The 72,089-nt window shown below is 43.0% G+C and overlaps 1 protein-coding gene across 2 annotated transcripts; it reads right to left on the bottom strand.

Moving 5' to 3' along the window:
* Window positions 1-25,896: 25,896 nt before the first annotated feature.
* LOC147879583 (protein ENHANCED DISEASE RESISTANCE 2-like) lies at window positions 25,897-66,399 on the bottom strand. 2 transcript variants are annotated; one of them, XR_015540640.1, is made up of 23 exons: window positions 65,837-66,399; window positions 65,394-65,465; window positions 64,910-64,963; window positions 64,717-64,782; window positions 64,265-64,320; window positions 64,072-64,148; window positions 43,433-43,561; window positions 43,296-43,330; window positions 43,041-43,144; window positions 42,828-42,923; window positions 42,271-42,335; window positions 42,109-42,180; window positions 41,852-42,016; window positions 41,511-41,746; window positions 40,228-40,294; window positions 39,954-40,129; window positions 39,656-39,757; window positions 38,927-38,974; window positions 38,685-38,828; window positions 38,486-38,581; window positions 38,205-38,306; window positions 26,367-26,532; window positions 25,897-26,236 (listed from the first exon to the last, which is right to left on the bottom strand). XR_015540640.1 is itself a non-coding variant. In XM_087371578.1 (23 exons), exons 1-22 carry the CDS (start codon window positions 66,002-66,004, stop codon window positions 26,437-26,439), a joined length of 2,226 nt encoding a protein of 741 aa, XP_087227704.1. In that variant the 5' UTR covers window positions 66,005-66,399; the 3' UTR covers window positions 25,897-26,236; window positions 26,418-26,436. The 2 variants fall into 2 exon arrangements, 1 of the variants encoding a protein (XP_087227704.1); XM_087371578.1 differs by having other exon boundaries at window positions 26,418-26,532.
* Window positions 66,400-72,089: the final 5,690 nt, after the last annotated feature.

Below are 72,089 nucleotides of genomic sequence, written 5' to 3'. Positions count from 1 at the left end.
GCTGGTTTTGGCGTAATAATGAGACGCAATCTATCATTCTAAGCATCACAGTCTCTAGCCTGACCACCTATCACCGGCCAAAATTCAAGGTTGTCTTGGAGAGACCACCACGCTAATTCTTGGAGTTATAGCTCCGTTACCTATTTTTAAGTAGTACGAGAGGAGATCTATGAAAGCCACCGTGCTAGTTCTTGGAGTTATATATTTGTGTACCAAGGAAAATATATTCCGTTGTGTAACCAAGAAAAATGCAATTGATAATATGGCCCTTGAGGGGTCCCCTTTAGGGGCAAGGGTCATATCTACGTGCATTATACAATATCTAGGATGCCATTGGACAGAAATGGCATGTCAATATGGCCCTTGCCCCTAAAGGGGACCCCTCAAGGGCCATATCATCAATTGCATTTTTTGAAAGTTTAATTGTATTTTTCTAGATGTATCTCCATGCAACCACAACGATGGGGTCGTTGGAGTTATTTTAGCGCTATTTTGGTCATCATAAACCAAGGAAATTGTAGTCCTTCTTTCCTTGTATTCTAGTCCTTGTTGCAGTAAATATAAATGATGTCAAAAGTATAATTTATCGAGTGAAAATTGAGCAAAAGAGATTACAATGTACATTTACGTCCAATAACACGTTATATAAAAATTATCAACTTATACCAAGCAAAAATTGAACAGAGGATCTTACATTTATAAAAACTCAGCAATTGCTGAGAGCCTTAAACAAAAGATTACAAGTAGCGGCCATAACCATTCAAATACAAATATAAAAGTTAATAATAATGCATACGGAGAGCCTCAAATTGAACAAAAAGTGATTACATAAATGCCTTAGAGACCAAAACATTACATCCAGTGAGCCAAAAGATTGTTGAGCTCGCCCAAAAGATTGCATCCAACCATTGCTGAGAGCCTCATCTAAGCAAGAGGAAATTTGTACAACTCATTTTTTCGCCAGTCTAGCTTGTTACATTAAAAAATTTTAGGGAGCCAAAGGAGGATATGATGGAGAGGCAGAAGACCATGCACATTACTAGGACTCAGATTATGGCCCCCCCAGCAAGTTGAGAGTACTTTGCTCTGAAAATATTGAAGCCTTCATCGACATCTAGGGGAAACCCATATAGCACAACCATAAAGAGGCCCTCTATGAGCATGTTATCTAAGGTGATGACATTCAAATGTGTGGGGAGTCGCCTGTGGGAATAAAGGGTCTCCACTAGTGCTAGCATTTCTACTCCAGGTGAGGGCAACGGAATCACCTTATATGAGAAGGCAGATATTATTGGGATCACAGAGCATCGAGGGGGGGTGGTACTAGGCATGTTGAAGCTGAGTGGGTGAGCATAAGATGAGGAGCTGCAGTGATGAGAGTTGGAGGAGGGAGCGTGAAGCAAACTAGAGCAGGGACGAAAAAGAGCTAGAGGAGGGGTGTGGAGCAAAGTAGCAGAGCATGGGCGGATCAGAGCAACATAGTAAAATGCCAAATGCCACGGATCTTATATATATTATAAAGTTTGAGCCACCACAGTGGCTAGAGCCTAGGGTTCCATCCATATTAATTGCAGGCCACTGCGGTGGAATCCCTCAAACAGGCTGGTAATCATGAAGAAGATGCCATGTGGTACCACTCCGATGGCTAGCAATTAACTTAGCCATGACAGAGATAGGCATGGCTGAGGAGAGCCACCACCACCAAGCAGTAATTCTCATTACCATGTCTAATCACTCATTATCATGCACTCCAATTCTCTACTGAGCATGCGAGCCCAGTGATTAGTAGTTTTTACTACACTCGTAGTGATCATGCATGCTAAAGCACCCCTAGAACAAATCTCTTAGGTGTTCTAAACACCTTAGATGATCTTCTCAAGGGCATTTCAACTTGCTGTCGCGCCTACCTATCAGTCACATTTGGCTCATCATTTCCACCAATAAATGGTCCATCATCTGCCCTCGATTGTGTACCTATGGGAGTACCTGGGGACACCATTTCCTACACACTTGGTGCATGGATAGCTTTATGTCTATCAACATATGCGGGTGGATTCACATCCTGGAAAGTGATTCTCCTCATTTCCACATCCCTCATGGATGTCTTATGCATCTTCTTCTAATTGAAGACCACATCATGGCTTCGTATGATCTTCTTTGCTTCTGGATCTCAGAGATGATAGCCCATCTCTCCACTTTCACCATAACCTAGAAAGATACATTTCCTAGACTTAGGATCTAGCTTCTTCCGAAGCTCTTTGGCACATGTGCATATGTCTCACACCCAAATACATGCAAATCAGAGTAAGAGGGCTTCTTGCCACTCCATGCCTCTTCAAGAATACCACTATCCAAACTCTTACTAGGTGATCTATTGATCACATGCACTGCAGTCTTCATTGCCTCAACTCAAAAACCACCAGAAAGACTTGCATTGCAAAGCATACATTGCAACCTTTCCTGAATGGTGTGGGTTCATCTGTTTTGCAACTGGATTTTGCTCTAGAGTACGAGGGGATGTGAGCTCCCATGTGTATCACAGATATGTTGAAAGTCATGAGAGATATACTCTCCACCATTATCAGTCCGTAGGCATTTAAGCATTCTACCCGACTGTTTTTCAGCCAAAGCCAACTATTTTTGAAACACCTGGAAACATTGCTCTTCCGAGCTATAGCATAAGCCCATACTTTTCTAGTTACATCATCAATGAATATCACATAGTATTCAGCCCCACCTAATGACCATGTAGGCATGGGACCACATACATCTGAATGCACTAGATTTTCAAGCTCTTTCTTTCCCCTTCTTTTATGGCCTAATTTTGTCTGCTTCCCATAGACAATGCTCACAAAATTCAAAATAAAAAAAACTCAAATGCAGAACATAACCCAAATGGCATAAGAGTTTCATTCCATTCTAGCTCATGTGCCCCAACTTGTAATGCCATAAAAAGGTACTTGGCTACTCGGTTATTGCAACAACATGATTAGGCACCCTTGATACATGTAAGGGATACAAAGTCCCACATTTGGCACCCCTGGCCAAAACCATAGAGCCCTTCTAAATTTTCCAACTTTGAAAGCCAAAAGTGGTCTAAAAACTAGCATAATCTAGCTGACCCACTGAAATGAGACTCTTGGTCAGCTATGGCACATGTCTCACATTTTTCAAAACAAATGCAGACCCATTTGCAAATGAAACTTTATGTCACCTGCTCCCACTATGTCAAATGCATAGTTATTTCCAAGATGCACACAACCTATCTTTCCACTGTCATAAGTGGAGAACCATTCCCTATGGGGAGTAACATGGAATCAAAGCACTAGAATCCAAAATCCAATCCTGGGAAAATACCATCATCTGAAGTGGTAAGCAAGTCTGCAAGTAGACTAGACATGAAGAGAATGTCGTTGTCATTATCATCAGTGATTCCATTGATCTCCTCGATCTTCACTTTTGCTTTTTCCTCCCTAGGACTCTCTTCCTTCTTATTCGCACCCCAATTTGCATTCTTTTTCTTATCATTTTGCTCTCTTTTAAGCTTGTAGCAATCCTTTTTCATGTGGCCCTTCTTGCCACACATTAGGGGAGAAATGGGGTCTCAAAAGGGCCTTGTAAGGAATGGATTAGGGGAGGATTAAGAAACTAAATTTCATCTTACTGGAGGGTCAAGTGGTTTTGGGGGGCTAGAGGTGGTTTTGCCAAGCAATAAATAGGGAGGAGTAAAAAAAAAACGTCCATAAGTTGTAAATATATAGCAGCAGTCAACTTAAGGGTTACACTTGATTGGTGCATGGCTTGGTGGTAAGGGTTAAAGGGTGGGAGCCATGAGGTCTAGAATTTAGGTCCTACCAAAAGCAATAAATTTTTAAAGAGGGGGGGCAAGTTTTGTGGGTGCTCAAGGAGGTGCCCATCCATGTGGCATGCTCGCGTGAGGCGACGGCCTGCTTTGCCCAGTCCCCCTCTGTCGACTTGTACTCATGGCAAGCCTGCATGAGGCTTGGCTTGCCTTGCCAAGGACTTCCCACTGTATCACATGCCCCCACCCTTTTTGTCATTTTTTTGTACCCCCGCCTCCTTTTTATCATTTTTGAAGCCACCTCCCCCCCTTTTTGTCATATTTGGTTGCACATGTCCCCAATTTTTTTAATTTTGGATGCTATCAATGCAACCCCTCCCCAAAGTTTTGAATTTTTGGGACACATGGCAACACATGGTTCTCCCTCCCCACCCTTGGTGGTTTTCTTCCCCAAATATGTGGTATTCCTTCTCCCTTTTTCAAAGTGAAACCACCTATGACCAATGCATAATAAATGCCACATGCCACCTCAACATGGCATTGGCCCACAATTTCCACCACTCTCCTTGGGACACCTCAAATATTTTTCTAATCCCTTGAAATTAGGAAACACTAATTGGAGGCCCTTTTGAGACCCCAAATCTCCCTTATTGATGGTAACACTTAATGTTCCATGCCTGCATTTGCTATCTACTAGACTTCCCTCTTTCTTGGGACTTCCCCCTGAACTATGATTTGCCCCTTTGCACATTTAAGGATGCATCCTATTTGTTGCATTCCATAGACTTTCGTCTAATCTCCTCGGCCAACAAGCTACCCACAATATCATCAAACTTCAATTCTCCACCAGGTGCAGAGTTACTGACAGCTATACAAAAGGTATCCCATGAGGATGGCAATGAACACAAGAGAAATATTGCCTTAGTATCATCAAAATTCATCTTCTAAGCTTGAAGCTAGCTAAAAATAATATTGAATTCATTCAAGTGAGAAGCAATGGAGACCCCTTACTTCATCTGTAGCTCAAACAACCTCTTCATGAGGTAAACTTTATTAGAGGCAGTTTCCTTCTCATAAGTGGCACATAATTTCTTCCACAAATCTTCCATAGTCTTCTCATTTACTATTGTGAAATAAACTGACTCTACAAGTTGAAGTCTAATAGTAGACTTTGCTGATTTATCTAACTCATTCCAATCATCCTCAAACATATCTACAGGCTTAGCTCCAATCCCTACCAAGGGTTTAATTTACTTCTTTTGAATAAGCACATCCCTTATCTATTCTTTCCACAAAGAAAAGTTAATCCCATCAAACTTTTTAATGCCAAAAAACTCCTTTTTAGACATGGAAGAGGATGCCATGATGCAAATGAAACAAAGTCCCAAATGCTAGTACCTGCAAGAGAGAAATCACACCAAATACTAGGTGCACCCAAATGTGTGTGCCAAAATGGAAGGTAATATCACCAAGCCTCAAAGGCTTAAAGCATCAAAATGCATATGACTCATGTGCATATACTATGCATCCATATGAGCAAATTTGGCCCAAAAGAAAATGCCAAATACAATGGCAATCCCAATGCCAATAAGTGCCAAAATGCCTCAATCATAAATGCTATCTATGAGCATATGCATCAAAAAAATATCATCCAAGAGATCATAGCACAACTTGTGCATCCACTGTAATATGTCAAAGTTGTCCCTCAACATAAAATTGCATCTGTGTGCTAAACGCCCATCAATGAAGCATCGCACACAGAAATTTGTGCCTATCTGCGCATCTAACAAGGATTGCAATGCATCCAAATGGCTTGTAAAGCATCTAGTGCAACCTAATGCAAACCACAAATGAACACACGCGGCTCAAATTACAACCAGAGTGATTTGCATAAGGTAAATCTAAAAATCACGGCCCCACGACAATGATTGCTAGTGAAAATAGAACCCGAGATGCCTCAAAACATGGGTGTCACTGCATTATCGGACTCAACAAGACAATCTACAAATATCTCTCTTCTATTGGAACTCCAAAATCCCATCCGATGAATGGAAAACGGGGAGTCAACCCTTGTAATTGACCTAAAATCCAAAAATCAAAGGTTTGAATCTTTGAATGGATATTTGACTGAGAAATAGATGATTCGACACCTTAGAGGGACGGAACTTCTCCAAATATCCATGAAATTGCACAAGAGCTGGCAGGTAGGGGTGTTTTGGCCTCCGGAATGCAATGGAATAAACGGTTTTGAAAACCAATCACTGGGTCCAACACACAGACCAAAAAACTTTTTTGCAAATAGACCTATTTGTAAACACCACCGGAGTGTGAATGATGAGCAACACAAAAGTTTTAGGACCTCCTGAGTCCACAGAAACTGACAAATCTATGAATGGTTGCTTCAAACTCGAGTTCCAGCACACTGGCAAAAAAATGTTGAAGCAGAGATAATGAGTCAAAAATCCAACAAAATGATGCCAAATTCAAGAATGAAGGTGTTTTCAAACTCCCAAAGTGAAATGGACACCAAAAGCAGGCAATGGTTGCCTGTGCAGGTCATTCCAAACTCTCAATCGTCGAAAGGAATAGGGAAATCATCAAAAAGCTTTTTTTTTGGCTTCAAAACCACTCTAAGAACTTTCCAAAGGTTTCTACAAGGTCTCTGTACACCAGGATGTAGATAAAGTCACCCAACAAAGCTTCTCCTTTCTCCCACAAAGCTGCAGTAGTAGCAGACTATGGGCTACATAAGCTCAACTAAAACACCTGCGCTCTGATACCAGCTGAGAGATCTCAACAATGGATCTTCTATGTCATCCATATATATATGTGTTTGAGTATTGTACATAACTAGGGTTAAGGTAAGTGGCCTTTAACCCCCACATAGCTGACGACCTCAATGACCAGCAAGCAGCCTCCATAAATGAGCGAGCTCCTATGCAACGATCAGTGGCTCTACTATAGCCTCCTCTAGTAACAACATGGACCTCTCCATGAGCTCTCCATTCTCAACAAACAAGCTCTACAAGGCCCCCTACACAGTAGTGATGAATACCCATAGGTCCACAACACTTCAAAGCTCCAAAGGCATGCATGCACTGAAGTCATGTGCAAAGATAGCCCAAACAACCACCCAGTTCCACACTCAGCCATAGCAGCAAATGGTGCTTGCATGCCACCTCAAAGGATTCTATCTATAGCTCAGTGGCTCCTTGGCAACTCAATTGCAAACAAGCAACTCTTTCATCGAGTTCCTACACACCTCTACGTCCTCTACCATCATGCAATGTTCTAGCCATCTCCAACGCCAACAATGGCTCCTTCCAATGGAGAGCACCTGCACATCTCTCAACACCATCCACCCACAAACATGCTCACTGAGCGGCCCTCTACAGCATTCAACTCCTCTATGAGCCAGCCATGCACGGACGACTTCGATGGAATTCCATTGACGAAATCTTCTTAATGGAATCTTTAATGATTTTGGTGCACCTTATCTACCCAGGGTTGGTTGTCACAGATTCGACATGTGGCAATCTAGTTACCCACACAAAGATGGTTACCCATTGGCAGATAATAACTAACTAGGGTTATGTGGACATACACTTGGTTATCTGGCATATAATAACTAACTAGGGTCATGTGGACATACCCTTGGTTAAGTCTACGGTCACACTAAGGTTAGGTCGAGCTTACTTGGGTTTAGTCAGTGGTCATATTGGTGCCATGTGGCAACCTCATCCATCACTGCCACATCATCCAATCCAATCAGCATGCACAGTCACCATGTGCCACCTAGGCACACCTACCTCTACACAAACATAGTTGTAACAACCCATAGTGCCACCTCATCTGATGTACATCCATCACATTCATGCATGGATCCGACTCCATCTATTGCCACCGCAAATGCACGTACACAGCAAGAGTTTAGTTATGATCATGCAGTTGTTCATGCAGTTGTTCAGGAGTAGGTAAGTCCTCAATATGAGGCACTCGCATCTCTAACAACATGCAGATACATGCCACAATGCACTCAACTCTTCAAGTGATTCCATTCTAGCATCCATTACTAATGCTTTCACCTAGTAATACGGAGCCTATCACATCCTTGGACATAGTTTCCACCTTTAGTTCAGATCAGCACATCAATCTTCAGAACATTCCAACATTGGCTCAATCATGCTGCATTGCACCACCCTTGGATCCAATGATCACCACCTCTTTTGATCATCAAGCCATTCCTCGGCATGAGAATATTTATGCATTAGTGCAGTCCTACCCCAGTGTAGTGGACATCATTAGGTTTAGTCATAGCGCAACCTAGGGAGACTCAATGTTTCAGCATGCACTTATGACTGTATATAGTCCTTACATGATGCAAATTAGTGGCTGCATCAGGACTTCAGATCAATCTTGACATCAGCATTTGGCACCACATATGCCTCAGGGACATCTTATGATTTTTTACTTGTATTTCAGGCTTCTAGGCCTTTATACTGTCGGCTCCACCTTGAGCCTATGATAGATACTACATCCCACATTGATGGATGTTTAGCCGTGCACATAATAGATGACCTTCAGCTCATGACAGTTGAGCATATAGGTTGGATAGGTTCTTATACATTGTCTTTTGTATGGGCCTCTTCTTTAGCAGAGCAAAGTATCATACCTACACCTTCGGCCCCAAATTTTCATCCCTTGGATCACTCTATCCACATTGACTGTGTAGTCTTCTATGACCCTGCATCACATGACAGATATTACTCTACTACAGCATACCTCCGCAGTTGTTGTCAGTTCTTTTGGGTTGGTAACACTCTCGTTATGTCACAACCTATCAAAGTCTTTCTACATACCTATATCGACTAGCCTTAGATCTAGATGCCTCTTCTTCAAAGCAGCTACACAATCCATAGCGACTCATGACATGTTCAACATGTAGCCATACACACAGTTCTCCACACACTCATCTTTTGATCGACCAGTCTTTGATCCAAGTGGGCTTTACTTTATGCAATATTTCCTTCCTCTTTCCTTCAGCCTATTTTCTAGGTTTTATTCCCAAAGGCGAAGGATTACCCACAACTTAAGAGGGGGAAATGCACATCTTGTACAGGACCACATAAGTTGTATTAATTGTACATGCTTCCGCTACGTACTCACTATGCTCATACACGCACATACTACTCTGAGTTTTTTATGTTTTCTTTTTCATTCTTGGATGCTATCATATGCACCAAATGAAACATAAAAAGGTCTTGTACATGCACCCTCTACTTACCCAATGCAATTTAACAGGGTGTTAAGGATGGTGTAAATTGCACCATCTAGATAGGACATTAGGAGCAAACCCTAACCCTAAGGGTTTCACATGTATATATTCATGTTTATGTTCAATACAATGTAGTGTATAGGTAGCCATATCGTGTGCACTCCTCTCTCTCTCCCTCTCTCACTTCTACTATCAACTAGTTATTATGACATCCAAGCCACCGAACGGCAAATTATGAACATGGTTAATGGCACGTAGGCGTTTGTCGACAAAGCTGAGCATCCTCTCACCAATTAGTGATATTTCAATCAATAGTTACTGTTTGGACCTCCATGTATTCTTTTCTGAGTTTGTCTAATCCCTTAGCACATAACTGTGGCATTTCTTTGCCATTTATTGGTATCATGCCTAATGTTGAATGTAGAGTTGCACCGCTTATGTTTTATATGCAGCTCTTCTTGTGTATGCCATTTTCAATATTTTGGACTTTAGTGGATTTGATTTGGGTTTTAATTATACCAATGCGGCAACTCTTGATTGAGCAGCACACACATGATGGTTGTTTTAGCAGTTCCAGCTCCTCCTGGTAGGAATATATAGATGGGCTTGTTAGGGTTGTTCTTTTTCTTCCACATTATGTTGTCAAATCTATGCCGTGTCTTTGAGTTTAGCAACCATATTTGTGACCAATGTTCTTCTTCTGATATTAGCTTCTCCATAGGTGGCAGGAATTGAAAAAAAGTAGGAATTTCTCTTTTTAGCCTATTTTGAGTCGAGTAATGAGATGTCAGTTGATTGCTTCTCTGTGTGGTTGTGGTGTGTTATGTCAACCATCTCAAATGAATAGTGTTCTTAAATTTTCTCGCCCACATGTCATTGTCTGTTGTTGTAGCCATCTCATCTATTTGGTGCTCGAAGTTTTGCCAAGCCTCAGTGTCTTGGTTTCCCAAGCTTACATAGAAGTTGATTTTTTCTCTAATCTTAGAAATTTGGTTTGCAACTCTATAGTAAGCATCTTGCCAGGTTTCTTCGTCTTTCTTTATAGCTGCTTTTGAACTACAGTAAGAAGTATAGACCATGAGTTGTTCTCTGTTATAATTCTTGTTGTTGGTTATAATGTGTGAATCTAATTATTTGTAGCCTTCTTCTTTTTTAATAGGTTTTCTTATTGTATTCAAAAATGAATTCAGCAAGGCATATTGAGTCAAAGTGTTTTGGGTCTCGCCATGATCGATCACTAGTTAAAGTGCACATTATATCAGTTGAATCATCTGGGAGCATTTGCAATATCTTATCAAAGTTTCAAGATAGCAATGCATCACTATAACGGCGTTGTGTTTATGAATTGTGTTGACTAGGAAGTGTAATGAAATGGTAATGAGAGTACTATGTATACTGCTTGCTGCACCGACATTGTTGGAGGTTTAAGAATGCAGCTCCCATTTTTTTAATGCGGTCAACAGCATCGCTACTCTCATCTTTTTCTTTTTCTACTATGTCATGGAATGCCTTGGTTATTGTGTTGTCTACTTTTGTGAGGTATGATGTGCAACATGCAGTTGTTGCGTATGGATCTAGTATGAATTGAGCATCAATATTTGTAGCCCATAACGGTGCCAATAATTTGAGAAATGGGTTTGTCCAAGCATTCGATGGCTTTCTTTTCAAGAATAATGTTGGTCACTTCAAGTTGGCTCATAAAGATAAGATGTATTCTTCTTTAGAAAGTTACAATTTCTCTAACAATTGCTCCAAGCTTTGCAATGAGCTAGGGATTGTATTGTTTATCACTTTATATACTTTAGTGAGAGTGGTATAACCGTTGTAAGATAGTTGTTTTGTCCATCGGTGGCAATGGGAAATGGAATCTGCATATTGCTCTCCCCTTTTTCCTACATTTACATGTATGCTTGTGACATTGTGTTGCATGTAACAATTCAAGGAGCAATGTGAGGTCGCAACATATGTACTGGTCAATTAAATTTGTAACAACTTCATCCGGTTCCTTGTTATAAGTAGGGGAACTTCTAATCCATAGCAAACCTTAGTCATGTTCACTCCCACAATTTTGAAGCTCGGTTGTTGCAAAGTAGAATCTTGCACTTGCCTAAAAAACTATCTATGAGATTTTAGGAGCTTTCTCAAAGCTCTCATGTAGTGGTCGTAATATCGTGCACATGTCATAGGATCATCGCGCACAAGTTGATGGATCGAGCTGTTGTCATCGATAGCAACGTGCTCGACTGGGTGCAGCTTTTTCAATGCATTTGTCAATGCCATCTAGTTACTTTCTCGGCTTGCGAATGTCACAAAGAATGTTGGGGGGACCAGCTAGCATATCATCATAAATAATTGTTTGTGTTGATGCTACAAGTAGTGCGGAGATGTTCTAATGCTTTCAAGTTTATCTGCATGGATGCTTCTTTCATGAAGCTCATCAAGTTTGTTTCTACACTTCCCTTGATGAATTTAGCAACAAAAGACCTAGCTGAATCTAAACCTACAACTTCTTGTATCCTTGCCAAGAAAAATTGCCCTTCCAAAACAACCCCAATTGTTTGATCAGTGAAGACCTCATATTGTGTCTCGTGCAACCAAACAATGTAGTTGCTCCCCAGATCCTTCATACGAAATGATTCTCACTCACCACAAGGCAAGAATTGCTCGGCAGGCTTGGCCCAGTGGCTGGATCGTAACCAGTTTCCTCCACATCCATCTTTGCCTTGGCCAATGTAGTTACTCTAGCCTAGGCTACACGTGTTTTTTGTTTTGCCCACATGGCATTCCAAAGAGCCTGCCTTTCATTGGACAATGACACGCCATCAATGCAGGTTGCATGTTGCTTAATGCTTCCTATAATTAGTGTGATGCATTTGAGTAGCTCAAATCACCAAGCCTCCTCGCCCACACCTCCCATTTGCGAACAAATTGCTAGCGCTTCTTCCTATTTACTAATTCTCTGGACAACTACAAACTCGAATGCATCTAACAAATCCTCACTGAGCCCAATTTCCTAGATTGCTGGCTTACTCATCTATGCAACAAGGAAAACTACTTCTTGTTATACAAGGGCAAATAATTTTCTCCATTCTCTTGGGTCTCTTTTGGTTTCCATACCTACGCATACACGGCAAAGCATGGATGCCCTATTTAGGCAAATTTCAATCAATAATAGAAACATAGCAAAGAAATCCAAATTGCCCATCACTTAATGTTGGCAACTATTGTGGCACGCTTCAATAGCTCAATTGGCTAGCCTTACTATTCCATTGGACATGTCTATTTAATTCCCATTGAACCCACAATTTCTAATTGCTCAGTTGGCTACATGCGAGACAGCTACACAAAAATTTCAAAACCATTTGCCACTTTTTTCCCATCCTTGTTTCTACACCCAATACAAGCTATAGAACATGTAACAAATATCTAGAAAATAGTAATCAATAACTAAGAACAAGCAATCCACATAGGAAACATAAAATAGCCACCTAGTTTGCATATAAATCAAAATAAAATTGTAATATTGCTAGCCTTGTTGCAAGAAGCCTAAACGGGCTCTTGGTCCCCAAAAAACTTACAATTGCAGCTAAGCACGGCACATCACTTCCAAAAACTCAGCACTGGGACATATCTATGCCTATAAAGAAATCTAAGTTTTTCTTTGGGCACATATGGCACAAGCTCGTTTTGGACCCTTACATAATTAAGCACTCCCCGGTACTAAAGATTAAAGATATCATTCACAATGGATGTAGAGGACAAACTGCTAGCAAAGAATATTTTCCCAATCATAGCACTTGATATATTGAGGATGGCAATTGACCTCACAAAAGGAGATGAATGACCAAAGCTTAGTGTTGTCGAGTACTTGTAACTTCACCAAAAGCAATGAAGCTAAAAGAGAAATCAATGAAAATCTAGGCTCAGAGAATCAACAGAATAGTGGTAATGGGAGAATCGCTAAGGAATAGCCAATCAAAGAGTTGAATGTTGGTATGGAGCAAAATGAAACAAAATCAACAAAGAGTTATACGAAGAGCTCACCAATAGATCACACTAAGTATTTTGAGAATTCAATAAAATCTTTGCTTGGGAACACACAAGTCTGAAGGGGATATCTCCTTCAATATCTTAGCATCCAAAGTCCTCCACTCATAGATGTGAAGCCCATAAAGTGGTAATGATATGAGTCTACACTATGCCGAATTGGTGGAAGCTAAAATTGAGTAACTTTTGCAAGTGGAATACATCTAATCTCAATAAATAGAAATGATTTGGTTATTTCCCATTGTAGTTGTTTCAAAAAAAAAGGATGGGAAATTAAGCGCCTATGTAGATTACAAAATACTTAGTACATAGACCATCAACTTCCCTATCCTTTCCCTTCATTGACATATTCTAGATAAAATGGCACTGAATGAAATATCTTCAATCATAGATGGATACAACAGGTACAATCAAGTGACATTGGTCAGAGGATTAAGACAAGACCACCTTCATCATAGGATGGAGAGCATTCTCAAGTGGGTCTCAAGTATAGTGATGTCATTTGAGTGAAGAATGCTCTAGGGACATTCTAGAGTTTCATAATATAAACTTTCAAGGAAATTTTTGATGAATCTTTGGCGGTTTTTCTAGATGATTTTTTTGTATTATACAATGCTCAAGCAAAATGCCTAGAGCTCACATAAAAAGTTTTACATAGCACCATTTTGATCCACTGCTACCAGTGTATCTTCTATGTGCTCTTAGGCATATTGCTTGGACACATCTCTGACAATGGAATCATGATAGAGAAGGACAATATCAATGCAATAGAGAGATTTAGTAGCAGCACAACAATTGCTATGGATCCTTAGCAGTATTGTGAAACGAACCAACAAATGTTTAAAAGAGCTATGAACGATGGGTGCTCAGGTGCTAGAAAATTTCCAACCACTAGGCTTGGTGGAATTTGTCCTAGTGCAAGAAGAAGTAGATCTACAGACATTGGACATAAAATCCAACATCTCAGAGGCTCAAGCATATCAATAGAGAGGTAGTCATGATGAAGCAAGGGCAAAGCTAGGCATCATCAACCCTCAAGGAGGTCCATCCTATAAAATTGGTTTTTTCTCTTTCTTAAAACCCTTGTCTCTCATTTTATGTTGGTATTAGTATAAGTATAAGTGCTAATAGTGTTGACAAATTGATAGAATGGAAAATCTAGTGTTTTATTAATGCTCACATATGACAATGAAGCAACAAGATGCTTACAACAAGCAACAAGCCATTTACGTGTTGGATGGTGAAGGAGGTGTATTCTGTCCACATGCATGATGCTACGACCATGATGGTAGTGGGACTGTGTACTTTGCATCTTTCTCTATTGTTGCCTAATATATTTTCTGGTTGGATGGACCAAATGAAAAGAAGCATGGTGGGTGTGTATCACACCCTGGGGGGAAAGAGAAGAGTGAACTCAACTAGGGAGGGCTCTTTTAAAATCCAAATTGGTTCATGTAATTTTATGGGTTTTAGGAAGTACATATAACTTTCATTCTAGCAAGAAGACCATATGATGGATTGTGTGCAAGGGAGCTTTGCAAGCTCTCCTAGGTTGGATTTGGTTATTGATTATCCTGGTGAGGGTAGGGTGCATGCACGAGAAAGAGAGAATGTTATTTGAGTGGGAGAGATGAGCCCCCCAGTTGGATGCGTCAATTTTACGAGCAAAAACCTATGAGCAGGTTTATCTGAGCATCTTTTTCAAGAGATTTAAAAAATTATATTTCTTTAGGAAACATGGTTTTTACACTTTTATTTTCACTAGAACTAGATCCCTTTATCATAAAAATATACAAACTAGTCACTCATTCATTTTTACAGAACATAAACATAAATTTTCTTATTCATAGACATCCCTTCGTGCCCCTGTTATTACCTTAAAAAAGTGTTGAAAAATAATTCTTGTAAGAAACATCCCTCATAATCACTCTCAATGTAATAATTTATTATACATATATAATTACTTTATTAAACACATTTATATCAATATGATAAAAGCTTTCTAGTGTTTTTATAGCATAAATAACAAGATATTTATGGATATGTTTCTAAAGAAGTTTAAATTACTATAAATAAGTATTAACTTGGGCTTATATATCACTCTCATAAAATACGTGAAATATTTAATACCATATATGCAAAATTTTCCAAAATATAACTCATAGATGTGCTTAAATGGGCTTTTCCAATCAATTTGAGTGGCTGAATGACTATATTTGGACATTGGATATGAAAGTAATGTCACTTTTAAAAGTGCTATCCTTGGAAGATCTACTTCAAAGAGGTTTCGCTGGCAAAACTACCTTGATGGCTTACTTCTATGAGGTTTCTTTGGAGAAACCCTTTCATGAAAGTTGAGAGAGGGGTTTCAATGTCAGTCCCTATTAAGTAAAAGTTGTAAGAAGGATCATAAGGGAATTTTCATAGAAAAGTCTACTCTACATGTGGGTTTGTTCAAAAGCCATCCCATTATGTTACTCACCATTCCCAAAGATTCATGTAAAGATTTGTGTATAAAATAGGCATTGCTATAATACTTTGCATATTTCTAAGTGAAACTATCTTTTCTTTCAATCCATTTTTGCCATATTTTTACATAGTTGGAAGCCTTTTTTTTTCCTTTGCTCGGACGCTCGGAAGATTTCACTCGAAAAATGGTCATCCCCCAGTTCAAGGGTGTTTACAATCTATTATACTGTGATGTGAGCCCTTTTTTTCCTATATAGACATGAGAGAAATGAGAATCAACACACGCACATTAGCTATTAAGAGCATATCAGGTAGAGCATACATAAAGTCTTAATGAAGCTAGATGGAGCTCATCAACAAGATGGGTCTCCAACCCTCCCAAAGTATGGACATGGTTTACTCCAAAGGGATTTGCAAGTCTTTCATAACCAATTCATTATCAGCATCTATCCTAGTAGCAGAGTTCATAGGTAAAGAAGTCAAGAGCTCTAGGCAGATATGCCTCTTTCTTTTTTGATGATAAATAGTTGGGGAAAAAATTTAAAGAACCATGCATACAAATGGTGCTACATGGTTGTCACAAGGAAGCAGATGGTATGGGTAGTGGATAAGGCGGAGGACCTATAGAAGCCCTAGGCTCTGAACTTATTGCATGCGCACTTGTGGTTTGGTCCACTTAGTGATTGGACTTTGGCATACATCCAAAATATTGAGCCACATTGTGTGGCTTTGGTGGCAATGGCTATTAGGAGCTACTCAACAAATTGGAGAAGTTCAGCAAAATAATTTAGCAAGGTCAGGCCGGTAGTTCAAGGAGGTTAACAAGCTTACACCATAAGGGTTCATTGCTCTACCTTGTAAGCTTCTCACTAGGGCTCCACATTTGCCTTGACACCATGAGGTCGATTACATGTGCAACACAGACATAAAATGAAACTTCAACTAGGAGATAATCCAAAGGAACCACATGTACTAGAGACTGATAGTTCAGAGTCTAGGAGGTAGTTTCAACATTTTGGACACTGCCTAATGCCATAAACAAAGTGTGATAAGTTATTCTAAGGTCTTCTTCTCTAGGAATTGCCAAATAGGATATTTTTGAAAGTAAACAAGGCTTTTGGCAAGACATCGGTGGTAAGAGATAGTGGCTCAACAAATGAAAGGCAAAGTCAAGGCAAAGCCAATGATGAAGATTTGGAGAGTTAATCAGACTAGGCATAATCTAGGAAGGGAAATGAAGGGAAATGCTCAAACTCCAGCATTAGCAGTGCATGGGAAGTGGGCATGTCATCAAAACCAAGCATTACACTGGCAATGGGTTGAGTGCCTACCCGCTTGGTTCCTTTGCTAGCATTGTCCCTTAATCTCACATTTTTGGCCTACAACCAAGTGAGTTCTTTCAAAGGGTAGAAAGCTTAGGCTATAGCCAAGATTGATGTCTCTCTAGGAATGCACATGTTTGCATACCTCTACTTTTAGCTTTTCACGGTTCTTTATTGAAAGCAATTGCCAACTTCAAGGAGTCATATTCCACCTATAATGGAGTAAGAGCCACCTAATTTAATACATCATGGGCCTTGTATTGCCTATGGTCACTTCTAAGAATCTATGGAGGTACCTAATTTTTTACAATATGGTGAAGAACCCATAGAGTTGTAGCCCCTTCACTATGCAATGTGTCAAACTTCCTATAGCCCTATTAAAGATAATTCTATTTCATCAAAAAAGAATGTGTCTGGCACCCCCACACATTGAGGAGCTCTAGGTTGTGAGAACAAATCTTACTTCAAAGGAGATTGCCAAGGTTGAGGCTCAATCCATGAAGACTCACCACCACTGAATGTTGGGTAGGTGTCACTTGGTCCCCTGGGTGCTTGGCAAGGGTGCTTGGCAATAGCTTTTCCTTTGTCTTTATTTGGTGATTTCACGGTAGTAGTCCCACCTTCTTGATGCCAATGCTTAGTGACTATAGACGTAGACTCCATGGTCGAGCACCTAGACATCACTTCTTGTACGCGTTCTTCTCCCTATTGACCCTCCTACAATGGCTCGATGGGGGCATAAGAAAGTGTATGGGACCTAGCACCACTAGGCTCCGGACACAAACTTGGCCGTGTGATGCTTGGCTCCTTGTAAATTAATGTCTCTATAGTAAATGGATCTAGGATTGGATGCAATGGGCCAAGGATTAGGACAAGAGTGGACTTGGTGACCAATGAGGTATGGGGGAAAGAAGTGAGAGGTTTTTTGAGGCTGTGGCAAATTGGAGTACAAGAACAAGAGACAAGAGATGAGCTAGGAGGGGATAGACAAACATTTGAGTGGGTAGGGTAGGCCATGGACCTTGCTTACAAGCAAGACAATAGTGTAGCATGCAGAGGTGAGGACTTAGCTTAAAATGGGCTTGTCCTTTGACCATTTTATACATTTGTGCCTCAAATTTTGGTAAAAACACCCATCCAATTGTTAGTATTAGCAAACTGATAATAGAGCAACAATGCAAGAAGCAAATTTTGTAAAATACATAATACAAAATCACACAAAATGGAAGAGATAGAAAGAGACCAATACACATGGTTCACCCAATGTGGGCTACATCCACGGAGAAATAACCAGTCCTGTATCTTTCTTATCCAGCAAGTGAGAACATACAAGATACAAGGAGTATATCCATTGCTCTCTTGCTATGTGAGACACACCCTTATCTTAAAATTTAGACCACACAACTCATGAGAAACTCATGCACCAATTTTCATGTATTTATGGCTTCAAGGGTGTTGCCCCTCCTAACCTCCGCCAAGGGAGGCCTAAGGCATGTCGTCGGCCCCCCTTGGAATCCCTTGGCAACATTACTAGGGGGCGTTGCCCTACTACTCCCCCTTCATGGGAGGGTTATAAACACACCTGAGTCCAAAGCATGGCCCAAAATGATCAGGCTCCACATACAACACCAATCTACCTGTTGCTTACCCTCCACTATAGGTACAACCAAGGCAACATAGTTGTGAGGCACATTGTGAAGACTCTTCTTTATACTTACGTACTCGGGTGGAAATCAATAGAAGGGATGGAGCTTCATATCTTTTGAATAGCTACCTTGTTCAAAGAAATCATTTTAGTGCTCACTACTAGGGAGGGGTGGACTTTTCAAACCTAGTGGAAGTAGGAACATAGCTTCATATTACTCCCATGTCAAAGCACATATCATTTGTTGAACAAGATTGTGGTCCATTGTACAATATCCTTCCAATAAGTCATTAGAAATTGTTGCATCCCAAACCTCCATCCATAATAACTTCACAAACTTGTAGAGTGAATTTTGCTTCAAGAAGTATTAAGTAGTGTCTACCATGAGCTCTACAAAACATAGAGGCTAAAAGTGGGGCCACAACCTTTAACTTGACATTAAAATGATGTATTTCATGCTAAACATCAGGCTTTTCAAAAGCAAGAGTGCTGATGGTGATCAGAACAATCAAGGCTATTGAAGGTGTGATGGAAGAAGCAAAGGCAATGGAAACACTTACGTGGACAAAAGCAACGGGCTTTTACTATTTAGAGCTTAAGTGAAATGAAAATTGACTACCACTTCCGGGCCTTGTTAGTTTGCATGGCACAATGGCCTATCGCTACTTTTGAACTGCCATAATCAATAGTGCATGTGGTACTTTGGAGCTTGTGAACTGCATGTCATCACCATAATCCTCTTTAGTTACAAAGCCATTAAGATTAGTCTTTTGACATGGAAACCAGAATAGGTGGCGAAGTTGCAGCCACTATGACCAAGCAAACTTTAGCCATAAGGCTTTACTCGGCTACCATTAAAGATCTCGGAGATGATATGTTCCTACAAAACATGTAGTTGAGCTATTCCATTATCAAATACTCAAAGATTCAGATTAAATCTTGAGTGCCTAGCTCGGCATTATACAAGAGAACAAGCATACCCAGAATAAGCCCCCACGAAATCTTCAGCGATGCTCCAGAATCTGAAACATTCCGTCCGTACGTTGTCGGGTCGTGGAGGCATCGTCTAGCTGTTGGAGACCCTATGCCGGTAGCGTGGAGGCTTGCTTGTTGCTTTGCTTGGAGCTTTAGGTCGTTTGTGGTCATACCTTGCTGTAGTTGCTGCTGGAGCTCGGTGCTTGGCCGGTTGATAGAGGAGGCGTGTCACTGCCCATCGTAAGCTGTGGTCGTTTCTGTGAGTTGCTTGTTGTCGACTGGGCTAGGGAGCCCGTTGGAGGAGACTCGTTGATGAGCTGCCTGTGTGAGCTAAGAAGCCAAGGCGACGTTTGGCGCTGTGAGGTCGCGGAAGCAGTGAGCGTCTGCGTGTTGTAGAGGTCGGGTCGCCAGAGGTCGCTATGGGATGGCGGAGCTGAGGGTTGGTATGAGGATTTGGTTGTTAGATGCTGTCCGTCGTGCTGCTGAGTCCTAGGCATCGCTGGAGCTTCTCAGCTCTGTGAAAGCGTCTTGAGTTGCTGCCATTGAGGCGTCCGTAGTAGAAGCTATCCGTTGCTTTGTCGTGCGGCTTCTCGGAGCAAAGCTGAGCAGAGAGCCATCCATCCATTTGGGTAGAAGCGGGACACTGTGGCTTGTTGTTTGACGTTGCGGGAGCCTGCTGTTGCTGCCCGGTTGCATGGAGGAGTCTTGAAGCTGTGGACTGGCACTGCATAATATGCTGAGGTCATTTGGAGTCGCACCTGAAGCTTTTGAGTCGTTCTTTGTTGCCAGGAGTAGTCGAATGGAGCTGAGTGTGGCGCTGTAGCTGCTCGTGGAGTCCTGCCGCTGCAACTCCATCCACAACGCAGCTGTACTGGGTACCGGTACAGCTGCGTTGTGGCTGGAGTTGCAGGGGCATCTGTTGGGCCAGAGAAGAGGAGATGCGTTGTTTTGAAGGAGCTGTGAGGAGTTCGTGGGTACATATGGACGAGCTTGTGGTTGCTCTATTAGCCCATTAGGCTAAGCTTTGAGGGTCGAGACATCAGCTTTGCATGTCACAGATCTAGACAGAGAATCTTTCATTTGTCTGAACCAAGAAGAAGAGACTGATAAAAAAGTAAAGAAACTGAACCCACTCTGAAACCTTAAAGAATCTCAAGCTCTACACTCATGAAAGTAACCTCACGAAAATGACCATATCTCACTCTCCATAGCTCAGATTGACGAGCTTATACCGACTCGAAGAGGAGGAGGAGTTCTACAATGACAGCTAGAGATAGAACGGAGATGCCTCGAAGGGAGGGCTTGTTCCTTGATGGAACAAGGGCTTAACACCTTGACAAGGGCAAGGGCTTGCTCTTTCTCTTATGGAAAACTCTCTCAACGTACGATGCCTCACGGAAGGAGGGCTTGACACTCATGAAGTGAGTAGGAGCACCATCAACTCTGATACCATGATGAAGTGGAGAGAGAGAGAGAGGAGTGCACATGTTATAGCTACCTGTACACTATGTTGTATTGAACATGAACATGAATATATACATGTGAACCCCTTAGGGTTAGGGTTTGCCCCTATGCCCTATCTAGATGGTGCAATTTACACCATCCTTAACAAACATCATGTTGTATAAAATAGTGACATGACATACCTCAACCTTCTTGTAACTATCATGTGATTTACACACAATAGAAAGAGAGGCCTCTTGAATAGGAAACAAAAAAAAACCAAAATTTTTTTAAAAATGGCAAAGGATGAAGGATTTGAGATTCCTCATAATTTTCAGGTTGAGTTGCTAGCTGAGACCATGAGCAACAAGGTAGAGTGAGACACTTCACCGCCACTTGTACCTTTATGCAAACTAGGTCTTTAAGGATGAAGAATTTGACATTCCTCATAATTTTCGGTTTAAGTTGCTAGCTCAGACCATGAGTAGAGGTAAAGAGAGACACTCCACCGCCACTTGTACCTTTATGCAAAATACACCTTCACCAAAGTGCCCACCAAGATTAAACACATCATTTCAAGATGAGAGATACTTTGAAAAAAAGAGCTCCTTCATCCCTTCCTTTTTTGGTTCAAAACGGGTTCTTATACTTGTCAATGTGAATCCATTTTGGACAAAAAAAAGAAAGCAGAAGGGATCCTTTCTCCCCCAAGTGCTCCTCATCTCAAAATAATGGCTTTATTCTACTTTGTCCCATGCGAATCTGTCGAACACTTTGGTGAAGGTATATTCTACATAAAGACACAAGTGGCAGTGTGTCTGTTTACCTTCAACCTATTCATGGTCTCACCTACCAACTCAACCTAAAAATTACATGGAATCTTAAATCCTTCATCCTTTGTCTTGTTTTATTTTCCCCCCTTTTGTCGTCTTCTCTTCAACCATCCCAGATATGTCATCATGGACACTCCATCACCACTTGTACCTTTATGCAAAATACACCTTCACTAAAGTGTCTAACAAGTTGGCATGGAACAAAGTAGATTAAAGACATCAGTTTGAGATGAGGGAAAAGGGCTCCTTTTACCTTTTCCTTTTGGATCAAAACAGGTTCCCATATGTGTCAATGTGAATCCGTTTTGAACCAAAAAAGAAAGAACAAGGGATCCTTTCTCCTCCAAGTGCTCTTTATCTCGAAATAATGTCTTTAATCTACTTCATCCCATGCCAACTTCGTCCCATGTGGGTTGGTTTGGTGACAAGTGGTCGTGTGTCTTTACATTCAAGCTATTCACGGTCTCAGCTAGCAACTCAACTTGAAAATTACATGGAATATCAAATTCTTCATCCTTTGTCTTGTTTTTTCCCCCCCCTTTTGTCGTCTTCTCTTCAACCATCCCAAATACGTCATCATGGGTAGCTTGTGTTAGTTCTTCATCTTCCTCTTTTACAAAGTGTTCATGATCTTCAATCTTGTCATCCTCTTGCCAACATATTTTTGGTTTAGGTACCTTCCACTCGAAAGGCAAAATAAATAGTCTGTAAAGCAAATCTCAATTATCTACCTCAACCACAAGAGGACGAACAATGTCTAGGGGATCATCCATTGAAAGGTGACTTTGTTGAAACAAACTTGCGCCTCTTGTGAGAATTCGATATCAATAGCTTGCTTGTACTCTGACCTTATCACTATAGTAACAATTTCATCTTACTATTCAAAGCAAAAAGTGCACCGACACTTCATCTTTATCCTCAACAGTAAGTAGAGTATCAAATTGTAGAGTCAATAACTCAAAAGGACATTACGATCAATAAAAGGTTGGGATCAAGAAGTTGCAATGAAAAAAATTAATAAGACATAAATCAATAAGACATTGGAGTTGCAATACAACACTAATTACAAATAACTGAAAGTTATTTATTCATGGTACTACTCTCACAAGACTATAGGTTGGAATGGGAATGTGATGTAGTACCATATCGCGGCCATGTATGGTGCCCTTGAAAAATCACAATTGGAGAGACCCAAAAACCCTTTCAAAATGGAGAGACCCAAAAACCCTTTCAAAAAGTTGTGATGCTTACAAAGAATCAAAACCCATTGCAAACACAAATCAAAAGGCGTTGTTATGTATGCGTTGGGAAACGTTGTTATGTATGCGTTGGGAAAACTACACCATCGTAGGCAAAGGTTGTAGTTTGGGTTACCAAAGAGTCCAAAGGTAAAAGGGAAGGAATATGAAGAGTCAAAAGGCCAAACAGTAGGAATATGTGGCAAAGGGTGAGCCACCTAGGTTAGGTTGGAGGATGAAGCTCTTGTTTGAGTCTCCTTTCACTTCATTAGGCCCTACATAGTTATTTTTCAAAACCCAAAAGATAGGGATGTGCATAAGAATGGGCACATCGTGTCATCGTAAAAACTTGGAGTGGATTCTAATGTCCTTCACTTCACATCGCTTGGGCACACAGCATTCCGTCTTGGAAGGATGAATACTGACAAGAGGCAGATATTATTTGTTCACTTTGAGGGTGTTTGTAACTATTAAGGGCACACACGTAATGCTCAAGACCCTTGTTGATAGCAAGACTAACACCAGCAAGGCATAACAATATGGAAAAAATTCTCTCGATAGAAGATTCATGGGCTATTCAAACAAAAAATTCCAACATATTCAAACATGTTATGACACATTCAATCATGTTATGACAGATTATGATTCACTAAATCACGATGACAGTGAAAATTAAATACTAGTTGAACATAAGGTAGCCTCTCCACCATGCAACTTGCATGGCCGCATCATACATGCAATGATGGGATGTGTCCATATGGAATGTAGGAATGAAGCCTTTCAAAAAACCAAAGCACTAAGTCTCTCTCTCTTTATAAGATGGAGGGAATTTTTCTGGCAATGACATCTAAATCAATTCTTAACAGTATGTGTTTCAAGCACTTCTAGATGTCAAGGACTTTTCTTTCTAAGCAAGCTAGGTCAAGAAAGTTCGTCCAACTTAATAAACCCAACCCATTTGCACCAAGTATAGAACCCCAATTCATTAAGGCCCCACAAAAAGCACAACGCATTTGCACCAAATAATATAGGACCCCTGTTCTTTAAGGCCCTCCAAAAACTCTAATAAAACCTTTGCTTACTGCTCAACTTAAGTTGATTAATAAACCAAAATTTTGCGAGCTAAAAGGCACTTGCCTTGTGCAAATATGCCAACATGGCATTGTAAGGGAGCTCCTCTACTAGAAGGGCTTTCCCTCCCATAAGTTGTGTCAACATGTCACATTTCCCTCCCTTGTTATATATCTCCTCACTTTAGCATGGCTTTTTAATTAGTTGACTGTTTGATTGTTCTTGTGCATCTCTCCTTACAGTTTAGCACACTTTTTAATTAGTCGATTAAGCACTTGAATGTTTTTCCATATCTTACTGTGTAGATTATTACATGGCAGTGCAATGGGCAATCTCTCATACATTATGTAATAACCACATTAATATTACATCCATGAGACTCACACCTCCATAATTGTGTAATTAGGGGACCACTCATGGAATGTTTGACATTGTTAATGTCCTTGCACTTTTGGTTCTCCATTTTCGCCTTGAAATGCCATATGCAGCAATTAGATAGACATCATGAGTGCATTGCATTTCAACTTGACATGTTAACGACAAAACTTGTGCATGGACATTGTTATTGTCCTTCCACCTTGCATGCTGCATGCAGCCCGACATGCCATACGCATTGATTCATTGGCCTTGCACTTTTGGGGCTCCATTTTACCTTGACATGCCATATGTTTCCCTTAGATAGAACCCATGCATCATCTAGCCCCCTTCCAATGCCATGTGTGGCACTGATGCAAGGCATGCACCGTCCTGACTCTCCCATAGGAGGGAGGAAAGTTAGAAGGCCCCTTATTACAGTCAGACTGTCAATCTGCTACTGCTGTGGCAAAAAAATATACAGAATATAATCAGGAAAAAATATTTCTTCTTTTTACATACAGGGATACTGGGAGCACAACTTATAACTGAGTAATCCTTTTTCCTTCAAAAAAGCAAAATATAGAGTTCAATGGACAACACCTCACAATTTTCAAATTGGATTCCCCCAAAAAAAAAAGGAACTGAGACAATAGTAGCGAATTGGATACCGAGAGCACAAATCCATTTTACTTTGTTTCTTATAGATCATGTAAAATATAGAATTCAATGGTGGCGCGGATGTAATCTGGACAAGACTTAACAATTCACATTGGATTCCCCCCCCCCAAAATATAGAATTCAATGGTGGCACGGATGTAATCTGGACAAGACTTAACAATTCACATTGGATCCCCCCCCCCCGCCCCAAAAAAAGAACTGACACAATAGTAACGAATTGGAAGCTCCAAAAACTCTGCAGTGAATGCAGTCAGCTGCCATGCCATGACCTGCCATGGCCTTCTGATAAACCTTATTGCCATTGCTCTTCCAGGTTAAAGAAGAGGAAAGAATGCCTAGGTACAAAAAATCTCTCAACCACAATCAGACTGCTCTGTGGCAAAAAAATATCTAGAGTACAAAAGAATGCTTTGTATACAAGTATACTGAGAGCCAAACTGCGCATCCCATCTGATGTAATAAGAACCTGTAAAGACTGCATTCAACCAAAAGCAGAACATAAGAGGGAGGACTAGCACAACTTATAACTGAGTAATCCTTTTTCCTTCAAAAAAGCAAAATATAGAAATCAATGGTGGAGGATGTAATCTGGACAACACCTTACAATTTTCAAATTGGATTCCCCCAAAAAAAAAAAGGAACTGAGACAATAGTAGCGAATTGGATACCGAGAGCACAAATCCATTTTACTTTGTTTCTTATAGATCATGTAAAATATAGAATTCAATGGTGGCGCGGATGTAATCTGGACAAGACTTAACAATTTTCACATTGGATTTCCCCCCCCCCCCCCAAAAAAAAGAACTGAGACAATAGTAACGAATTGGAAGCTCCAAAAACTCTGCAGTGAATGCAGTCAGCTGCCATACCATGACCTGCCATGGCCTTCTGATAAACCTTATTGCCATTGCTCTTCCAGGTTAAAGAAGAGGAAAGAATGCCTAGGTACAAAAAATCTCTCAACCACAATCAGACTGCTCTGTGGCAAAAAAATATCTAGAGTACAAAAGAATGCTTTGTATACAAGTATACTGAGAGCCAAACTGCGCATCCCATCTGATGTAATAAGAACCTGTAAAGACTGCATTCAACCAAAAGCAGAACATAAGAGGGAGGACTTATTGGGGTCTGGAGACAAAGAGGTTTCTGATATTGCTGCCAAGTAAAAGAAATTCAAACCAAGAGAAGGTACATATACAAGCCCTACTTACATAATCAAATCAAAGACAATGTAGATCAAAGTACACTAAGTAAAGACTGACGTCTGACGAGACTAAAAAGTCACATCTCCTCATAGGGCACTGCAGAATCAGGATTGATGCGGTGTATCCTGCTCACCCCCAATAAATACTCTGGCAATTCAGATTCGTCCCTAGCCTGCAAAGACAGTATAAAAATAAAATCAATCGACAGTAAAAAAATAAATCAATCTTCAGGTACACAATCCATTGCTAAAAATCTATAAATCCAAGCAGATCTTAGCATTTGCACTTCTTTGACTCAAAAAAATGTTTTTCCAATACCGAGTTCAGACAAGAGCTGCCAGTATAAACTTGTCACAAAAAGTCCAACTGAATCCAGAATCAAAGAAGCTTGCTTGCCCGCAATTCTTCACTAGAGCGTAAATCACTAAACTTAGGTGATATGCTTCCCTTTTAATCTCTGAATGAACATGTGAGTGGTGTGAGCCCTCTTGCATCTGCTATATTATACAGACAGTCAACCTCCGAAAAACCAGATCTTACTATAAGATTCTAAAATGCAAAGAAGAAAAGTACTTTGTCCTGAGTATATTTGCCCTTTGATAAAATGGCAGATGAGTAAATTTGCATTTTGATGTGGCAGATGCGTAGCGTGCAATCTGAATGAACATGTGAGCGGTGTGAGCCCTCTTGCATCTGCTATATTATACAGACAGTCAACCTCCGAAAAACAAGATCTTACTATAAGATTTTAAAATGCAAAGAGGAACAGTACTTTGTCCAAAGAACAGGACTCAACCTGATGACGTCAAATCGAACTGGCCCGAGAAGATTCATGTCTCTCATAAAAGACCTGAGGCCTAGTAAGAGAAAGCCAAGCCACTGAGCAATGTCCTTAAGGACCTTTTTGATGATCTTCCAAAGTCGGTAAACTCGTATCAAATATGCACAATAAAGAATCGGGAGTGCACAAAGTGACTGAAAATCCTGGCTACCCCAATCCAAATCATCCCATAAGCAATATTGAATCGTCTCCAAAGCAGAGAGGCAACGAGGGCAAGTAGGGTCGGCTCCGAATCTGGATCTCCAAAGGTTCACTGCAATCCCACCATGGATAGAAAGCCAAAAGAAAGGAGTGATCTTTCTATTCTTGTGGGATTACTAGAGTCTCCTCCAGAAGCACCTCTGAAAATCCGCAGTGATATCAAATGCCTCCCAATGAGGAACTCTGGAAGGTCTCCAACCTCTACTACTAAGCTGGAATCTCCTGGCATTACTGACCGTGTAGCGAAAGAAGGGGGGATGCTCTTCTCTCGATGCCCTGTGTCAATCCACTCCCCCTCTCCAGGGTCCCACTGCAAATACCTAATGTGAACTCCCCCGTAGAGCCAAAGTCTCCAAGATCCAGTGGAGAGAAGCCGGGGGTCTGGGTCAAGGAACCACTCTGAATCTGATCCCTACAACCCTGATGGACTGAAAGGTCTCCAACCTCTACTACTGAGCTGGAATCTCCTGGCATTACTGACCGTGTAGCGAAAGAAGGGGATGCTCTTCTCTCAATGCGCGTCAATCCACTCCCCCTCTCCAGGGTCCCACTGCAAATACCTAATGGGAACTCCCCTGTAGAGCCAAAGTCTCCAAGATCCAGTGGAGAGAAGCCAGGGGTCAGGGTCAAGGAACCACTTTGAATCTAATCCCTGCTCCAAAAGACCTACAACCCTGATAGGCTGAAAGCCAAAAGAAAGGAGTGATCTTTCTATTCCTGTGGGATTACTAGAGTCTCCTCCAGAAGCACCTCTGCAAATCCGCAGTGATATCAAATGCCTCCGACTGAGGAACCTAATGGGAACTCTCCCGTAGAGCCAAAGTCTCCAAGATCCAGTGGAGAGGAGCCGAGGTCTGGGTCAAGGAACCACTCTGAATCTGATCCCTACAACCCTGATAGGCTGAAAGCAAGATCTCCTCTGTTGACCTGAACAATTTGCCACCATCATGCACATCAAAAATCACGGCATGGGAAAGCCCTTCTCTCGATGCTCTGCGTCAATCCACTCCCCCTCTCCAGGGTCCCACTGCAAATACCTAATGGGAACTCCCCCATAGGCCAAAGTCTCCAAGATCCAGTGGAGAGAAGCTGGGGGTCAGGGTAAAGGAACCACTCTGAATCTGATTCCTGCTCCAAAAGACCTACAACCCTGATAGACTGAAAGCTGAACAATTTGCCACCATCATGCACATCAAAAATCACGGCATGGGAAAGCCCTTCTCTCAATGCTCTGCATCAATCCACTTCCCCTCTCCAGGGTCCCACTGCAAATTCCTGCTCCAAAAGACCTACAACCCTGATAGACTGAAAGCTGAACAATTTGCCACCATCATGCACATCAAAAATCACGGCATGGGAAAGCCCTTCTCTCAATGCTCTGCATCAATCCACTTCCCCTCTCCAGGGTCCCACTCCAAATACCTAATGGGAACTCCCCCGTAGGCCAAAGTCTCCAAGATCCAGTGGAGAGAAGCCGGGGGTCAAGGTCAAGGAACCACTCTGAATCTGATCCCTGCTCCAAAAGACCTACAACCTTTCACTCTATCAGGGTCAACGAACCACTCTGAATCTGATCCCTGCTCCAAAAGCCCTTCTCTCAATGCTCTGCGTCAATCCACTCCCCCTCTCCAGGGTCCCACTGCAAATACCTAATGGGAACTCCCCCGTAGGTCAAAGTCTCCAAGATCCAGTGGAGAGAAGCCGGGGGTCAGGGTCAAGGAACCACTCTGAATCTGATTCCTGCTCCAAAAGACCTACAACCCTGATAGACTGAAAGCTGAACAATTTGCCACCATCATGCACATCAAAAATCACGGCATGGGAAAGCCCTTCTCTCAAGGCTCTGCGTCAATCCACTCCCCCTCTCCAAGGTCCCACTGCAAATACCTAATGGGAACTCCCCCGTAGGCTAAAGTCTCCAAGATCCAGTGGAGAGAAGCCGGGGGTCAGGGTCAAGGAACCACTCTGAATCTGATTCCTGCTCCAAAAGACCTACAACCCTGATAGACTGAAAGCTGAACAATTTGCCACCATCATGCACATCAAAAATCACGGCATGGGAAAGCCCTTCTCTCAATGCTCTGCGTCAATCCACTTCCCCTCTCCAGGGTCCCACTGCAGATACCTAATGGGAACTCCCCTGTAGGCCAAAGACTCCAAGATCCAATAGAGAGAAGCCGAGGGTCAGGGTCAAGAAACTACTCTGAATCTGATCCCTACTCCAAAAGACCTACAACCCTGATAGACTGAAAGGCAGATTCAAGCAAGGTCTCCTCTGTGGACCTGAACAATCTGCCACCATCATGCACATTAAAAACCACAGCATCCCCATGTGCATCTCTAAAGGCCAAAACCTGAATAGGAGTACCCCCTCTCATAAAAGCACTTGTCCAAGTGGAGCAAGTAAGAAGAATATCATCTGTGTCTACCCAATCCACTGGAAGGGCTGCCTCAATCTACAAGATCCTCCTTGCACTCCCTCTGAGATGCCTTGTCAATTGATATTTAGTCTCCTCTCGAAGCCTCCGAAAAGCTTTTCATGACCCCAAAGATGAGGCAGGTCCCCTCTCTCGTAAAAGCACTTGCCCAAGTGGAGCAAGTGAGAGGCATGTCATCTGTGTCTACCCTATCCACTCGAAGGGCTGCCTCAATCTACAAGATCCTCCCTCCACTCCCTCTGAGATGTCTTGTCAACTGAGATTTAGTCTCCTCTGGAAGCCTCCGGAAAGCTTTCCATGACCCCAGAATGATCCCAGAGATGAGGCAGGTCCCCTCTCTCATCTGGACCACTGCATGTAGAGTGAAGCACCAGTGAAGCACCAAGTGGTCTGCCAAGATCATCCAATATACTGTCATTCCACATGCCCGGTTGCCTATCAATCTCTTCACAAGAGGAAGGGGGAATCCTCCGAAGAGTGCTCTTGAAGTTGGCCCATGCTTTCAAGATGGCAATCATGAGAGGGAACAAAGGAGACCTGAGATGTGTTGCGGTGAGGATCCATCTAATACTCTATCCATCCAGTCTCCTCCTGAAGGTATGCACGTCTGTATGCTGCTAATAAAAAATGCCTTCCATAGCTCCTGTCCTGACAAAGTCCCTGCACCACCATCTTGCAGAGTAAAGCTCTGCACTGTAAATCTGAATCAATAATATTGAGACCCCCTTCCTGTGTAGGAAAGATGAGGGTCTCCCAAGCCACCCTGGCTAAAACATCTGTTGTGCCATAAAGCCCACTCCAAAGAAAATTTCTGATCGATCTCCTAAGCTAAATGATGCAATCCCTAGAACGGCACCAGCAAGAACAAACAAACCAAGCCGTGGCCAAGAGGACCTGGTTGACCACCACAACTGTCCAGCTTGACTGAGCCCCAAAAAAGAAGCTTTCTCTTGATGCTCTCCAACACGGGAGTAAACTGCTGCGTGGAGGAAATAACCAAGCCAACCTAGCAACCCAAATATCTGGCTGGCGCACCCCTCTAAACCCAAGTGAACCTATGTCAAGCCCCCAGTCTGGAGTGTCCTCGTCACTGATCCAAAAGCCATTGGATTTATGCCAATTTATCTACGCCCCCGCCGCCATGCAAAATAAATCCAATGCTATCTTGAAAGATAGTGAGCGCCTGTGGGGCGCCTGTGGTATGGCATCCAAGTAAACTGCAGTATCATCTGCCAACTCACTGTCAAGTGAGCTAGCTCCTCTTCCTGTCTGATGGGAAGTCTCAGCCCAAAGATGTCAGCTTGAGATCTAATATAGATACTCATAGCTTCTACCACGAATAAAAAAAGAAAAGGAGCAAGGAACATCCCTGACGGACTGATCCAGAAATATGAAATCTCTCACCCCTTACCCCACCAATATGCACCTAGCTGTGGGTTGTTGATCTGTACAAAGAGGAAACACCTCTGATCCAAGCATCTGTAAAGCCAAAACGTAGAAGGGTGCCCTCCAAAATCTCCCAATCTACTCTATCATAAGCTTTCTCAAAATCCAAGAGTAGAATGGCTAGATTCTAGCCGATCTGCATGGCCCACTCTGAAGCTTCCCAAAAGAAGAAGATGTTATCAAAAATGCTTCTGCCATGCACAAAATCTCGTCTGAGTGTCATGAATAAGATCTGGGAGCATGCAAAATAAATCCAATGCTATCTTGAAAGATAGTGAGCGCCTGTGGTATGGCATCCAAGTAAACTGCAGTATCATCTGCCAACTCACTGTCAAGTGAGCTAGCTCCTCTTCCTGTCTGATGGGAAGTCTCAGCCCAAAGATGTCAGCTTGAGATCTAATATAGATACTCATAGCTTCTACCACGAATAAAAAAAGAAAAGGAGCAAGGAACATCCCTGACGGACTAATCCAGAAATATGAAATCTCTCACCCCTTACCCCACCAATATGCACCTAGCTGTGGGTTGTTGATCTGTACAAAGAGGAAACACCTCTGATCCAAGCATCTGTAAAGCCAAAACGTAGAAGGGTGCCCTCCAAAATCTCCCAATCTACTCTATCATAAGCTTTCTCAAAATCCAAGAGTAGAATGGCTAGATTCTAGCCGATCTACATGGCCCACTCTGAAGCTTCCCAAAAGAAGAAGATGTTATCAAAAATGCTTCTGCCATGCATAAAATCTCGTCTGAGTGTCATGAATAAGATCTGGGAGAAGGGGCTGCAATCAAAGGCTGATTGCCTTGGCTAGAATTTGGCTGGCGCACCCCTCTAAACTGCTGCGTGGAGGAAATAACCAAGCCAACCTAGCAACCCAGATATCTGGCTGGCGCACCCCTCTAAACTCAAGTGAACCTATGTCAAGCCCCCAATCTGGAGTGTCCTCGTCACTGATCCAAAAGCCATTGGATTTATGCCAATTTATCTATGCCCCCGCCGCCATGCAAAATAAATCCAATGCTGTCTTGAAAGAAATGAGCGTCTGTGGTGTGGCATCCAAGTAAACTGCAGTGTCATCTGCCAACTCACTGTCAAGTGAGCTAGCTCCTCTTCTTGTCTGATGGGAAGTCTCAGCCCAAAGATGTCAGCTTGAGATCTAATATAGATACTCATAGCTTATGCCACGAAAAAAAAAAGAAAAGGAGCAAGGGACATCCCTGACGGACTGATCTAGAAATATGAAATCTCTCACCCCTTACCCCACCAATAAGCACCTAGCTGTGGGTTGTTGATCTATACAAAGAGGAAACACCTCTGATCCAAGCATCTGTAAAGCCAAAACGTAGAAGGGTGCCCTCCAAAATCTCCCAATCTACTCTATCATAAGCTTTCTCAAAATCCAAGAGTAGAATGGCTAGATTCTGGCGATCTGCATGGCCCACTCTGAAGCTTCCCCAAAGAAGAAGATGTTATCAAAAATGCTTCTGCCATGCACAAATCTCGTCTGAGTGTCCTGAATAAGATCTCGGAGAAGGGGCTGCAATCAAAGGCTGATTGCCTTGGCTAGAATCTTGTAACATGCCCCCAAAAGTCTGATAGGCCTCCACTGGGACACTAAATTTATGCAACTCCCTTTCAGGATAAGGAGGATGAGACCCTCTGTGAGCGACCCGGGCATCTCGCCAGAGTCTCAAATGCCCTGTAGGGCTGATGTAATGCAATGAAGAAAGAAGGGGTGAGGCCATCCAAACCTGGACACTTGCCCTTGTGAAGGGCTGAAAGTGCAGTCCTGAACTCTGTGTTGGTGAAAGGTGCATCAAGCAAAACATGCATATCCAGTTTCACCAACATAGGGATGCTCTGTCAAATAACCTGTCTAGCATCCTCTCTATCCTGTGTGTCAGGGCTGCAATCAAAGGCTGATTGCCTTGGCTAGAATCTTGTAACATGCCCCCAAAAGTGTGATAGGCCTGATAGGCCTCCACTGGGACACTAAATTTATGCAACCCCCTTTCGGGATAAGGTGGATGAGACCCTCTGTGAGCGACCCGGGCATCTTGCCAAAGTCCCAAATGCCCTGCTGGGCTGATGTAATGCAATGAAGAAAGAAGGGGTAAGGCCATCCGAACCTGGGCACTTGCCCTTGTGAAGGGCTGAAAGTGCAGTCCTGAACTCTGTGTTGGTAAAAGGTGCATCAAGCAAAACATGCATATCCGGTTTCACCAACATAGGGATGCTCTGTCAAATATCATGTCTAGCATCCATCCTCTCTATCCTGTGTGTCAGGATCTGCAGTAAGAAGGGCGGCATAGAAATCTGAAGCTATGCGCATGACGTCATCTGGATCCGTCTATAAACCGTGTGAGTCAATAAGCTGGGATACACACTCTCTACTATGTCTAGGGCCAAGAGTAGAGTAAAAGTGTTTATTGACTCTGCCACCCATCTGTATCCAGAAGGACTCCCGTGCATGAAAGGCATACTCTGCTCTTTGATCAAGCAATGTCTGCTGATGAGCCCTTGCTGCAGCAAAGCGCTCCTGAATCCAAGCATCTTAAGGCCGTTTTTGCTCTTCCCTCTATAAAGCTATCAACTGTTGGCGAATACCAATCTCACATCTGAGATTATCTCGTCTCCTGGTACTAGCAACTGAGTGGTAAAAGTCGCTAATACCAAAAAGGACAGCCACTACATGTGATGGAGATGGTTGCAGTAAGAAGGGCGGCATAGAAATCTGAAGCTATGCGCATGACGTCGTCTGGATCTGTCTGTAAACCGTGTGAGTCAATAAGCCCCAATACACTCTCTACTATGTCTAGGGCCAAGAGTAGAGAAAAAGTGTTTATTGACTCTGCCACCCATCTATATCCAGAAGGACTCCCGTGCATGAAAGGCATACTCTACTCTTTGATCAAGCAATGTCTGCTGATGAGCCCTTGCTGCAGCAAGGCGCTCCTGAATCCAAGCATCTTAAGGCCGTTTCTGCTCTTCCCTCTGCAAAGCTGCCAACTGCAGGCGAATACCAATCTCACGTCTGAGAATATCTCATCTCCTGGTACTAGCAGCTGAGTGGTAAAAGTCGCTAATACCAAAAAAGACAGCCGCTACATGTGATGGAGATGGCTGCCCACCCTAGACATGAGAAACCCATATCTACAAGGCTGTCTCAATAAGGTCCTCCTTAGTATACAAGGCATCTGGAATCATGATGCTGGCAGATCGGCCTCTCAAGTGAGGCTCTGAGATAGCTAGCACAACAGGAAAGTGGTCTGAAGTGGAACCCCGGCAACAATGCATACCGATCCACCTCTATCTAGTGCCCAATCATCTACGTAGAATCTGTCAATGCATGCATGAATAGGCATCTGCTGCCTCAAGAGAACAGGAGGGACTGTGGTTGAATAAGAAAGGCATCGTCTAACCAAGTAGACGATGCATAATGAATCCAAGCATCTTAAGGCCGTTTCTGCTCTTCCCTCTGCAAAGCTGCCAACTGCAGGCGAATACCAATCTCACGTCTGAGAATATCTCGTCTCCTGGTACTAGCAGCTGAGTGGTAAAAGTCGCTAATACCAAAAAAGACAGCCGCTACATGTGATGGAGATGGCTGCCCACCCTGGACATGAGAAACCCATATCTACAAGGCTGTCTCGATAAGGTCCTCCTTAGTATACAAGGCATCTAGAATCATGATGCTGGCAGATCGGCCTCTCAAGTGAGGCTCTGAGATAGCTAGCACAACAGGAAAGTGGTCTGAAGTGAAACCCCGGCAACAATGCATACCGATCCACCTCTATCTAGTGCCCAATCATCTACGTAGAATCTGTCAATGCATGCATGAATAGGCATCTGCTGCCTCAAGAGAACAGGAGGGACTGTGGTTGAATAAGAAAGGCATCGTCTAACCAAGTAGACGATGCATAATGACAGTAGTGAAAAAAGGAAGGCATTCCAAGTTGCTCTCTCCAAAGATTGAAGTCCTCCTCTGCAATGGGGGCCCAGGAGAGCAAATCCTTCCACATAATGACACGTTCCCCTCTAATATTGGAGGCATACAGGTTGAGAAAACCAACCTTAAGTCCTCCAATCATGAGAATAATCCACTGAGCCCTAGAGGTGATAATGACTCTGTGTCCAACAACTAAGGAGAGAACCGACTGTGAAACTGAAATAGAAGTTCCTCCCCTTGTGCCCCCAACGCAGGCAACCAAAACATATGGCCAGAAAGCAACTTGCCTGACTTGGCACAATCCTTAGAATCCAATTTGTGCTCCTGAATAGATAAGACATCAATGGAACCCCCAGTAACACCTGGATGAAGCTGAACCCGAATCAGTTGTCTGCGACGGCAATAAGGGACGCCACCTAATGGAGAACCGACTGTGAAACTGAAATAGAAGTTCCTCCCCTAGTGCCCAAGGCAGGCGATCAAAACATATGGCCAGAAAGCAACTTGCCTGACTTGGCACAATCCCTAGAATCCAGTTTGTGCTCTTGAATAAATAAGACATCAATGGAACCCCCAGTAACACTTGGATGAAGCTGATCCCGAATCAACTATCTGCGCGGCAATGAGGGACGCCACCTAGGCCTTGTATGTTCCAGCTAACAATCCTCATCAACGGGAGGGAGCATGTAGAATGGAATACCTTACCCGACCTAGTGGCAGAAACAAACCCCTCAACAGAGGAAGACAATGAGGGACGCCACCTAGTGGAGAACCGACTATGAAACTCAAATAGAAGTTCCTCCCCTAGTGCCCAAGGTAGGCGACCAAAACGTATGGCCAGAAAGCAACCTGCTTAACTTGGCACAATCCCTAGAATCCAATTTGTGCTCCTGAATAAATAAGACATCAATGGAACCCCCAGTAACACCTGTATGAAGCTGATCCCGAATCAGCTGTCTGCGGCGCCGATGAGGGATGCCACCTAGGCCTTGTATGTTCCAGCTAACAATCCTAATGAACGGGAGGGAGGATGTAGAATGACCTTACCCGACCTAGTGGCGGAAACAAATCCCTCAACAAGGGAAGACCTCCTGCTCGAGGAGCGAGGAGTGGAACCAAGTGGCGAAAAATCAAGTGGCAGAAAAAGCCCTGCCACTTGACGAAGAAGTCGTGTCAGTAGGAAACCCAATCACTAGCTCACCAAAAGTAGAGGGCACAAACTCCTCCTCTGGGAAATCTCAAGCATCTGCCAGAGCTGAAAATGAGTTCCTGTGAATCAGCCCAGACACCGAAGTGCGAAGGATCCCTTCTGAGGGAAGAGGATCAATAGTGTATCCCCCCCTATCCAAGGGAGGAAGTGAGGACTACTCCAGACAACCCTGTGTCTGAACGGCCGCATAGACCTCTCCTGCCTGCAGGGGGAGAGGGTCTAACATTGAACCAGATAAAGGGGGGACCCGCTAGGTCTAGGGGAGAAGCAGAAGCGTCTCGGACTGTGTGAGGTGAGACAGGAGGGACAGCCCGAACTGAAGCAGAGTCAACTAATGCATCCTCGTGAACTAAAGGTGGAATCTGCACACGAACCGGAACATGTTCAGACAATGAATACAATGTAATATACATAGCACATATGAGACAATGTAATAAAGGTCAGCACATAGGGCCTAAGGATAAGCCCACTAGGGCTTGTACACGATATAGTTTACAAAAACTTCTTCCATTTACCTTCTGTCAATTGGCCCCTGAGCTGCTGAGATTGAAGGGCACTGCCACTCTTGTCAACACATTGGAAGGTCTTGGAGAGCGCTTCACCCCAAGTTTAGTTCGTGTTTGCAGCAGCAGCATGACCTTTGGTGGTCCCGTTTAACCGCGACAGTGTTTGGCAGCTTCTCCCTTCAAGACACCTTTGATAGCTCGAACGCCACTAGTCACTCCCTCAGGTCCTATGGGTGTGGGAGGAGGGCGGCTAGGTCTGATTTTAGATAGAAGCAAGTTTGAGCCCTCCACGACAAATTGAACCTTTGACACACCATCCATGAGGACCAGATGTTTCAGTAAAATGCCAACATACATGCCAATAGAGAGTAGTTAATCCCTGTACTCTGTAATTGTAGAAACTCCAAACTGTATGTGATGCTCGGTCTCCGTGTCACTCAGTATGAAGCTATGGCCTCAGAGTTGTCATATGTAGAGGAAAGCCGAACAAATACAACCTACAACTGCCTTGTCTTGCAAAGCATGTGTAACCTGGTGTTTGTCCTTCAAGGAGAAAGAGGTGGGTGGCAACAACTCTACCAAAAAGATAAGTGAGCATAAAATTTGCATTTTTGAGACCCAAAACTACAAACTGAATTTTTGAAACTTACCCCTTTTTTTTGAAACGTTTTGGAACGTTTTGATACAGTTCATGTTTCTAAGTATTGAAACCTTTCTTTGAACTATGTCCACCAATGATAAATCATGTACATTAGTAGCAATAACTTGCTTCTATGAGCATATCTCGTCACTGCGATTGGAAATTTGCTACAAATGCACCAATCCTATTGAAAAGCAATATTCTTACTCCCTGTCACTTCCCAGTCCTAAAATTCAAATGCATGCCCTCAACTCTTTGAGAGTCCTCAGTCACCCTATCCCCGCAGGGATGTAGCAAACTTTACTCTCAACCTGTTTGTAATACATCCTTAGAGACACACTTTTAACCAATATTCCTGCAGCTCTTCTTTCAACTAGACCAATGGACAAATTGTGGAACCACCTTACCTGGGCAAAGCCTTGCCTTATCACCACATGTTTATTATGTAGGACAGCCCTACTTGGCAAACTGTCCCTTTTTCAAACAGCTTTAGTGAATTTAGGTTTAAAAGGCCAGTCTTGTTATGAGTAGCTGCTTTCAGTTCAAAAAGAGAGGAACAGTTGAGATACAAAAACAGATCATTCCAGCAAGGCGCTTTGAAAGCAATGGTAATACCTCAATTAATAATCCAAAATCAATCACAACGCTTGTAGCATATCCCAAAACCAAGCCACATACGCTGCGTGCTACAGAAGAGGAGCCCACATCCACATCTATCTGCAAAAAATCCATTCCAACTAGAAAATAAGCAACAATGGTTAATGGCACTAAAGTACCTCGAGAGAGAAACCAGGTAAAGTACAAGTTTCTATCTGCTCAAATCTATGTTCCCCTCTATACTGCCAATCCTCACTTCTAGAATTGGCAGCCCTACTTTCTATGTACAAGAAACTGACCTCCAGAAAATTATCTTCACTAAAATATTTGCAAGTTAAAGCTCTGCCAAGCAAGCAAGCTTTGGTTCCAACAGCACGCTTCACCACCCAATATCCCTGCAATGATGAGATAGATTTAGCTGACGTCCAGTTGTATAAACTTCCTATACCAGTTATACAAAAGTCATATAGCTTAAATTTTTAGGCAGCTACGCCTTACCTCAACTATTCTGGGGATAAGCTTCAGTCGAGAGTTCCTATATGTGTCATCTCCCGTAACGAATTTATGAATCAAAGAGCCAGGCCTTATGGGTCTATCTGCTCCGTAATAGAATACTAAACTGTAGTTTGGTTTGGAAGGAATCTGCAACAAATATACGGCTAGTTAGCACCAATGTCAACCAACAAATTCCAAATCAAACCCAATTATCTAAAAGACTTCAAGAACCATGGGTACTTTACCTGGAGATTAACAACTAAGACAAATGGTAATTTCTTCACTTCAGCAGTCTGTGAACATGACGATTTACCCAATCAGGATTTCAGAATAATCCCCCATCCCTCCCTCCCTCTCTCTGTGTGCGCTTGCATGGGGGTGTGCACACGGAGGAATATGCATAGCACTTAAAATGTGAGGAATGAAGATAGCACAGAAACTTTTGGTAAGGAAACTTATGCCAGATACGCATAGACCACCCTACCTCTCAGGTATAAAGTTCTCCTACACACCATTTAAGTTGAATTTCTACTGCAGAGGGGAGAAAGTAAGGCAGAGTATGAAATCCTCTTACGAAGGTCCTCTGTAGTACAGTAGAGGAATAATTTTCAGGTGACTGTCATGGTTCACTTGGTGGCCTCTAAACTCACTTTATGAATTTCTCACCCACCTGCTTGCTATTTCTACTTGCACGGTGACTGTCATAGTTCACTTGGTGGCCTCTAAAACTACTTTATCAATTTCTCACCCACCCGTTTGCTATTTCTACTTACACCAGGCCCTTCTATATCCGTTGGCAAAGAAAGGGGGAATTTTGACTGAACTTTCTACCAAAGTACATGTTTGGGTTTGGTAAAATGCTAAAAAATTGTGTTCCTACATTCTTTTTACAATTAAATAGGTTGCAGAGAGCTAGAGAGCTGGTACATGTCTTGATCAAATATTGATGTTAAAGCAACAGTAGCATTCCTAACCTTCACCAAGCAACGTGGGTGTCGAGCAACCAAATCAATCCTTTTTTCATGCCTCAGCCAATCAACTCCAAGTAGTTTTAGGAGGGGATCTCCTCCTGGTACCTGTAGAGGCATGCAGTAAATGAAATAATAAACTGGAGCACGTCCATGCAGTAAATACATCAGAAGATTTGTTTGAGGTAGGAAATAAAGTGGAGCACGTCCATCCCAGATTCCAAATGTAGAAGTGACAAATCTACTAACAGACACGTGTTTTCACTCCTCTCTTCAAAGCAACCAAAGCAGAAAGGCGCTTGACCTTGATAAAATCTCGAATGTATGTTCGCCCACGAACCATGAAACCCGCTCCTCCAGGATCGCTCCAGCAGTCAGAATCGTCATCACAATTCCTCGGCCTCAAAGAGCCTTTGCACAGTTTCACATCAATGTTCACAGACTCTGCATTTAATAAAAGCTCCCCATTCTCCTCACGGCCTGAAATTATCCACACAGAATCAGTGAGAAGCAGGAGAAAACACAAAATATGGCAAAGATTGATATCAGCCAACAAACATTAAATGAAAATAACTCACATGGTGGCCTCTTACTAGGCAGACCTAACCTCACACTCCAAGATGAGCTTTTATTTGTAGCTGTTCCCTGTTACCACAAAATAAATCATCAACATCAACATCAACCTCTCTCTTTCTCTCTCTCTCTCTCTCACACAGATGTAGAGCCTACACACACATCAGAGAAAGTTATGGGGACAGCAGAGATCATCTGAACCTCAACCTCTCTCTCTCTCTCTCTCTCTCTCTCTCAGATGTAGAGCCTACACACACATCAGAGAGAGTTATGGGGACAGCAGAGATCATCTGAACCTCTCTCTCTCTCTCTCTCTCTCTCTCTCTCTCTCTCACAGATGTAGAGCCTACACACACATCAGAGAAAGTTATGGGGACAGCAGAGATCATCTGAACCTCTCTCTCTCTCTCTCTCTCTCTCTCTCTCTCAGGTGTAGAGCCTACGCACACATCAGACAAAGTTAAAGAGAGAGCGGAGATAATCTGAAAAATCTGCTGGAGCAGCCATTCTGGAATACTGCAACAAGATACTAGGACTAGCACACAAGCTAGCCCAACAAGTACTCGATACATGACAAGTTTGTAATATTTTCTCTCACTAGATGTATGATACCACGATTAGTTGATAATGATCGCCTTTCTCTCTCTCTCTCTCTCTCATGATCGCCTCTACACACACACATGCATGCATGCATGCATACATACATACATACATACATACATATGTGGCTATAATAGTTCCATCTTCAAACAATGCTACCAAAATGGACACCTCACGTTCTTCTTTGGTTGCCCAAGCTCGTGTGGTTGAGGATCACTACAGTATATGAACATCTCACTACATAGAAAGGCATAATGCCAACAAGAAGCCAAGTAGTATCCTAGCATGGTCATACAAGAGAGCTTTTTCACAATCCAATAGAGCGTATCTTTTTTAAAAGCAACCACAGCATATAGAATGAGAAGCTCAGCAGAATTGAGGATCACAACAGAATATGACCCACTTATACATTACCAACCTACACCACAAGCTAATGAAACCATATCATAGTACATGATGTCGGCTGAAGGGACACAAAACAAAAAACCAGATCACAAAAGCAGCAATAACTAAATCAAAACATGGTGGACTAGGATCAAGTTGACTACTGAAAGAGAGAAAAATTTACATCCTTGAAAGGAGAGGAAAATTGTTTAACATTAGTTTTTTACAAAACTTGCTTTGAGGGCAAACAAATCAATGTAAATAAGATGACAGATGACCAAAAGAAGAAAGACTAGAAACAAACCTTACGACTCCGTATGAGTGGCTCTTCAAAGTCCTGATCCTCTTCCCCAGACGAATCCTCTAGAGCAATAGCATCATAAAATTGCTCATTTATATCTGGAGCCTCTGTTTCTTCCTGTGAGGGTTGCAAGGGCACCTCCCCTTCCTTTGGAAATGCTACACCTGGATGTCGATGCGATTGCAAGTGCTCTCCATTGTCACCAGCTTCATTGATTGCTGCAAATAACTCCCTCAATCCTGACATACACAAGAAAATTCATGAATTCATTGTACGAATTGCACTTTGAAAAAATGTTCCAAGAGTATTAAAAACCATGAAGGTGTAATTGCAGAAAACTGTACCTGCTGTCCTACACAACAAATAGTAAGGTATACTCTTTTCGAACTTAAGAGGGAATAGTTTCTTCCATAATTTGCATCCCACAAGCTTGATCTCCATTATTTGAGTGACCAGAGACCTTGCCGTGCCACATCTTGGAGGAAGCGGGGTAATTTCCCAGACAGTGGCTGCATTTACAAATTAGAAATACGTGTTATCAAGCAATATACTCCTCAGAGCGAAATCATAAGTCAAAATCAAAACAGGAGAAGGTACACACGATTTAACTTTATACGCCAACGATCGAATCGGGAAGGACACTTCTTATGAATGGCTGAATCTTCAGTGATAGCTGCCAAGTTTTCAAGCAAAAAAATCAAAAAACAAAACCAAAGCAGCTCTGTTTCCATGTGGAATCTAGGATACAAAGCACTATGCTTACAGTATGATCCATCTTGATCATGTCGCCAGCGGCGCAAAAATAAGAAATCGCGTTTTAAGCACCACCTGCAATGGGGGGAAATCCATGTTTCTTGAAAGGCATAAAAAAACACATTCTTAAAAATCTGTTCAAGCTGTGTACCAAACATGGACCACAAAACAAAAAGGACAAAGGTAGCATGATTGACCCTGACACAAGTGGGTTATTAACACAAGACCTGGAAGCCATAAAAGACATAATCAGAAATAATAAGACCCCTGTGTTTGCAGAGATACAAGTGATAAATTGTACAAGAGAGTTATTCTATGAAATCTTTGAGAATAGATTGAGTTGTTGGGAGTTCTCTGGAATTGACCAAGAGAAGAATTCTTTTCTATGACCTAGTGCAAGAACAGATACAATTGGAAACGCGGTGGAAATGAGAAACCAAAAGGAAAAACATTTTGGACAGGACTTTTAAATGCAAAGACAAGACAATATTCGATATTAGGCAAAGGGCCGTCAAATAAAACCACATCACTTGCATAATTCAATATCGAGATAGAGTAAAGGCAGACCTCCTGTGAAAGCTTGGATCATAAACCCCATGGAGTATATCAGAATGGCCATCAATATCCTCTATGAGGACCAAATCGCCGGTTAAGGTGTCCCATCTAGGATAACAGAACATTATAAATTAGATGTATTCCATTGCTACTCATGCATGAGACTGTTGTGAGACTCACACATGTAATAATGTTGTATAGAAATCAAGGGCAATGTGCACATACTGGTGACGTTGGCTCTGGTCTAAAGTCATTATCATATCAAAAATTTGATCTGGAGTAGCCTCTACCACACCCACAGATTTCATAAATCTACAACTTTCATTCACCTGCACATATACAAGGCTATCAGACAAAGAAGCAGTAATACAAACTCTTGGAAGTGCTTAAATAACAAATATCAATTTAGTGCTGATACAACAAACAATTATGACAGAAAGCTACAAGAGTTGTGTGCACTAGGAAAAGGACATTCTATACCTTCGAATTAGAGACGTCTTCAAAAATCCGTAAACCTGTACAGATCAATACAGGGCACACAGTCAATTCCCAAGCCTCTGCCTTCAATAGTTCCCCATTGCCAAAAGCTTACAGACAAATTAGGCATGCACAATTACCATTCACAGTAAGGATGCACTTCCAATCTTCCTGCTCAATAGCATCATTTTCATGATGTTTGAAATAATCATCACCATCATCTGGATCTTGTGCCACCATTGAAGGACGCCACAATAATGACTCTGGGCCTGATTTCATAATACAAAAGATAAATTTAGCACCTATCAACAAACTTCAAGACCATAATCAATTTGACACTTGTACCAACCCTCTCGTCTATGTCTCTTTCCCAATGTCACAATGATTTGTCATTGCCTACTAACTCGCATCCTAATGCTAGATGAGTACGCCTACCTCTCCTTTTGCCAACAATCCCCTCCCCCCCCCCGCCCTATGTCTCTTTCCCAATGTCATAATGATTGTCAAATTTCATGAAGGCCTTTGTCATTGCCTACTCACTCGCACCCTAATGCTAGATGAGCACACCTACCTCTCCTTTTGCCAACAATCCCCTCCCCCCCCACATAAATTCTCTCTCTCTCTCTCTCTCTCTCTCTCTCTCTCTCTCCACCCCTCCATCCCCAATGTCATAATGATTGTCAAATTTCATGACGGCCTTTGTCATTGCCTACTCACTCGCACCCTAATGCTAAATGAGCACACCTACCTCTCCTTTTGCCAACAATCCCCTCCCCCCCCATGTAAATTCTCTCTCTCTCTCTCTCTCTCTCTCCACCCCTCCATCCCCACCATCATTGCAAGATGTCGACGCCAAGCAGCCCTCTCTCTCTCTCTCTCTCTCTCCACCCCTCCATCCCCAATGTCATAATGATTGTCAAATTTCATGAAGGCCTTTGTCATTGCCTACTCACTCACACCCTAATGCTAAATGAGCACACCTACCTCTCCTTTTGCCAACAATCCCCTCCCCCCCCACGTAAATTCTCTCTCTCTCTCTCTCTCTCTCTCTCTCTCTCTCTCTCTCTCTCCACCCCTCCATCCCCACCATCATTGCAAGATGTCGACGCCAAGCAGCCTCATGTCACCCACAAATACATCCTACATGATGAGTCAAAGCTTCTCGTTCATGTCACTTCCTAGTTTCTTTTCATCAATAATTTTCTATAGGTGTGATGGATACCCACTGTTCCTCCAATGGAGACGCATTGCACTGTCATGTTGTTTTCGGTTTCCTTGCTCTCATAGAGCTTTTTTGGAAGACCAAAACCGGTAATAAATCTTTATTTACACTCTCTGTGCATTTTACCAAGCCCCCAGCCAAGTTCACCAAAAGACAAGTGGCATAGGTGTGCATCACCAGTGAGATTGTGCAACACTGTTTTCATACACTCTTTCAATGCAAAGTAGAGGTCCAAACTCATCCTCTTAAAACGCAACACAGTGTGCAGTTTCAATCCCATGATAGTCACTCATAAGGTTGAAAACCATAAACTCTATCATGCATAGACTAGCTACCATGACATCCCCACTGGTGTTATCAGCGCCCAATGGTGGGTGTAGACCATAGTATAAACATATGCTCTCACACACCCACACATACTTGAGCATCCATTTATACAAGGTCTTTCTACTGAGTTTTTGTCGGCACTCCAGAGGTGAAGGGCATAGGTGTGTGAAACTGGCATAGGTGTGTGTGTAACCAGTTAACACTATTACATTAACAATTCAGCAAAAGTATAACCAGCAGATTGGGAGCTAGACTGCCCCTGCACCAAGACAAAGACACAGATCGGCCCCAAACCTTGGCGCGCCTTTCGGTATTTCTTTAATTAAGTGAGAGGCCCTGAAATCCAAGCGATACATTCCTTCTTACAACTGGGGCATTCCACATCCCAGTGGGCATCCACATACCTTACATAGCCTTTATTGTTCACTGCTCTCACCACTCCTAGCAGTAGGTCTCCATCCCTAGTCCAAGAAGCTTGCACACAGACCGAAACTGTCACTAGTAACCACACTTGGCCATACAATCCACTATAGCTGTTACCAGTGCCCGATTAGCCATCTATCTGCTCAAAGCAGAAAGGGAAAGCATACACAAGCTTTCTCCTCTGACCAGGACTGCCATGACCAATAGTCTCACCCTATGGGTCGCAGATATCCTGATACATCAACTTGATTCCCATAACAGAACTGGCATCATAACACAGCAACACTATGGCAATCACACATGTACCATCCCTCTCGGGGTTCCACGGATACTTCCCATTCCAAGCATGGATTTCCAGACCCTTGCTACTGCATCTAACCTGAGAGCGTTTACTGCTAGCCCAAACAAGGCCACACGCTCCCCAGACAATCACAAGTGTCCACTGACTCACTGGAATACCCACTGAACTGAACTGCCCACGATGATCAGAAGTACGAACAACCTCTGCAAGCATTCATTATGAATCACCCTGCCAACCAGGCCTTTCCAAACATAGCACACAAGCTGAGCAAGGATAAAGAGAAGTCAACCAGCTTACCCTGGTCACTCAAGGAGCATTCAAACGAGCTCTTACACAAGCTTGAGCAATTCAGCCCCCAATTATGCATTGCCATGTCTGTTAATCAGCTTAGCCTGCTCATACGACAGCAATGGCTGAGGGAAAAGGAAAGAAAGAGACAGTAGAACAAGAACAGCCCCTTCAGGAATTGATTCATGGCCTGTATACTCGGCCCTGTGAACAGCCAGGCCCTCAAGCATTGAAGCAGCCAGCCCTCAAACAATTCCTGCGCTGGCTGTGTTGAAAATGGGGAGAGGGTGAGAGACACTGAATCACAGGTTAGAGACAAGAGCTGAGGCACGAACTGATGTTGATAGATTGTGTAATCATAGCAAGTACATAGCCTCATTTATAGGCTGGGCAAGCCTTATCTTCCCACACAGACACCTCATAGATGAGGTCACACACAAGAGAATCTAGATCCTATAATCTAGGGGAGGAATCACATCTACCACATGAGGTGGCACAAGTGGCCTCAAGACTCTTCACACTCACACAACTGTAGGACACTCCTAGGACTCTAGGACCACACACACACACTAGGACTCCGATTCCAACAAACCCCCCTTCGGAGCTAGGGTGAGAAACACTGACATCATCCAGACTGTGCATCCTAGGCAATCTCAGAGGCTAACAGCTGAGCATAATTCAAAGGTTGAACCAAGCACTCTCATGGCTTAGGTGTCAACGTGATCAGAGACTCAAATCTGAGCATGGATGCATGACCAACTCATAGGTCTAGGGAGTACACCAACTCCTGGAACTCGGCCAAGCCTGATAAAGGAAAGACATAACAACCCCCCTGTCTCCTAACTGGGTACATGGAAATAAGTGGAGCCTTTTATAGGACAAGGCACACAAAATGACAAATTATTACATCATTTTAGGGAGACTACCCAAGGCAAAGTACCTAACACACATGACTCTAGAAAGCCCACTCTTCATCTATCTGCAGGCTTGTTCCTCAGGTCCAGAAGGTGTAGCTTCATCGTCTTCGTCCTTGCTCTGCTCCGCAACCAGATTGGCATGTTCTTTGGCTTGTACCTTTGCCATCTTCTTGAAGCAACGATCCTTTGGATGGCCAAGCTTCTGACAGTAATTACATTTAAGAGGTTTTCCTTTCTTCTTGGGCTTATTCTTGAGAAAGAATGCTTTGCCAGATTCAAAGGAAGATTCTGCTTTCTCTGTAAGCCTACGGTCCTCATCAATGAGATGAGCTACCATATCCTTAAAGCTCATATTGCGGCTGACTCTTAGGACAGCAAGGATCTCATTGTACTTGGAAATGTCTTCAATACTTGAGAGAAGCAACTTGATCATCAACTTCAACAATGGCTCGGATGGCAGATAATTGTTGGAGAATTGACCCAAGATTGCTCAAGTTTTCATTGAGGGTTTCAGTTTCCTTCATCTTGAGCTTGAAGAGTTTTTATTTGAGAAAGACTTTGGAATTATTGATCTTATTTCCAAACAAATTCTCTAATTTTTCCCAAACGTCATTTGCAGTCTTATCAAAATCCACATGATGGATAAGGTTGTCAGCTAAAGCTAGGCCAATGATAGCCATTGCTTTATCATTTTGGTTCTCCCACCAACTGATTCTAGCATCATCACTTTGGGGTTTTGGCTCCTTGCCATTGGTGATATTCCATATCCCTTCTCGCATAAGAAGAAACCGGAGTTTCGTCTGCCAAGTTGGGAAATTGCTCCCTGAGAATTTCTCGATGAACGATGAGTTTTTTATGCTATCCATTGGTGGGAAGGTCTTAGCTGTTATTAAAGCCAGTGTCTAAATCCCTTACAATATTTACTCAAATTTTGCAAAAAAAGCCCCAAATTTTACATGCCTGAGGCTTCAATTTTGGGTAAGGAAGTAAAATCAATGTATGTTTGCGAACAATAGATAGTACAAACAGAAAAGCCCCAATTTGTTGCAGAATAGTACCGGTTGTAGCAAGATCTAGACCGCAAGAGTGAACCCACGAACTGAAAGAGCAAATCTGCAATTTCTGCCTTCGTGCTGTTGCCTGAGAGAGATTTCAGATCGTGGACATGGATCCCAAAACAATAAGCGAAATGTTGTTGGAGAACCCCCACAACATTGTTAAAATGAACTCCGTGGTTGAACAGAAACGTATCATACACACGATCTGACGATGACGAAGACCCAGCTGATGATGTAGCATAATCAGGTCTTATATTTCAATACTCAGAACGATGATAGAATAGATAGAGAGTTTTTAGTCGGATTTTCCAAGCAGGCAAAGAACTTTGCTACAAATCATAGCGATGGCAAGGCAGCTAATTATATCTGACTGACACATGAATCTCTGCCGCATATTTAAGCCGTCAATATCGGTTCAAACCACCGCCAAACCTCCACAAAAAGCCTCGCGTTGCAGTCTTCAGTTGCTTCAGTTGCAGTCTTCAGCGACTGTAGCTTCTGCGTTGACGGAAGAACTTGAGAAGGTAATTTTTCTTGGAATAGCGTGAATTAGTCCGATAATCAGGCAGGCTCCGTCATGAGGATGAGCTTTCATCAACTAAGACAAGCGAGGCAAACGATCGCAAACGTATTTCAACAGGAAGAGAGGAGAGCTGAGAGGCAGCAGTAGCAATGGGCAGAATTGGAACGGCGTGCTAGTCAGCAATGTGGAGATGGCGACGTGCGAGTCGATGGCCACGACCAACTTCATGCTCGCCGCGTGACTTTTTGTCGCTTATCCAAGACACGTCTCCGGATCTATGCACCTTTCTCTTACATCTTGACGAGCAGTGGAGACATACGGCAATGTTATCGCAGAGACAAGGCTCAATCAGGGAAAACCCGCTCTGATACCAACTGTTGAATATGGGGAGAGGGTGAGAGACACTCAATCACAGGTTAGAGACAAGAGCTGAGGCACGAACTAATGTTGATAGATTGTGTAATCATAGCAAGTACATAGCCTCATTTATAGGCTGGGCAAGCCTTATCTTCCCACACAGACACCTCATAGATGAGGTCACACACAAGAGAATCTAGATCCTATAATCTAGGGAGGAATCACATCTACCATATGAGGTGGCACAAGTGGCCTCAAGACTCTTCACACACACACAACTGTAGGACACTCCTAGGACTCTAGGACCGGTCACACACACACACTAGGACTCCGATTCCAACAGGCTGATCTCTGTACCAACAGCCCACAGAGCTGCAAACGGACGCCCAGCGTCTTGTACAGACTCCCAAACAGCCACACAACAACCAAAACTGCTGTGTGCAGTCCCCGAGGCGTGCATCCAAAAAGCGTCGTCCAAAGTCTCCGTCGGCTCCCGTACATGAAAAACGTAAATTTCCAGCCCTTCCCTCCACATTGAACCTTGCTAAATGCATCCAAGGATGGGAAAATGCCACGTGCTATTCCCCCCTTCATTTGCCCCTTGCCCCCTCTACCTTTTTAAGACCCAACCAATGAATTTGCCCCTTGCCCCCTGTAGTGGGACCTTTTTTAGTCCCAACCAATGGCCAACTTTGGATCCTAAGGTTCTTTGCCCCCTCTTGGGCCCAAACCCCCCAAATACACCCCCAAGGCACAATTCGTGAGGGGTTCTAGCACATCAAGCAACCCTCCACCTCGCTCCTTGTTTTCCCAGGATCTTGCCCACGTGCAAGCCAACATGCATGCGCCAGAAATCATGCCCTCATGACATACCCCTCTCTTGAAACATTGCAAGCGTCATCAATTGCATTCTGAAATACATGTGAATACCATCATTAAAGCATGTAAACTCGCATAGCATATATGATTGTTCAGAGCCTAGAGTAGCAATCCATATACACTGCAAAAACCTCATAGTGATTAGCACACTGATCATAGAAGTCCCAAGGCAGATATACTGTCAACAAGCAGTACCTCAGGTGAAATATACAATGTCACCATGCGACCTCCATCCAGACATCTGAGCCTGTCTGTAACAAAGACAGAGAGATACTACCTCTCTCTTGAGCATCAAGCCATGCGCCAGAGCTACGCTCCGCTGAGCCTAACAGAGCCAATACCGAAGTTGGCTCAAGCTAAAAAGCTTCCAAGTAGAGCTGAAACAACTGAGGTGTATCTGGCAGATCACCCTCTTCCAACCACTTTGCATACAAACCAGAGAAACTTTACCTCTGACTTTCCTTCCCTTATGTGCCAATACCTACTTTAGAACTAATATATCATGAAGTTCCCCAATTCTGGCTACACACAAAAGAGACAGAGGTACTACCCCTCTCTTGAGCATCAAGCCATGCTCCAGACCTACGCTCTGCTGAGCCTAACAGAGCCAATACCGAAGTTGGCTCAAGCTAAAAAGCTTCCGAGTAGAGCTGAAACAACTGACGTGTATTTGCCAGATCACCCTCTTCCAACCACTTTGCATACAAACCAGAGAAACTTTACCTCTGACTTTCCTTCCCTTATGTGCCAATACCTACTTTAGAACTAATATATCATGAAGTTCCCCAATTCTGGCTACACACAGAAGGCATATCCTCTGTCACATCTATTGGAAAGATTTAAGAAGATTCACATTTCAAGCATTATGAATCCTTCAAAGATCTGGTAGCCTCAAACAGTAGCTACATCACTGATCTGCTAACATACAATGCAAATCCCTACAAAAGCATCCATCTCTTGTCACAAAGCTGGCCAAAGAAAGTCTACACTGCTTTCACTAAAGCATCAGTTACATCAATGCCCTGCACACTAAGCCCAAACTGCTTGTAACACCAGAGATGACTATGCATCTGAAGGAATCCATCTCTGAAAGTATAATGCAAATGCTGCTGTCCATCAGACAACTAATCCTAGAACCCTGCGGACTCCCCATCCACTGGATACTAGTCCTTCATTGCATCCAACTCAGGCTCAACGCATATGCTTCTCAGACAACCTAGTCTGAGTGAGGAAAATATCTCAAGGTCTGATGGTCTGTCTGTACAGTGAAATCAGCCCCTAGCAAGTAATGCTCCCACGCAGAAAGAGCTTGCCACAGCCATCCTCTGGATACTAGTCCTTCATTGCATCCAGCTCAGGCTCAACGCATATGCTTCTCAAACAACCTAGTCCGAGTGAGGAAAATATCTCAAGGTCTGATGGTCTGTCTGTACAGTGAAATCAGCCCCTAGCAAGTAATGCTCCTACACAGAAAGAGCAAGAGCCACAGCCAGCAACTCTCTCATATACTTGCAAATTTCTTTCAGCATCCTGCAACATTGTACTCTCGTAGGCAACAACCCGTGCATTTTACATGAGGATTGCGCCAATGCTATTCTCACATACATCAGTGGACAGCATAAGCCTGAGCAACATTGCCATTACCCATAGCAGGATTTGCTATACCAGCCCCAGTGCCCTGCATACCAAGCATGCTTACAAGAGCTCCCAAAATGCCATGCATTCCTAGCTGCATGGCAGTGTTTCCATTAATAACTCTCTGCATTCCGACTTGCATAACCCCAAGCATAAACCCTTGCATACCTTGCATTCCAAGCTGAAAACCAATAGGGTGATTTCCAAGCAATCCTTGACCATTCCCAGCTTGGCCAGCCACTGCTTGAAACATAGAACCACCATGAAAATATCCTGCAACCACTAAGGGATGCGGAATGACTAGCTGTCCTTGATTTGCATGCTGAGAACCATTGCCTTCGCCATGCAAATCAACACGAGGACCATGAAGAAACTGCTGCAATGGGGCCTGTCCATTTGGCACGACTATTGGCTGTCCATTCAATGGCATAGGTCCATAAGGCTGCCTATTGGCTTTCTGATCATCTTCAACAGATCAATTACAGCAAGCAATACTTACACTAGAGACAACCACAGCTTGACCTCCTTAAGGAAGATGGTGATGTCTCCTCACCAAAGCAACCACAGACTCACCCCCTTGAGAAAGTTGGTGATGTCCCAGCAACGAAACTATGAAACCAGCCTTCAATAAAATCAAAGGGTAGTAAAACTAACAAGTAGCCAGTTAACACTATTACATTAACAATTCAGCAAAAGTATAACCAGCAGATTGGGAGCTAGACTGCCCCTGCACCAAGACAAAGACACAGATCGGCCCCAAACCTTGGCGCCCCTTTCGGTATTTCTTCAATTAAGTGAGAGGCCCTGAAATCCAAGCTACATAAAGGATACATTCCTTCTTACAACTGGGACATTCCACATCCCAGTGGGCATCCACATACCCTGCATAGCCTAAAAAAAGAAGCGTGCTTCAGAGAGGAATGCATTGAGAAGATTTTGGAGAAGTTTCATCGCTGGAGAGTCCTCCAAAACTGAGAAAACCCAATCAACAAGCGCGTGGGCCCACTCGAAATTCAACAGAAAGCTGTAGCTTTGCAAGAGGAGAGGCCCAGGCGGCGGTAGAAGCAAAAAGGTCCAGAAAAAGCCGCAAATTCGACCAGCAAAAGAAGTGCTCAGCTCTGCCCGTTCTACCAAACGCACGCGTGCTTCAAGCACTCGAAATTCAACATAAAGCTGTAGCTTTGCAAGAGGAGAGGCCCAGGCGGCGGTAGTAGCAAAAAGGTCCAGAAAAAGCCGCAAATTCGACCAGCAAAAGAAGTGCTCAGCTCTGCCCGTTCTACCAAACGCACGCGTGCTTCAAAGAGGAATGCATTGAGAAGATTTTGGAGAAGTTTCATCGCCGGAGAGTCCTCCAAAACTCAGAAAACCCAATCAACTAGCGCGTGGGACCACTCGAATTCAACAAAAAGCTGTAGCTTTGCAAGAGGAGAGGCCCAGGAGGCGGTAGAAGCAAAAAGGTCCAGAAAAAGCCGTAAATTCGACCAGCAAAAGAAGTGCTCAGCTCTGCCCGTTCTACCAAACGCACGCGTGCTTCAAAGAGGAATGCATTGAGAAGATTTTGGAGAAGTTTCATCGCCGGAGAGTCCTCCAAAACTCAGAAAACCCAATCAACTAGCGCGTGGGACCACTCGAATTCAACAAAAAGCTGTAGCTTTGCAAGAGGAGAGGCCCAGGAGGCGGTAGAAGCAAAAAGGTCCAGAAAAAGCCACTTTTGCAAATTCGACCAGCAAAAGAAGTGCTCAGCTCTGCCCGTTCTACCAAACGCACGGAGGAAAAAGCATATCACTACGAAGGGGAGGCAGAGGGGAAGCCATCAGGCCAAACGGAGGTTGAGGAATCCAAACAGATGAGGAGTTATGAAGAAAAAAGGAAATCAGCTGAAGGAGGCTGAAAAACCAGTCCAAAATCTCAACAAAGGGAGAAGATGAGAGAGAAAACCACACATGTGAAGTTTAGAAGGCCCAGGAAGGTCGAGGAATGGCAAAGGAGCATGTAAAAGCAACAGAAAGCTGTAGCTTTGCAAGAGGAGAGGCCCAAGAGGTAGTAGAAGCAACTTACCAAGCCCTGAAAACTTGAACCAAGTCCTCAATCGCCAAGAGGAGTGCAAAGGCATGAAGAAAAAGCATTTACAAGAGCCAACCAGCAAGAATTCCACTGAAAAATGCGAAAAGAAGCACTTCTATCGCGAAGAAATGGGAGTTCTTGGGCTCAAAAGAAGCGTGCTTCAGAGAGGAATGCATTGAGAAGGTTTTGGAGAAGTTTCATCACCGGAAAGTCCTCCAAAACTGAGAAAACCCAATCAACCAGCCCATTCATCACCGGAAAGTCCTCCAAAACTGAGAAAACCCAATCAACCAGCACGTGGGACCACTCGAAATTCAATAGAAAACTGTAGCTTTGCAAGAGGAGAGGCCCAGGAGGCGGTAGAAGCAAAAAGGTCCAGAAAAAGCCACTTTTGCAAATTCGACCGGAGAAGTTTCATCGCCGGAAAGTCCTCCAAAACTGAGAAAACCCAATCAACCAACGGTGGGACCACTCGAAATTCAACAGAAAGCTGTAGCTTTCTGTAGCTGGCCCAAGAGGCGGTAGAAGCAAAAAGGTCCAGAAAAAGCCACTTTTGCAAATTCGACCGGAGAAGTTTCATCGCCGGAAAGTCCTCCAAAACTGAGAAAACCCAATCAACCAGCGCGTGGGACCACTCGAAATTCAACAGAAAGCTGTAGCTTTCCAAGAGGAGAGGCCCAGGAGGCGGTAAAAGCAAAAAGGTCCAAAAAAAGCCAATTTTGCAAATTCGACCAGCAAAAGAAGTGCTCAGCTCTGCCCGTTCTACCAAACGCACGGAGGGAAAAGCATATCACCAAACGCACGGAGGGAAAAGCAAGAGGAGAGGCCCAAGAGGCAGTAGAAGCAACTTACCAAGCCCTGAAAACTTGAACCAAGTCCTCAATCGCCAAGAGGACATAGTAGCCAATGCCCAATTGCATTCTCAGCCAAAGAGGAGTGCAAAGGCATGAAGAAAGAGCATTTACAAGAGCCGACCAGCAAGAATTCCACTGAAAAATGCGAAAAGAAGCACTTCTTTCACGAAGAAATGGGAGTTCTTGGGCTCAAAAGCAGCGTGCTTCAGAGAGGAATGCATTGAGAAGGTTTTGGAGAAGTTTCATCACCGGAAAGTCCTCCAAAACTAAGAAAACCCAATCAACCAGCGCATTCATCACCAGAAAGTCCTCCAAAACTGAGAAAACCCAATCAACCAGCGCGTGGGACCACTCGAAATTCAACAAAAAGCTGTAGCTTTGCAAGAGGAGATGCCCAGGAGGAAAAAACCCAATCAACCAGCCCGTGGGACCACTGGAAATTCAACAAAAAGCTGTAGCTTTGCGAGAGGAATGCATTGAGAAGGTTTTGGAGAAGTTTCATCACCGGAAAGTCCTCCAAAACTGAGAAAACCCAATCAACCAGCGCATTCATCACCGGAAAGTCCTCCAAAACTTAGAAAACCCAATCAACGAGCGCGTGGGACCACTCGAAATTCAACAAAAAGCTGTAGCTTTGCAAGAGGAGAGGCCCAAGAGGGAAAAACCCAATCAACCAGCGCGTGGGACCACTGGAAATTCAACAGAAAGCTGTAGCTTTGCGAGAGTGTAGCTTTGCGAGAGGAATGCATTGAGAAGGTTTTGGAGAAGTTTCATCACCGGAAAGTCCTCAAAAACTGAGAAAACCCAATCAACCAGCGCATTCATCACCGGAAAGTCCTCCAAAACTGAGAAAACCCAATCAACGAGCGTGTGGGACCACTCGAAATTCAACAAAAAGCTGTAGCTTTGCAAGAGGAGAGGCCCAAGAGGGAAAAACCCAATCAACCAGCGCGTGGGACCACTCGAAATTCAACAAAAAGCTGTAGCTTTGCGAAAGGAATGCATTGAGAAGGTTTTAAAGAAGTTTCATCACCGGAAAGTCCTCCAAAACTGAGAAAACCCAATCAACCAGCGCATTCATCACCGGAAAGTCCTCCAAAACTGAGAAAACCCAATCAACCAGCGCGTGGGACCACTCGAAATTCAACAAAAAGCTGTAGCTTTGCAAGAGGAGAGGCCCAGGAGGGAAAAACCCAATCAACCAGCACGTGGGACCACTGGAAATTCAACAAAAAGCTGTAGCTTTGCAAGAGGAGAGGCCCAGGAGGCGGTAAGAAGCAAAAAGGTCCAGAAAAAGCCACTTTTGCAAATTCGACCGGAGAAGTTTCATCGCCAGAAAGTCCTCCAAAACTAAGAAAACCCAATCAACCAGCACGTGGGACCACTCGAAATTCAACAGAAAGCTGTAGCTTTCCAAGAGGAGAGGCCCAGGAGGCGGTAGAAGCAAAAAAGTCCAGAAAAAGCCACTTTTGCAAATTCGACCAGCAAAAGAAGTGCTCAGCTCTGCCCGTTCTAACAAACGCACCTAATCAACCAGCGCTTGGGACCACTGGAAATTCAACAAAAAGCTGTAGCTTTACAAGAGGAGAGGCCCAGGAGGCGGTAGAAGCAAAAAGGTCCAGAAAAAGCCACTTTTGCAAATTCGACCGGAGAAGTTTCATTGCCGGAAAGTCCTCCAAAACTAAGAAAACCCAATCAACCAACACGTGGGACCACTCGAAATTCAACAGAGGAGAGGCCCAGGAGGCGGTAGAAGCAAAAAGGTCCAAAAAAAGCCACTTTTGCAAATTCGACCAGCAAAAAAAGTACTCAGCTCTGCCCGTTCTACCAAACGCACAGAGGGAAAAGCATATCACTATGAAGGAAACGCACCCAATCAACCAGCGCGTGGGACCACTGGAAATTCAACAAAAAGCTGTAGCTTTGCAAGAGGAGAGGCCCAGGAGGCGGTAGAAGCAAAAAGGTCTAGAAAAAGCCACTTTTGCAAATTCGACCGGAGAAGTTTCATCGCCGGAAAGTCCTCCAAAACTAAGAAAACCCAATCAACCAGCACGTGAAACCACTCGAAATTCAACAGAGGAGAGGCCCAGGAGGCGGTAGAAGCAAAAAGGTCCAAAAAAAGCCACTTTTGCAAATTCGACCAACAAAAGAAGTGCTCAGTTCTGCCGTTCTACCAAACGCACGGAGGAAAAAGCATATCACTATGACGTGGGACCACTCGAAATTCAACAGAGGAGAGGCCCAGGAGGCGGTAGAAGCAAAAAGGTCCAAAAAAAGCCACTTTTGCAAATTCGACCAGCAAAAGAAGTACTCAGCTCTGCCCGTTCTACCAAACGCACAGAGGGAAAAGCATATCACTATGAAGGGAACGCACCCAATCAACCAGCGCGTGGGACCACTGGAAATTCAACAAAAAGCTGTAGCTTTGCAAGAGGAGAGGCCCAGGAGGCGGTAGAAGCAAAAAGGTCTAGAAAAAGCCACTTTTGCAAATTCGACCGGAGAAGTTTCATCGCTGGAAAGTCCTCCAAAACTAAGAAAACCCAATCAACCAGCACGTGGGACCACTCAAAATTCAACAGAGAAGAGGCCCAGGAGGCGGTAGAAGCAAAAAGGTCCAAAAAAAGCCACTTTTGCAAATTCGACCAGCAAAAGAAGTGCTCAGCTCTGCCCGTTCTACCAAACGCACGGAGGAAAAAGCATATCACTATGAAGGGAAGGCGGAGGGAAAGCCATCGGGCCAAACGGAGAAAACCCAATCAACCAGCGCGTGGGACCACTCGAAATTCAACAGAAAGCTGTAGCTTTGCAAGAGGAGAGGCCCAGGAGGCGGTAGAAGCAAAAAGGTCCAGAAAAAGCCACTTTTGCAAATTCGACCGGAGAAGTTTCATCGCCAAAAAGTCCTCGAAAACTGAGAAAACCCAATCTACCAGCGCGTGGGACCACTCGAAATTCAACAGAAAGCTGTAGCTTTCCAAGAGGAGAGGCCCAGGAGGCGATAGAAGTAAAAAGGACCAGAAAAAGCCACTTTTGCAAATTCGACCAGCAAAAGAAGTGCTCAACTCTGCCCGTTCTACCAAACACACAAAAAGGCCCAGGAGGCGGTAGAAGCAAAAAAGGCCAGAAAAAGCCACTTTTGCAAATTCGACCGGAGAAGTTTCATCGCCAGAAAGTCCTCCAAAACTGAGAAAACCCAATCAACCAGCACGTGGGACCACTCGAAATTCAACAGAAAGCTGTAGCTTTCGAAGAGGAGAGGCAAAAAAGGCCAGAAAAAGCCACTTTTGCAAATTCGACCGGAGAAATTTCATTGCCAGAAAGTCCTCCAAAACTGAGAAAACCCAATCAACCAGCACGTGGGACCACTCGAAATTCAACAGAAAGCTGTAGCTTTCGAAGAGGAGAGGCCCAGGAGGCAGTAGAAGCAAAAAGGTCCAGAAAAAGCCACTTTTGCAAATTCGACCAACAAGCTCAGCTCTGCCCGTTCTACCAAACGCACGGAGGGAAAAGCATATCACTACGAAGGGAAGGCAGAGGGGAAGCCATTGGGCCAAACGGAGGAGGACCCATCGGGTCATTCAGTGCGTGGGACCACTCGAAATTCAACAAAAAGCTGTAGCTTTCGAAGAGGAGAGGCCCATGAGGCGGTAGAAGCAAAAAGAACCTGAAAAAGCCACTTTTGCAAATTCGACCAGCAAAAGAAGTGCTCAGCTCTGCCCGTTCTACCAAACACACGGAGGAAAAAGCATATCACTACGAAGGGAAGGTAGAGGGGAAGCCATCGGGCCAAACCGAGGTCGAGGAATCCAAACACGTGAGGAGTTATGAAGAAAAACGAAATTCAGCTGAAGGAGGCTGAAAAACCAGTCCAAAATCTCAACAAAGGGAGAAGATGAGAGAGAAAATGGAATTCAGCTGAAGGAGGCTGAAAAACCAGTCCAAAAACTCAACAAAGGGAGAAGATGAGAGAGAAAACCAAACATGTGAAGTTTAGAAGGCCCACGAAGGTCCAGGAAGGCAGAGGGAAAGCCATCGGGCCAAACGGAGGTCGAGGAATCCAAACACGTGAGGAGTTATGAAGAAAAACGGAATTCAGCTGAAGGAGGCTGAAAAACCAGTCCAAAATCTCAACAAAGGGAGAAGATGAGAGAGAAAATGGAATTCAGCTGAAGGAGGCTGAAAAACCAGTCCAAAATCTCAACAAAGGGAGAAGATGAGAGAGAAAACCACACATGTGAAGTTTAGAAGACCCACGAAGGTCCAGGAAGGCAGAGGGAAAGCCATCGGGCCAAACGGAGAAAACCCAATCAACCAGCGCGTGGGACCACTCGAAATTCAACAAAAAGCTGTAGCTTTCAAAGAGGAGAGGCCCAGGAGGTGGTAGAAGCAAAAAGGTCCAAAAAAAGCCACTTTTGCAAATTCAACCAGCAAAAGAAGTGCTCAGCTCTACCCGTTCTACCAAACGCACGGTAGAAGCAAAAAGGTCCAGAAAAAGCCACTTTTGCAAATTCGACCGGCAACAAAAAGCTGTAGCTTTCAAAGAGGAGAGGCCCAGGAGGTGGTAGAAGCAAAAAGGTCCAAAAAAAGCCACTTTTGCAAATTCAGGTGATAGAAGCAAAAAGGTCCAAAAAAAGCCACTTTTGCAAATTCGACCAGCAAAAGAAGTGCTCAGCTCTACCCGTTCTACCAAACGCACGGTAGAAGCAAAAAGGTCCAGAAAAAGCCACTTTTGCAAATTCGATCGGAGAAGTTTCATCGCCAGAAAGTCCTCCAAAAATATGTGGCCAGGTATTGTAAGTGGCAGAGTAGCCTTGCTGCTACGATCCACTGAGATTCAGCCTGCCGCCTGAGAAAACCCAATCAACCAACGCGTGGGACCACTCGAAATTCAACAAAAAGCTGTAGCTTTCGAAGAGGAGAGGCCCAGGAGGCGGTAGAAGCAAAAAGGTCCAGAAAAAGCCACTTTTGCAAATTCAACCAGCTAAAAAACCAGTGCAAAATCTCAACAAAGGGAGAAGATGAGAGAGAAAACCACACATGTGAAGTTTAGAAGACCCACGAAGGTCCAGGAAGGCAGAGGGAAAGCCATCGGGCCAAACGGAGAAAACCCAATCAACCAGCGCGTGGGACCACTCGAAATTCAACAAAAAGCTGTAGCTTTCAAAGAGGAGAGGCCCAGGAGGTGGTAGAAGCAAAAAGGTCCAGAACCAGTCCAAAATCTCAACAAAGGGAGAAGATGAGAGAGAAAACCACACATGTGAAGTTTAAAAGACCCACGAAGGTCCAGGAAGGCAGAGGGAAAGCCATCGGGCCAAACGGAGAAAACCCAATCAACCAACGCGTGGGACCACTCGAAATTCAACAAAAAGCTGTAGCTTTCAAAGAGGAGAGGCCCAGGAGGTGGTAGAAGCAAAAAGGTCCAGAAAAAGCCACTTTTACAAATTCAGGTGGTCGAAGCAAAAAGGTCCAAAAAAAGCCACTTTTGCAAATTCGACCAGCAAAAGAAGTGCTCAGCTCTACCCGTTCTACCAAACGCACGGTAGAAGCAAAAAGATCCAGAAAAAGCCACTTTTGCAAATTCGACCAGAGAAGTTTCATCGCCAGAAAGTCCTCCAAAACTGAGAAAACCCAATCAACCAGCGCGTGGGACCACTCGAAATTCAACAGAAAGCTGTAGCTTTCGAAGAGGAGAGGCCCAGGAGGCGGTAGAAGCAAAAAGGTCCAGAAAAAGCCACTTTTGCAAATTCGACCAGCGCGTGGGACCACTCGAAATTCAACAGAAAGCTGTAGCTTTCGAAGAGGAGAGGCCCAAGAGGCGGTAGAAGCAAAAAGGTCCAGAAAAAGCCACTTTTGCAAATTCGACCAGCAAAAGAAGTGCTCAGCTCTGCCCGTTCTACCAAACGCACGGAGGGAAAAGCATATCACTACGAAGGGAAGGCAAAGGGAAAGCCATCGGGCCAAACGGAGGTCGAGGAATCCAAACATGTGAGGAGTTATGAAGAAAAACGGAATTCAGCTGAAGGAGGCTGAAAAACCAGTCCAAAATCTCAATAAAGGGAGAAGATGAGAGAGAAAACCACACATGTGAAGTTTAGAAGGCCCAGGAAGGTCCAAGAATGGTAAAGGAGCACGTAGAAGAAGGGAAGGCAGAGGGAAAGCCATCCGGCCAAACGGAGGTCGAGGAATCCAAACACGTGAGGAGTTATGAAGCAAAACGGAATTCAACTGAAGGAGGCTGAAAAACCAATCCAAAATCTCAACAAAGGGAGAAGATGAGAGAGAAAACCACACATGTGAAGTTTAAGGTCCAAAATCTCAATAAAGGGAGAAGATGAGAGAGAAAACCACACATGTGAAGTTTAGAAGGCCCAGGAAGGTCCAAGAATGGTAAAGGAGCACGTAGAAGAAGGGAAGGCAGAGGGGAAGCCATCCGGCCAAACGGAGGTCGAGGAATCCAAACACGTGAGGAGTTATGAAGCAAAACGGAATTCAACTGAAGGAGGCTGAAAAACCAATCCAAAATCTCAACAAAGGGAGAAGATGAGAGAGAAAACCACACATGTGAAGTTTAGAAGGCCCAGGAAGGTCCAGGAATAGCAAAGGAGCACGTAGAAGGCACTAGAGCCACCTCGAACTCTAGGGGGGGCCACTGAAGGTACAAGGTACATGGCTCTCTAGGGGGCCCATTAAAAATGCCACATCATCATTTCCCAACAACCACTCTTTTAATCCCTTTGGACCTAGGGATTAATTACGCTTATGTACTAGGCACCATGCCGCGTTTAATTACACATTATTAAGCCCATGCTTGGACTTTTAAAACCATAGTTGTCACGGTCTTGTAGTACATTAAAGTACTTAGAATTACACGACCCCGTGACAGATATGCTTCGGGCATATGTTTCTAAGAGACAGTCTTCATGGGAAGATTATCTACCTATGATAAAATTTTCTTATAACAATGCAAAGCATTCCAGTACTGGTTACAGTCCTTTTATGCTTACGTATGGGTTTCAACCTAAGTCACCAGTTATGGTTGGGTTAAAGGGAATCCAAACTGATGCTGCAAAGACCTTCTTGCTAGACATGCAGGAAATGTTGCAATTTGCCAAGGAGTCATTAGAAGTGCCTAGGAAATGTTGCAATTTGCCAATTCCCAAGGAATCCAAGAGCCTAAGTATTGGTTTGCTTCCAAAGTTATCCCCCAGATACTATGGTCCGTTCAAGGTTATTAAAAGAATTGGACCAGTTGCATATAGACTCGAATTGCCTCCTGATGTTAAAGTACATCTAGTATTTCATGTCAGTAGACTGAAAGAAGTATTGGGTGCGCAAAGTTATCCCCCAGATACTATGGTCCGTTCAAGGTTATTAAAAGAATTGGACCAGTTGCATATAGACTCGAATTACCTCCTGATGTTAAAGTACATCCAGTATTTCATGTCAATAGACTGAAAGAAGTATTCGATGCGGATGATCAACTTCTTTCTCCCCAAGAGATAATAGAAGTTACAGATTTAACTTTTATTCCACACGAACCTGAGACTATTCTTGAATTTCATGAAAGACAGATTCGTAATAGAACTATCATGGAATACAAGATCAAGTGGAAGATTATCTACCTATGATAAAATTTTCTTATAACAATGCAAAGCATTCCAGTACTGGTTACAGTCCTTTTATGCTTACGTATGGGTTTCAACCTAAGTCACCAGTTATGGTTGGGTTAAAGGGAATCCAAACTGATGCTGCAAAGACCTTCTTGCTAGACATGCAGGAAATGTTGCAATTTGCCAAGGAGTCATTAGAAGTGCCTAGGAAATGTTGCAATTTGCCAATTCCCAAGGAATCCAAGAGCCTAAGTATTGGTTTGCTTCCAAAGTTATCCCCCAGATACTATGGTCCGTTCAAGGTTATTAAAAGAATTGGACCAGTTGCATATAGACTCGAATTGCCTCCTGATGTTAAAGTACATCTAGTATTTCATGTCAGTAGACTGAAAGAAGTATTGGGTGCGCAAAGTTATCCCCCAGATACTATGGTCCGTTCAAGGTTATTAAAAGAATTGGACCAGTTGCATATAGACTCGAATTACCTCCTGATGTTAAAGTACATCCAGTATTTCATGTCAATAGACTGAAAGAAGTATTCGATGCGGATGATCAACTTCTTTCTCCCCAAGAGATAATAGAAGTTACAGATTTAACTTTTATTCCACACGAACCTGAGACTATTCTTGAATTTCATGAAAGACAGATTCGTAATAGAACTATCATGGAATACAAGATCAAGTGGAAGGATCGTGCTGAGGAAGATGCAACATGGGAGACATTACAGAACCTCCAGAGGACATTCCTGGGTTTTTTAGCGAACTTAGGAGTGAGTTTAGAGGAGGGAAAGTATGTCATGTGCAATTGGACCAGTTGCATATAGACTCGAATTACCTCCTGATGTTAAAGTACATCCAGTATTTCATGTCAATAGACTGAAAGAAGTATTCGGTGCGGATGATCAACTTCTTTCTCCCCAAGAGATAATAGAAGTTACAGATTTAACTTTTATTCCACACGAACCTGAGACTATTCTTGAATTTCATGAAAGACAGATTCGTAATAGAACTATCATGGAATACATGATCAACTTCTTTCTCCCCAAGAGATAATAGAAGTTACAGATTTAACTTTTATTCCACACGAACCTGAGACTATTCTTGAATTTCATGAAAGACAGATTCGTAATGGAACTATCATGGAATACAAGATCAAGTGGAAGGATCGTGCTGAGGAGGATGCAACATGGGAGACATTACAGAACCTCCAGAGGACATTCCTGGGTTTTTTAGCAAACTCAGGAGTGAGTTTAGAGGAGAAAAAGTATGTCATGTGCACGGATTGATATCCAACGTGAAAGACAGATTCGTAATGGAACTATCATGGAATACAAGATCAAGTGAAAGGATCGTGCTGAGGAGGATGCAACATGGGAGACATTACAGAACCTCCAGAGGACATTCCTGGGTTTTTTAGCAAACTCAGGAGTGAGTTTAGAGGAGAAAAAGTATGTCATGTGCACGGATTGATATCCAACGTGTATGGGTACACAAGACTAGCTCAGGTAGCCTGAGGAGACTTAGAGCTACGCTATTTTTGGCACTTGGGGCCCGAGTCTATATAAGGGGCCCAAAGGTTCAGTTCCTGCATCATAGCGTAGCCCAAGGCCCAACAGCAGATCCCAAGCTTCACAGTGCCACCTAGTGGTATGGGACACCACACTGGTTAGGATCTGGTTGGCAGTTCGTGCCAGTAGCTCAGCTCGTGGCTCGGAGGGGACATCTCCTGATTCGGGATCACATCTCGTAGATGTCATAGTTGAGTGGTGAGCAGCCTGCTCAGTTTCCTCGCGTTGGTGTGTTCTTGTGTTTGCTTGCAAATCAAAGGTTTTAGGAGTTCTGGGGACGTGTCAGATAATGTTACAGAAGTGATGACATGGTGAGAATAAGATTTTAAGAAGTGAAACATGGCGGGATACCAAAGCATGCCATTATGTGCTAGTGAGTATGGAATAAGGTTAATGTGAGAGCTAGACATAATATGAAAGAGGAATGGCTAGAGATAAAAAGTCATGGAATTTTAAGTTGATGAAATAGAGAAACAATGACCACAAAATGAGTGTGCGTATGTGGCTTGTTGTAAAGATTTGATGTGTGATGTGTGAGGTATGATCATCCATAGATCATCATTTCACGATTTCAAACATAAAGTGCATCAATTTGTAAGAATAAATCAGAACAAATATCCACATTTTCCTCCTAACTCTACTGAAATCTATTGCATGCAAATAACATTTGATCACAATTTATTTATGTTTGAGAAAGCTGTCAATTGAATAATGAAAAAATATATGAGTTGAAGACAAAAATATCACTCCTACATACCTCTGCCAATCGTTACTGAATTACGTGGTATCCTCATATAAGATCGTGCATGAGAACGTGAGCCACTCAGTTTGAATCTAACAAGGAAAACAATCACAAGGTAAATAACATCACATCTATAACTATACAAACTGAATCTGATGAGGAGGACAACAAAACGATGTAACTGTACAAAAGATAAGGGGGCTCCTACTCTTTTTCATTGTTGATTAATCTCCGCACACTTGTTTTCTCATTGTCACACTCAGCCTGCCATTACAAACATAGAACATCAATATTGGGTAAACAAACTTTTCAGGGGCGAGGGGGAGAGAAGAGGGGGGGGGAGATAATGGGTAAACAAACGACACTTTAGCTTGGCTGCTGACTGGTCCATTCAACAATTACATTGTGGACATAGTGCAGTCCATCAGAGATCCAATTAGATGCTTCTTCGCTGTAATCATTAGCCAGCTAGTGCTGTATCTACTGTGCTCATGCATGTCCGTTCCATGAGAACCATGGCTCCATCGATGGATAAATTGTGAAGTCAAGTGCACACCTTTTGGTCTACGAGGTAGACATTCCTCATTGCAAAACCCCTTCATCTGAATAACCACTAACGAAACTCAATCCATCCACAAATCTTGGAAGATCAAAAGCTACCTCTTCTTTTGCATGTTGAAATGCAGCAATCCACTTTTCAACCTCTCCAGGACTGCTGCAAGCGAGCTGCCCACCAGCACATAATTACTTCAATCTAACTTGGTATTTATAGATCATGCACTTATTGCAAGATTTAAAAGCAAAAGAAATCAAGTTGAAGTACTAAAAATACGACAAGAAAGTAATTCTATACCTTGCCCTGCTTGTTACAATCTATAAGACTGTAAATTCTCAGCACATACAAGGCCTGTATCACCCATACAGTGCAGCAATGATTAAAAAGTTGTTGAATAGGATTTTCTTGAAATTAGATCTGACATGACGCCAACTGCCTTTGAAAAACATATTGGCGGGACAAGTTGCAAAGAGACAACATGGTCGAAAATATAGTGGGAACTTACAATAAGCATGCTGGACAAATTTCTAGCTTTCCATTAACACTTTTTTAAAGGCATGTTAAGACTCTTAGCGATAGAGCAGCGACAAGCATGTTTTATCTTGAAACGTGCGATGAGCATGCGGGGCAACTTTCTGACATTCCATGCAGACATTTTAGAGGCATGTTTAAGGAGCCCTTGGTTTTGAATGATGTCGCCCACTTATCTTGAAGCATCACCTTCTTGTTTGACGTTTCCATTTTGCATTGGAAATAATCTGAAGAAAAACCAGAAACTTACACGTCCATGATAGATCTGACGACCAAGCTCCTCAGCCATGAAGTTATTCCCAACGACACCCCTCCGAACAGGCTGCAAAAACATTTAATATGGATCCAGTCCGAAAACCAACAAGTTATCAACACCTTTTCTGAGCACTGCATTAGAAACTTACGATATAAGGGCATCACATGTCTGCCGAGCTAGTTTCACAAATTAGATCAAATTTCCTATATTGCAATATAGTCAAGGACATAGGCTTTGGGGACGTCCGATTATTAGTGCATAATTTCCATTTAATATGTAGACCACAAATTGATACCCTCGATTTATGTTACCGTTAATTATCCTCTTCCCGTAGCTCCTTTCGTGGTAAAAGCTAAGCTAAGGAGCAAATATAAAATCCCCCACACGAGAAAAACGAAACGATGTCATTGGGTGATCAGCCTTAAGAAAAAGCACACCTTTCTAGGGCGCTCGTGCGGGTTGCAAGTGTACATCTCGACGTACTTCCCCTTAATAATCAAATAACGCGAACGGCAGAACTGGTAGCCCAGCGAATTCACGCCAACATGGTAGAGCCATCCCTCGTAAGCGGCTCCGGAGAGCCGTCTATCTGAATCCAAAGTCATCCCCGTTCCAGGGGTGCCCAGAGAGAGAAGAATCGCGGGAGCAAATGGGTTCTTGCGTCGAAGGCAGGCAGCTAAGCTGCAAGAGATGGGCGCTCAAAGAAGCGATTTTGTTCCAAGGAGCGGCTCGATTTCTAGGTGTGCGTGGTGCAGGGGAATGGGAAGGGCGTGCTGGGTGGTTGCAGAAGCAGCAGAACACCGTGCTCGAGCGCTGGGAGTAAGTTCTAAGAGCAGCTAAAAGCAGAAGCGTTTTTCTGCGATGAGGCTGGGTGGAGGAGCAGGGGATGGAGGGGGGGAAAAGAATGCAAAGGCAAGAGAGAACCAGAAAGGCAAGAGAAGGGAGGGAAGAAGGGAAGCAACGGTAAAGAGCAGGGCATTCGCAGAGGCCAACGAAGAAGAAGAAGAAGAAGAAGAAGAACAAATGCACTGTGCTTCAAACGGGAAACTCTGCATACCCAAAATGCAGTTGCTTCAACCACCGGCTTTTGCCGGTTGCTCGCCGCCCTCGTCCACCTCGCCCACCGGTCCCTCCCGGTCACCATCCCCTCTCTTCCCTCCTGTTTCCCGTTTGAGCCGGCCGCCCTTTTTTCCTTTTTATTGTTTTTCAATTTGATAGTAACACCCACATGCAAATTGTTTTATGAAATTCCAAAATTTATCGCCCTCCATGATTGCTTTTGGTACCTCGTCACCCCTTTTAATGAGTCCTTTTCCTGCTGACCTGTCATTCCGTGTCTCTCTAGTCCGGCACACTTCGTAATTAGTGCTACAGCTACAAGGAAACCGTTCTTTAGTGTGTTTTTCAATGTAGCCGAAATTGAGAAAACAAACTAAAATTTTCACATGTCTCTACAATAACCAGTAAATTTTGTATAATTTAGTGTGAAAAGCTATCTGTTCTTAGGTGAAAAATCTAGCTTGACTTGCAAAGTGTCCTTATTTTGATTGGCTAGGGAAAAAGTTTTTTGCTCGCACTAAATTATTATTATTATTATTATTGGGGCCACAGAAGGTTCAACACTGCCCATGGCCTCTCTTGACAGGCAGGCAACAACTACTTAGGTGGGTGAATGCCCGAACTCGCCATCAAATTTAAAGCCACACCCTTCACTTGGCATTTTAATTACCCTTTGGAAGAAACAGACATCTCGAACCTAAGCATGAGGCGTCCCCACTCTTTTATTTGTTGGAAAAGCAACTCCCCTTCATTAAAGTATGTCCATCAAATTGACTCTCTCTTCAGTACTAGCCATGTAAAGAGGGCCTGCAAAAATCTCAAAGAGTCTCTTAGTTTCATCTTCCTCTTGACGAGATCTCCATAATAAACAATCTCTTTCAATATTAGCCATGTAAAGAGGGCCCACAAAAATCTCGATCAGTCTCCTAGTTTCAACTTTCATCGTTTTCTAAGCTTGCATTTCCTCCTTTCAAACCTAGCATTCTGCCTCCAATAACCAAAGAACCAAAACAGTCGCCGAAATCATCAAGAGGGAGGTCGACCAAATGATCGCCTGTTTAATGCCTCCTCCCTCTTACTGAGGAAGGAAGCCTCCAGAAACCACGTGGCTAGCCATGCATATTGGTTGCCACGTGTTACATGGCCATGAAAGGTCTAACCCCCTCTCCCCCACGCAATGTCCCTAAACTAATTCCAATTTCTACTAATTGGGGGGTCCTATTGCGACAAAATTCAAGAGCCAAGTTTTGAGAGGCATCGGAATGTAGTCTTGCAAATAGATTTTCCCTTCTCAACAAAATTCTTAAGAAAAGTTTCCCTTCTTCCAACAAGGAGCTCTCAACGAAAAGTTTCCCTTCTTCCAACAAGGAGCTCTCAACAAAAAATTCAAGAAATGAGAATGTGGAATTGGACCTACAAAAGAAGTTGTGGGGTTTCCTTTCAAATTTCAAATTGCATGGTACTAGTTCCAATCACAGTCACACGTGTACCACTCATTGGATAAAAATGCAAGTGTGTGTCGGCTTTAGTTATCAAGTGCATAAAAATGATTTTGGAACAAGTGTGCATTGACTTTAGTTATCAAATGCATTATTTTGACAAAAAAAAAGCTTTATATTCTAAATAAACAAGGTTTCCAACATATAGCCACACATCAACGTTGAGTATGGCTTGGTTTTAGAGAAATCGAGTGCAACAAGTTATGTCAAATGACTAATGATTGACCTCTAAGGGGATGTATACCAATTATGTGGATTATGCACAGAAATGTCTTGTCCAACATTCCCCTACTAATTCTCCAAAAACATAAGTGGCCTTTTATGCCCCCCCCAACCGCCTCTCTCTCTCTCTCTCTCTCTCTCTCTCACACACACACACATTTTTCACATAATTATACTTACAAAAGCGATTTTAACATTGGATTTCAAAAAAAAATTATAGTTTATGAAGGATTGTGAAAAAAGTACCTATGTAAAATTGTGTATTTATTCTTTCCTTTGAACACATGTGCTATCAAGGTTTTTACGCAATGGACCCTTTAGGACACACATGTAGGAATGCATGAACATGTGCATGCTTGTTACCCTATATCTTGTTTTCGAGCGATTTGACCTACATATGACTAGCGTGATAATTGAGCTTTGCCCTATTAGGATTTGGTTTGGATTAGTTTCTTCTTCTAAAGAAATGAATTTTTAACTAAATTATCCCTTCCTATTGGTTTGTAATAAGTTGAAGTATTAACAAATATTCCACATGTTATTGCACACTTGCTCACTTGCAAGCTTAGGTAGCCTGGGGAGGCTTGCAGCTAGGCAAGCTTAATTCTCGTGTTGAGTGGCGAGGCTTACCAAATTAAGTGGAAGGATCGTGCTGAGAATTGCATATAGACTCGAATTGCCTCCTGATGTTCAAGTACATCCAATATTTCATGTCAGTAGACTAAAAGAAGTATTGGGTGCGCAAAGTTATCCCCCACATACTATGGTCCGTTCAAGGTTATCAAAAGAATTGGACCAGTTGCATATAGACTCGAATTACCTCCTGATGTTAAAGTACATCCAGTATTTCATGTCAGTAGACTGAAAGAAGTATTGGGTGCGGATGATCAACTTGTTTCTCCCCAAGAGATAATAGAAGTTACAGATTTAACTTTTATTCCACACGAACCTAAGACTATTCTTGAATTTCGTGAAAGATAGATTCGTAATAGAACTATCATGGAATACAAGATCAATTGGAAGGATCCTGCTGAGGAGGATGCAACATGGGAGACATTACAGAACCTCCAGAGGACATTCTCGGGTTTTTTACGAACTCAGGAGTGAGTTCTTAGAGGAGGGAAAGTATGTCATGTGCACGGATTGGTATTCGACATGTACTGGGTACACAAGACTAGCTCAGGTAGCCTAGGGAGGCTTGCAGCTAGGCAGGCTTAATTCTCGTGTTGAGTGGCGAGGGTATGAACCAGTTAGGGGTCTTCGCTATTTTTGGTGCTTGGGGCTCGAGCCTATATAAGGAGCCCAGAGGTTCAGTTCCTGCATCATAACGTAGCCCAAGGCCCATCAGCAAATCCCAGGCTTCACAGCGCCACCTGGTGGTATGGGACACCACGCTGGTTAGGATCTGGTTGGGAGTTCATGCCAGTAGCTCAGCTCGTGGCTCGGGGGGGACATCTCCTGATTCGAGATCACATCTTGTACATGTCATGGTTGGGTGGTGAGCAGCCTGCTCAGTTTCCTCACATTGGTGTGTTCTTGTGTTTACTTGCAGATCACAGGTTTCAGGAGTGCTAGGGACGTGTCAGATAATGTTACAGAAGTGATGGCATGGCGAGAATAAGATTTTAAAAAGTGAAACATGGGGGGATACCAAAGTATGCCATTATGTGCTAGTGAGTATGGAATAAGGTTAATGTGAGAGCTAGACATAATATGAAAGAGGAATGGCTAGAGATAAAAAGTCATGGAATGATGAAATAGAGAAACAATGACCACAAAATGAGTGTGCGTATGTGGCTTGTTGTAAAGATTTGATGTGTGATGTGTGAGGTATGATCATCCATAGATCATCATTTCACGATTTCAAACATAAAGTGCATCAATTTGTAAGAATAAATCAAAACAAATATCCACATTTTCCTCCTAACTCTACTGAAATCTATTGCATGTAAAGAGGGCCCACAAAAATCTTGATCAGTCTCCTAGTTTCAACTTTCATCGTTTTCTAAGCTTGCATTTCCTCCTTTCAAACCTAGCATTCTGCCTCCAATAACCAGAGAACCAAAACAGTCGCAGAAATCATCAAGAGGGAGGTCGACCAAATGATCACCTGTTTAATGCCTCCTCCCTCTTACTGAGGAAGGAAGCCTCTAGAAACCGTGGCTAGCCATGCATATTGGTTGCCACGTGTTACATGGCCATGAAAGGTCTAACCCCCTCTCCCCCACACAATGTCCCTAAACTAATTCCAATTTCTACTAATTGGGGGGTCCTATTGCGACAAAATTCAAGAGCCAAGTTTTGAGAGGCATCGGAATGTAGTCTTGCAAATAGATTTTCCCTTCTCAACAAAATTCTTAAGAAAAGTTTCCCTTCTTTCAACAAGGAGCTCTCAACAAAAAGTTTCCCTTCTTCCAACAAGGAGCTCTCAACAAAAAATTCACGAAATGAGAATGTGGAATTGGACCTACAAAAGAAGTTGTGGGGTTTCCTTTCAAATTTCAAATTGCATGGTACTAGTTCCAATCACAGTCACACGTGTACCACTCATTGGATAAAAATGCAAGTGTGTGTTGGCTTTAGTTATCAAGTGCATAAAAATGATTTTGGAACAAGTGTGCATTGACTTTAGTTATCAAATGCATTATTTTGACAAAAAAAAAGCTTTATATTCTAAATAAACAAGGTTTCCAACATATAGCCACACATCAACGTTGAGTATGGCTTGGTTTTAGAGAAATCGAGTGCAACAAGTTATGTCAAATGACTAATGATTGAGTATGGCTTGGTTTTAGAGAAATCGAGTGCAACAAGTTATGTCAAATGACTAATGATTGAGTATGGCTTGGTTTTAGAGAAATCGAGTGCAACAAGTTATGTCAAATGACTAATGATTGACCTCTAAGGGGATGTATACCAATTATGTGGATTATGCACAGAAATGTCTTGTCCAACATTCCCCTACTAATTCTCCAAAAACATAAGTGGCCTTTTATGCCCCCCCCAACCGCCTCTCTCTCTCTCTCTCTCTCTCTCTCTCTCTCTCTCTCTCTCTCTCTCTCTTTCTCTCTCTCTCTCTCTCTCTCTCTCTCTCTCACACACACACACACACACACATTTTTCACATAATTATACTTACAAAAGGGATTTTAACATTGGATTTCAACAAAAAATTATAGTTTATGAAGGATTGTGAAAAAAATACCTATGTAAAATTGTGTATTTATTCTTTCCTTTGAACACATGTGCTATCAAGGTTTTTACGCAATGGACCCTTTAGGACACACATGTAGGAATGCATGAACATGTGCATGCTTGTTACCCTATATCTTGTTTTCAAGTGATTTGACCTACATATGACTAGCGTGATAATTGAGCTTTGCCCTATTAGGATTTGGTTTGGATTAGTTTCTTCTTCTAAAGAAATGAATTTTTAACTAAATTATCCCTTCCTATTGGTTTGTAATAAGTTGAAGTATTAACAAATATTCCACATGTTATTGCACACTTGCTCACTTGCACAACGTGCACCAGCATACACTTGCTCCATTTATCCTCTTGTAGGTATTACTTCCACTTGATATTTATTTTTATTTTGTAGTAATCTCTTTCTTTTCATGGTTCATGTGCCATTCTTCAATAAAAATTATATGTCATGAGAAACCTTCTTTTGGGTTGTAACAATTAGAAAACTCTCCTTAAAATAATTACTTAAAATTAGTACTATGTTTAATACGTATTATATTGCAAACTTCAATTTGTATGGATTAATTATTTCTTATAAAATTCCCAAATATCCCTTTCACATGTCCTTAGCAATGGGGCTCTATTCCATATCATTATAATATTCCCATATGCTTTATTATTGCTACACACATGATTCATGTAAAGGTTTATAGAATATTACTTC

The sequence above is a fragment of the Dipteris shenzhenensis genome, chromosome 33 (genome assembly GCF_047967505.1).
Source record: "Dipteris shenzhenensis isolate YYH24624 ecotype China chromosome 33, Dip_SZ_1.0, whole genome shotgun sequence".
NCBI classification, from domain to species: domain Eukaryota; kingdom Viridiplantae; phylum Streptophyta; class Polypodiopsida; order Gleicheniales; family Dipteridaceae; genus Dipteris; species Dipteris shenzhenensis.
Note: the sequence above shows the minus strand (reverse complement) of the source record. Positions and strands in the feature narration are given on the sequence as shown.

Bases quoted from the DNA above. Each gene is read 5' to 3' on its own strand.
- LOC147879583 (XM_087371578.1), bottom strand. From the start codon at position 66,004: ATGACTTTGGATTCAGATAGACGGCTCTCCGGAGCCGCTTACGAGGGA. The intron at 64,321-64,716 runs GTAGCTTTTGAT...TTGTAATGGCAG, and splicing joins TTCAACATGCAAAAGAAGAG to GCTGAGTGTGACAATGAGAA. The intron at 38,307-38,485 runs GTCAGTTTCTTG...GATTTTTTGCAG, and splicing joins GTGAAGATAATTTTCTGGAG to ATAGATGTGGATGTGGGCTC.